Source organism: Panthera uncia, chromosome C2, assembly GCF_023721935.1.
Source record: "Panthera uncia isolate 11264 chromosome C2, Puncia_PCG_1.0, whole genome shotgun sequence".
Lineage (NCBI taxonomy): Eukaryota > Metazoa > Chordata > Mammalia > Carnivora > Felidae > Panthera > Panthera uncia.
Window position 1 is genome coordinate 42721063 of NC_064810.1, and position 72089 is coordinate 42793151.

Here is a 72089-nt window from a genome sequence, read left to right on the forward strand (position 1 = left end):
TCTAGCAGTTTTTTGGTAGAGTGTTTTGGGTTTTCTATATATAACGTCATGTCATCTGCAAACAGTGAGCATTTTATTTCTTCTTACCAATTTGGATGACTTTTATTTCTTTTTGTCTGATTTCTATGGCTATGACTTCCAGTACTATGATTAACAGAAGTGGTAAGAGTGGACATCCTTGTCTTGTTCCTAACTTCAGGGGAGATGCTTTCAATTTTTTCCTCATTGAAGATGATGTTAGTTGTGAGTTTTTCATATATGGCCTTTGTTATATTGAAGTATGTCCCCTCTAAACCTACTTTGTTGAGGTTTTTTATCATGAATGGGTGTTGTACTCTGTTAAATGCCTTTTCTGCATCTACTGAAATGATCATGTTTCTTATACTTTCTCTTAGAGATGTGATATATCCCATTGATTGATTTGTTGAATATTGAACCACTCTTGCAACCCAGAAATAAATCCCACTTGATCATGGTTAATGATTTTTTTAGTGTTTTGTTGGATTTGGTTTACTAGTATGTTGTTGAGGATTTTTGCATCTATGATCATCAGGGATATTGGCCTGTAGATCTTTTTTTTAATGGTGTCTTTATCTGGTTTTGGCATCATAATAATGCTAGCCTCACAGAATGAATTTGGAAGTATTCCTTCCTTTTCTAATTTTTGAAATAGTTTGAAAAGAATAGGTACTAACTATCCCTTAAATGTTTGGTAGAATTTGCCTGTGAAGCCATCTGGCCCTGGATTTTTGTTTGCTGGGAATGTTTTGATTACTGATTCCATTTATTTTCTGGTTATCAATCTGTTCAAATTTTATATTTCTTCCTGATAAGTTTTGGTAGTTTATGCATTTCTAGGAATTTATCCATTTCCTCCAGGTTATCTAATTTGTTGACATATAGTTTTATATAATATTCTCTTATAATTACTTGTATTTCTGTGGTTATTTCTTCACTCTCATTTGTAATTTTATTTATTTGGATAAAATAAGTATCTCTTTGTGATAATGCTGGCTAGATTTTTTTTATCAGTTTTCATGATTTTTTCAAAGAACCAACTCTTGATTTCATTGATTTGTTATAATTTTTTTTCAGTTTTTATGTGATTTATTTATGCTTTAATCTTTATTATTTACTTCCTTACACTGCCTTTAGGCTTCATTTGTTGTTATTGTTGTTGTTGTTGTTTCTAGCTCCTTTACATGTAAGGTTAGGTTGTTTATTTGAGATTTTTCTTGTTTCTTGAGATAGACCTGTATTGTTATAAACTTTTACAACTCTTTTGCTGTATCCCAAAGGTTTTGGACCATTGTGTTTTCATTTTCATTTGTCTTCATGTACTTTTATTTCTTCGTTTATTTTGTAGTTGGCCCATTCATTGTTTAGTAGCATGTTATTTAACCTCCATGTATTTGTGGTCTTTCTAGAATTCTTCTTATCATCGACTTCTAATTTCATAGTGTTATAGTCAGAAAAGATGTCTGATATGACTTCACTCCTTTTAAATTTGTTGAGATTTGTCTTATGGGTTAATATGTGATCTTTTCTGGAGAATATTCCATGTGCTTGAAAAGAATATGTATTCTGTTTTAGGATGGAATGTTCTGAATATATCTATTAAATCCTTTTATTCCAGTGTGTCATTCCAAGTTATTGTTCTTTGTTGATTTTCTGTTTGGATGATCTATTGATGTAAATGGAATTTTAAAGTCCCCTACTATTATTGTATCATTACTGATTATTTCCTATATGTTTGTTATAAATTGTTTTATGTATTTGAGTGTTTCTACATTGGGTGCATAAATATTTACAATTGTCATATCTTTTTATTGGATTGTTCCTTTTAGCGTATAATCCTTCTTTGTCTCTTGTTACAGTCTTTATCTTAATGTTTATTTTGTTATAAATATTGCTATTCCAGTTTTCTTTTGACATCCATTTACATGATAAATGTTTCTCCATCTCCTCACTTCTACTTTGTAGGTACCTTTAGATCTAAAATGAGTCCCTTGTGGACAGCATATAGATGGGTCTAGCAGAGGCTACTGTCTCTTTAGGGGTGGTGACCTAGTTATCACTTGCCCACCTGGATTTTCCAGTCCTAAGTCAGCTGAATTTTCCAGCTCTATTCTCCAAGTCCTACTGATTTTAAAAACTCACAGAATTCAGCCCCTCTAGTTTTTAAAGCCAAATATTATTGAGGTTAGTCTTCCCTGTATGAACTCCCTGGTGTAAGGGCCCATTTCTCTGCCCTCTCCTCATGTGGACAGCCTCTTTCCATCCTTCTGACTTTTCTAACCTTTTAGATGCAGATTCTTCTCTATATTTAGTTGTGGAGTTTGTTCTGCCAATCTTCAAATCACTCTCCAATTCATCGATTTATATGTGGATGGTACCTATCTGTAAAAGTGGGCTGGAGAGAGATCAAAGTCCTCCTACTCCACCATCTTTCCCCAGACTCAGTATAAATTTTGGTGAGCCCTTGATGCTTATATTTAGGTCCAGTTGTATTATTCCATCTCAGGTTAAATCTGTTTTCTTTTATTGTAGTGTCCTTGCCTGGCTTTGGTATCAAAAAGATAATGCTGACTTCATAGAATAAATTTGGAAATACCCCCTCCTTTTTTAAATTTCCTTTAGTGTGCAAAAAACTTAGATTAGTTTTTCCTTAAATCTTTACTAGCAAAGCCATCTGGTCCTCACTTTTTCTCTGGGTGTTCTTGTGCCTATTAAAAACTGCTTCTTTGTTTGCTACAGTCCTGTGCAACTCATGAATACAAGCTCCATTGGTTATTAGAGACAGGTAATTTGGAGTCCTCAGGAAGAAGGCATAAGAGCTGGAGCAAAAAACATGTATACAAGCTCTTCCAGGGAGTTATTGGTGTCTTGGCGTGAGGTAGATGGAGAAGGTGGCAACATCTACCATTTTTCCCGGTCTCTTTGGAGGATTATAGCTAGTCCCTAAATGTGTTCTAAATTAGAAAACTGGCTCTCAAGCCATAGCTTTGAAAGTATGTAAATGGACTTCTTTCAGAGAAAAACTGAGAGCTAGACTTTGTCTATTTCCTATATACTGAGCCCTGGGGGTATAGCTACAAGTGCTCACATGCTTGATTGCAACAGCTCTTTGTTTGCTATTGTCATGTGGGTCTCATGGATGCAAGCCTCACTGGCTTTCAGAGTTGGGTGTTTTGAGGGGCACATCCCCTTAAATGGGAATGTTAAAGATGGGGGCACTACATGTGGGAGCTAGACTGTTTTCTGCTCAGGGAGAAGCTAGAAGGTAGGGGTTCTCTCCCAATTGTATGTCAATGTGCCAGAGATGCTGTTTATGGTAGAAGTGTCTCAGCCTTTCCTACCCATTTTGATGTGAGTGTATTCTCACTTGTCCAATGTGTAGCGGGTGCTCAGCTGCTTTCTGGATTTTGTTCAGTGGTAACTTCTTCGTGTATAGCTATACATTTAATATATCTATGCTTGAAGGTGAGTTCAGGAACCTCCTATATTGCTATATTGGTCAACCCCTCTAACTGTAATTTTTATTCTTAAGGTAAATACAAGTGTCAGAGACTTGTTTTAATCCTATTAAAATAACCAGTACTAGAGTTGGCCCTTTTTCATAAGCTACTAGAAAATTGGGCAAAATATAAAACAAGACAAGTGCTTTCAGTCATTGGACCACAGGCAGCAAAAGACTCTGATTCTGACAGAAGGAAAACCTATGATGAAAGTCCTATGATTTCCCTGACTGATTTCTGAGGTAATTTCCCAAGCAGTGTTGTATTTAGGAAATCCATGCAAAAGTAAAACAGTCTTGCTGAGTTGAAGTGTCAGAGATTAGAATTCAGGAAATCTTCTGGATGAAAATTGTAAACAGGCATATGAGTGCTATAGAAAAACGAATTTTACAGAAAATGAGCTCCAGATATCTGCATAAAAGTATTGTCTTTATTAGTTTGGGCTGCTATAATAAAAAAAACATAGATTGAGTGGCTGAAACAATTCATTTCCTTCAGCACTGGAGGCTAGAGAGTTCAAGATTAAGAGACCAGACTATTTAGTTCCTCATAAGGGTAATTTTCCTGATTTGCAGAAAGATGCCTTCTTGTTGTATGCCCATAAATTGAAGAGTGAGATTGTCTCTCTCATGTCTCTTCTTATAAGGACACTAATCTCATTCACAAGGACTTTTTTTATCATGACCTAATTACCTCCCAAAGGTCCATGTCCAAATACCATCCCATTGGGAATAAGGCTTCAACATATGAATGGCACCAATACTGTCCATAGCATATATCTTTGAATCTATTGCTTAAATACTAATGCATTCATGCATTGGGTGAAATGTTACATGAGGCCAGACAGCAAATGTCAGGAATACTATAACATGAACATTTCCCAAAACTCACACAGAGTTGAAATGTCCTCATTGAACACATGGGAATTCAATAGTGAGCTAGGGCATTTCTTAGTAGTAACGCTAATATAGTTATAGAATAAAATCCTAGAATAATTTAGACACATCCTTACAAAGCTTATAGACAAGTCTTAACATGATAAAATTGATTAATAAATAACCAAAATGCCTGACAAATCAAACATCAACCGTCATTAAACAAAATTCTGTTCCATACAAAATGTAACATTCATACTATTGGTCTACAAAAAATAATATTAATAGTAATAATAATACAAAATGAAGAAACTAGAAAATGTGGCTGTCATTTGAGAGAAAATCAGTCATTGCAGACAGAGAAATAATAAATATGGTGGATTGAAAGCATGATTTTGAAACCTTTATTATAAGCTTATCAACTTGCTCAAATATTTAAAAAAAAAAACACAAACAGAATGTGGAAAGAAATAGAAGATATAAAAAGGAAGCAAAGAATATTCTAAAGAGTAAAAGTATATTACGGGGTATCTAAAGGTTACTGAAGAAGAATAACAACTGATAAGATCATTTGAAGAAAAATTAGAGAACTTGATGACATGGTGATCAAACAATAACTATGTAGAAACCCAAAGAGAAAAAAAGCTGGCAAAAGAGATAAAACAAACAAACAATGAATAGTATTTCAGTGAATTGTGAGTCAATATAAACCAGTCAAATATATATTCTATTTGTTTTGAAGTTGTATAAGCTAAAAACATATTTAAGAAATTGTTTAAAAATTTCCCTGGTTGATAAAAGTTGTAAAAATCTTAAACTCTTAGAAAGAAAGTTGCATATAAAATTGTATGCCACCTAATAATTTAGTTCTTGGAAATCATAAAGAAATAAGTCTCAAAGGCAAATGCCTTTAACAGTAATACCAGGTAAAAAAGAATAATAATAAAATGACTAATCTTAAACAATGGAAACTAAAATAGGAAATAAAAATTTTAACGCCTTAATAAAAAAATCAATTCAAAATTTGTTTTTATTTAAATGTTTATTTATTTATTTTTGAAAGGTGGGGCAGAGAGAGAGGGAGAAAGAATCCCAAGCAATCTCCACACTTTCAGCATAGAGCCCCATTCAGGGCTTTATCTCACAAACCTTGAGATCATGACATGAGCCAAAATCAAGATCCAGATGCTTAACCCACTGTGCCATCCAGGCACCCCTCAATTAAAATTCTTTATGAAGCATAAATATTTTAAAAATACATTAAACAGTATAAAACTTGGGGAGGAATATAGAATATTCAATACCATTAAACATTGCTAACAAGAGTATAAAATTGTCACTTAGCAATAATTGTGAATTGTCTGAGATTTATCATAACTTGGCAGGTAACATTTTAATCCTTTGCTGTTTTCTGTATGCTATCAGAAAACACAAGATTTCTGCATGATACATAAATGACTTTTGGGGCACCTGGGTGGCTCTGTCAGTTAAGCATCTGACTTTTGATTTTGGCTCAGGTCATGATCTCATGGTTAATGAGATTGAGCCCCACATCAGGCTCTGTACTGACAGCATGGAGACTGCTTGGGATATTTTCTCTCTCCCTCTCTCTCTGCACCCTTCCTGCTTGCATGCATGTATGCACACATGCTCTCTCCCTCTCTTTCAAAATAAGATAAACTTAAATAAATAACTTTATTTCTCATGGCACAATAAGCAGCATAGGCTTCATGTTTGTATGTTTCCCCTGACCACCAGGTCCCACAAAAATAATAGAGAGTTTCCACATAGATGGGTCCAGTGGTCACATCCTAACTGAGGAATCACAAACTTCAGAAATTTAATTGTTTTATAATGTGCACTAAACCTGTCTGACCTCTGCCTTTAAGGAAGACATATTTTCACATTGGATCCTTAATGAATCTGGAGAGAGAGCAAGCTCTACCCTTTTAGTCTGTTTTCTCTCCCTTTATATATGTGTGTGCATGTGTATGTATATATATGTGTGTGTGTGTGTGTGTGTGTATGGACACAAAAAATAGTCTGGAACAAAGGCTGTCAGTGTCTTTGCTGGAAAGAAATACAGAAATATGTGAAACTCATAAGGAATTATCTTGACTACCTCTTTAGAAACTAGTCATCAGTTTCTTATAAATCTAAATCTACATTTACCCTGTGACCCAGAAATTCCAATTCTAGGTATCTCTTCAGAAGAAATGAATATGTATATTCATCAATACTTGAACAAGAATATTATATCAAAAATGTATAAATAACACTGATAACTCAGTAATAATTCAAATGACTCAAAAAATGAGTAAAAGAATTAAAAGCCTGTGAAAGGCCAATAAGCAAATAAAAAGATATTCTAACTTACTAGTCACTAGGGAATTAAAAATTAAAACCACTATGAGTTACTACCAAATATCCAGCAGAATAACTAAAACAAAACATTTTGAAAATACTGAAAATGCCAAGTGTTTGCAAGAAGGTAAGCAATTATAATTCTTATGCATTGCTAGTGGGGATATGAAATGATACTATTTCTTTTAGAAATAGTTTGGCAGTTTCTAATAGCATTAACTATACACTTTCCATACCTATGCCCTTGTGTATGTTGCTGTACCACACTCAGGTTGAAGGCAGGAAAAAGAAAAAAAAAAGATTAAGACAATCCACACTTGTCTCTTCTTTTTTTTTTTAACTAGGAAAAAAATCCTCAGAAAGATTATTACATTTTATTATTCAGAACTGTATCACACGGCCCACCCCTATCAATCAGAAGTTTGAAGAACCACTGTTTAACTACTATAGTGATGAGAAAATGAAGTTTGGGAATTGGTGGTGAAGCGTCAAAATAGTGAGATTGTGGGGAAAATATTTTTTTTTGCATCAAAAAGCATAGAGAGCATCATTCAAAACTTGTTTCCAGAACATTAAATAGAATTATCACAATTCCTAAGGGAAATCCCTCTGGTTAGATGAAATTTCTATTTATGTACATGCTAGAAAATGTTTGCTACGCATTATTACTTTTTCATCTTTTTCCAGTATAAAAGACAATCCAAGTTTCTACTCATGATTCTTTTGACAATTTTTAATACTGATTTTATTAAAAGTGGCCATAAACATAACAGTTCTGTATTATAGAAATATATTTCAACTTTAATCATGTTAAATGAACCATGTTAGGGTTTTGAACTACATAAGAGACAAATGAATTATATATAACAAACCCAAATAATGTTCTGAACACCTACCATTATGAACTTTTTATAGAGCATGCAATGTTAAAATCATTTGAAAATGTTTATAATAAGTTTATACAATAATTTATAAAAAACATTTACATAGTTTGGATATAAAGCAAAAAAGCCTATTCCTATGAAATTAAAAAAAATAATTTGACTATGTAGTTTCTAGTCATTCTTCTAAATATAGCATTTGTTTTCATATCCTTAGCCCTATCTTAAGGGCTCACAATCTTAAGGAAATAGTATATTCTATTGCTTGTCTTATCCAGTTGGACTGTTTTTCCTACTCAACAGAGAAATAATTTTCTCTTTCAATTTATGGCATGAATATGGAATTACCTGCTTTTTCCACCATATACCACATTTTTTCCCTTTTAAACATTCTTATCATATTGTCTCAATTTTATTTTCTTCCTTCTTTACCTATATCAATTCTAGTTAGCTGAATAAATTGATTTCAAAAATTTCTTCCTGTAGAGAACCTTTACCAAGCCAATAATCTGGAATTTGTGCCCCTTTCATGGACCCTGTAGCATTGATCCCCTTCTGTTGGTTTATTATGTTACTTATTCTGAACTCTTTCAGCCATTAGACTGTGATGCTTTGTAGGCATACACTCTTTCCTTATTTGTTTCCCCAGCATTTAATGTGGTGCCTAAACTATCATACGAACACAATATTTATTGAAGAAATTGCCATTTTGTTCTATGTCTACAGCTATGAATTTAGTAAGTTCAATCACAATTTCTGGTATTTCAGCTACCATTGTATGCATGTTATTGGTTGGTTAAACACCAGACCCAAGATTCTGATTAAAGCTTGGTAAAATCATGATGAAATCTGAGAAGGAATTTTACTATAAGACTAAATATTATTGAAACTATTGGTACTCTCATTACTCCAGAGATTAAAAAGTAAGCTGTTCATTTAAATAAATTTGTTAGCCACTCACAACTATGTGGATGGAACTAGAGGGTATTATGCTAAGTGAAATTAGAGAAAGACAAATATCATATGACTTGACTTATATGAGGACTTTAAGATACAAAACAGATAAACATAAGGAAAGGGAAGCAAAAATAATATAACAACGGGGGAGGGAGCGACAAAAACATAAGAGACTCTTAAATATGGAGAACAAACAGAGGGTTACCGGAGGGGTTATAGGAGGGGGGATGGGATAAATGGGTAAGGGGCATTAAGGAATCTACTCCTGGAATCATTGTTGCACTATATGCTAACTAAATTGGATATAAATTAAAATAAAAATAAAAATTTTAAAAAAGGATTCTACAGTGAAGTAATATCAAAAAACACAAAAAATAAAAATTAAATTTGTTAGACTGTTAAATTGGAAATATAAGGAAACAAACATGTATTCCAGCTGATTCTTTTGCAGGGTCTGAAGCACAATAGTAAAGAAAGAACTCTTGAGACTTTGTATAATGCAACTTAGTAAGTTTGTTTGAGTAGCAAGGGGAGAGGACCCATAAGCAGAAAGAGCTGCACCTTTTGCTGTATGAAGCTGGTGGTTATATACTTAGTGCTCTGGGGGGAATGACATGTAGAGAGTATTAGATCATAAATGTTTTCTTCAAATTTCTATGTGTAAAATTTTACAAGAGTTCTCTGGTGCTTATCATTCAGTTCAATATTAACTGTCAGTGAGACATACAGGCAGTCATGAGACCCTTTAAGATTGGAGCAACCAGAACAGATATGATCCTTATCAGAACTATGCTGGCTATAGGTCGGCTTTCCAGACTAAAGGTGACCATTTTCCTGCTTCTATCTCTTATCAATTTCATAGGGTTGATAAAGCTGAGCATGTTACTTTACTCAGAAAAAAACAAAAACAAAAACATTTAGTGGTCTGATGGTTAATTTTATGTGTTCAACTTGACTGAGCTAAGGAATGCCCGGATACCTTGTAAAAACATCACGTTCTGAGTGTGTCTGTGAGGGTGTTTCCAGAAGAGATTCGCATTTGAATCATTAGACTATGTAAAGATCATCCTTAGCTTGTGATTAGCCGTTATCTATCTGTTGAGGGCCCAAATATTACAAAAGGGCAGAGAAAGGGTAAATTTGGCCTCTTTGCTTGAGCTGGGACATCCATCTTCCCCTGCTCTCAATTATTGGCACCCCTGCTTCTCAGGTTTTTGGTCTCAGCCTGTGATTATTGGCTTTCCTAGTTCTCAGACCTTTGGGATTTGACCAGACCAATACCATTGACTTTCCTGGGCCTTCAGCTTGCAGATGGCAGTTCATGGGACTTAACCTTCATAATTGTGTGAGCCAACCCCTCATTATATATCTCTATCTATCTGTCATCTCTCTGTCTTCTATAGGTCCTGTTTTTCTGGAGAATTCAAATACAAGTAGATTCCCTTAGTTTTTAGCATAACAATGCCCAAATGTTTCTTACCATCCTTGTTCTCTAGCTTTTCCTAGGTTTCAATTATTTTCCTGCATTAGGTCTTCACATATGCTTTTCCAACCTGCCTAATTGTTTCTAGTCCCAAAGTCAATTTGTAATGTTTTGTTTTAAAATTGTAAATATGTTATACTGTCCTGATTGTTGCTGAATTACATGTATATAATATATAACATTGATTAATACTGATATATAATCTCAGAGGATATACATATTCTGATCCTTGTTGCATCATGTCATAAATATCACAATTACATCTATTTTCATGGTGAGGAAAATATAGAGGATTCTTTTCCCACCCCAAAAGAGAAGTGCTAAACACATGGTAGAAGACCAAGAAGCCTGGGGTGCCTGGGTGGCTCAGTCGGCTGAGTGTCGGACTTCGGCTCAGGTCATGATCTCATGGTTCGTGAGTCCTGCGTTGGGCTCTCTGCTGACAGCTCAGAGCCTGGAGCCTGCTTCAGATTCTGTGTCGCCCTCTCTCTCTGCCCCTCCCCCTGTTCATGTGTGCACGTGCTCTCTCCCTCTCTCTCTTTCTCTCTCTCTGTCAAAAATAAATAAACATTAAAAAAAATTTAGAACCAAGAAGCCCATAACTAGCTTGAATGAACTGTCTTATATTCCTCATCCTACCTCAGTCTTATTCTTCATGAAATCAAGATAGAAGAGCATATTAGTGTAGGAGATGAATATAACATCTACATTTCTTTCAAAAAAAATGACCTTAATTTGTACTTTTTTCTTTTCATTTTCCCTCTTACATTTGCTTACTTTATTTTGTGCTCTTATACTATGTTAAAATATGTTAAATTATGCTCAGTAGAGGAGAAAATATACAAGCCTAATTTTTTTTCAAACCCACTCTTAGAATCAAGCAAAAAAAGATTACTGATAACTGGCTTCAAGTTGAGGTTAAAGAGAGGAAAAAATATCACATTTATATATTCTCTCTCTTTACACACACACACACACACACACACACAATAGATATGTATACATATACAGGCATACCTCAGAGTTATTGTGGGTTTGCTTCCAGATCACTGTAATTAGGTAAATATTAGGATAAAGTGAGTCAAATAATTTATTTTTGGTTTCTCAGTGCTTATAAAAATTATTTTTATGCTATGCTATAGTCTAGTCAGTATACAATAGAATTATATTTAAAAAGCAATGTACATACCTTAAGTAAAAATACTTTATGTTGAGGTACCTGGATGGGTCATTTGCTTATGCATCCGAGTCTTGATCTCAGGGTCTGGGGTGAAAAAAAAACTTTATTGCTAAAGAATGCTAACCATCATCTGAGATTTCCACAAATCACATTTTTGCTGGTGGAAGATGTTGTCTCGATGTTGAAGCTTGCTGATTAATCGGAGTGGTAGTTGCTGAAGGTTGTGGTGGCTGTGGCAATTTATTAAATGAGACAATAAAGGGGCACCTGGGTGGCTCAGTTGGTTATATGTCCAACTCTTGATTTCAGCTCAGGTCGTGATTTCACAGTCTGTGAGATCAAACCCTGATTCAGGCTCTGTGCTGAGAACGTGGAGCCTACTTGGGATTCTCTCTGTCCCTCTCTGTTTCTCTCTGTTCCTCTCCCACTCTTTCTCTCAAAATGAATAAACGTTAAAAAAAAAATAAAATGAGACAGTAAAGTTTGCCACATCAATTGACCCTTCCTTTCATGAATGATTACTCTGCAGCGTGTAATGCTGTTTGATAACATTTTGCCCACAGCAGAACTTCTTTGAAAATTGATGTCAATGCTCTCAAACCCCACCACTGCTTTAACAACTTAAGTTTATATAATATTGTAAATACTTTGTTGTCATTTCAACAATCTTTATATTATCTTCACCAAGGATAGATTCTCAAGAAACCATTTTCTTTGCTCATCCATAAAAAGCAATCTCTCATCTGTTAAAGTTCTAGCATTAGATTGCAGCAATTCAGCCACATCTTTAAAATCTAATTCTAGCTCTCTTGGCTATTTCCTCCATATCTGCAGTCAGAACACACATTTGTTAAGTTTGCTGTCTTATATGGGTACTATTTGTGGTACCCCCCCCAAATAACTGCAATAATAATATCAAAGATCACTGACAACAGATCACCATAAAAATGCAATGAAAAATTGAAATATTGTGATAATTACCAAAATGTGACAGAGACACAGTGAGCAAATGTTAGAAATTGGTGCTGATAGACTGGCTTGTCAAATGGTTGCCACAGTCTTCAACATGAAAAAAAAAAAAACACCATGTATGTGAAGCAAAACGAAGTGTAATAAAACAAGGTATAACTATACATACAAATATAAGCTTATAAATATACATATGTGCATATATATTCACATATATATATATATATATTAGATTATGAATCCCCCAGCTATACATCGTTCATGTAGTATCTATTTATCATTCATTTATCTTACATACCGCTATCACTTTACACTTTGCAAATGGAAACTGGGAGAGAATAAAAAAGATATCACATGAGATTAAAATAGTTGGTTATTTCAGAAAATAAGGACTAATCGATGGGAAGGAGAACTAAGAAGTTTAAACAATGTTTGGTATAGACATGTCTTTAAGGTCTAAACTAAGCAGAGTAGACATAAAAGAATGCGCCACATGATATGTTTTAAAGCCCATTAGGATGAAGGGTCAAAAAGAATAGTAATGAGGAAATTTGCCTATAACATATATTCTGGCTGTACAAGAGATGAAATTTTTATAGTGATACTTACATGTGCACAATACTGCAATAACAGAATTACTTTACATTTTGGATACAATCGTTACAAGAGTAGACCAACTACGAGAGTATCAACTTTAAAAAAAAATGAAGACATAACTTAATTCTGAATAGGGAAAATATTTATTTGAGATCTTTGTCTTCAAAATGAAATTGAATTGGAGATAGGAATTTAAAATGGAAATAAATGAACTTTTATTTTAGGTTAACAAGTGCAGGTTATAATTTCAATGATACACTGATTTTATATGCTATTTTGAAAATATGAAATTTTAAAAACCTATTTATAACCTTATTTAATAAAGTTAAAGTCAATATTGTATCATAATATGTGCACCTCAGAAGTGAATTGTACCTCTTGTTTTACTCTGTTCTATTTTCCAAATTTTCTTGGCAAATATTTGGGAGCACTAGAAGCCATTCTTCACTTTATATTTGATTTTTGTAGCATGATCATGGAACAGATTATTTTTGCTATAGGCATACTATGACATTATGTATGCATATAATATCAATTTCCTAATTCCATCCTCCCAAACATCTGCCTTGAACACAGATGTCTCTGTGCTGAGGGACAGAGAATCTTCCTCTTCCCACTGGATATCAGATCCAGTGAGGATAGAATACTTGTTTTGTTCCAGTTTTACTCTCAGAAACTTGAATATCTGGGAAGTAATGGAAACTGGGTTAGTATTTTTTAACTAAACCAATTAGTTAATCAACGGATACTTAGCTAATGAATTCTACATGCCTGTTTATTTTTGTACAAACTGATCTCTTTGACAGATTCCCATTTACAAAGGACTTTGCAGATGTTCTCAAACTGGTCACTGCTTAGCATTTTCATGAAATTTCAAATATTTGCAGTCTCATTTTGAAATTGTTTCTATTATATTACATGAACAAATTCAAAACAAAGGAAGCGTTTAAGAGCTAGATGGAAAACCAACCTATTGTCATGATGGAGATTGTGGGGATGTAAAGTTAAGTGACAGAAATGTGCCATTGTGTAAAATCGTGATGCATATTTGAGAGAGGACTGTTGAGTGGCTGTTTCTTTGGTGAATGTGTTGTGTGCTGTGAGAACTTTTACTTCCATATATAGACACATACTTGGATATTTTGATTCACAAATTCTCTGCTAATGTACAGTCTGGTTTTTCTTGTGGCCCATGATTTATATATGTACTATATACAGTAAAACCTTGGTTTGAGAGCATAATTCATTCCACAAATATGCTTGTAATCCAAAGCACTTGCATATCAAAGAAAATTTCCCCATAAGAAATAATGGAAATTCAGATGATTGATTCCACAACCCAAAAATATTCATATAAAAATGATTACAGGACTGTAATATAATACAAAATAAAAAAGAAAATGCAAAATATAAGGAAAAACAAATGAACGTGCACTTACTTTGAAAACCTTTGTGGCGGGGCGCCTGGGTGGCTCAGTCGGTTAAGCGTCCAACTTCAGCTCAGGTCACAATCAATCAGTCCGTGATTTCGAGCCCCGCATCGGGCTCTGGGCTGATGGCTCAGAGCCTGGAGCCTGCTTCGGATTCTGTGTCTCCCTCTCTCTCTGCCCCTCCCCCGTTCATGCTCTGTCTCTGTCTCAAAAATAAATAAACGTTAAAAAAATTTTTTTTAAGCTTAAAAAAAAAAAAGAAAACCTTTGTGGCAAGTGTGAGGGAGACAAGAGAGAGGAGGGTTATTGTGTTGGATGACTTTCACTATCACTAACAGAATCACTGATATCTATTGGTTCAATAGAATCTTTTTCTTTTCCTGAAACTTTAATAAGGAACCTATCCAATGACACTTGCTTCTGCCTCTGTTTGAGGATTTCATGGAAATGGGACAATGTCTTTAAACAGATTCATCACTCACACTGCTAAAGCCTTATTTGGGTGGTACTTTTCTACAAAATGTTACACTATTTCCCACATTTTACACATCTCCCTAATATCATTTGAAGGGCAGGATTCCTCCACCTTTTTCAACTCCTCCTCTGTAGGCTTCTTATAAAATCTTGCAATTTTGGCTACTCGCATACCTCATTTGTACTTCTCCACGATTTCCATCTTAACTTCCACTATAGTCATCACCTTCGTCTTACAGCCTTTCTTTTCAATCTTTTTCTGCGTGGTATCCATTGTGTAACATGGATGTTGACTACAGTACAGTATTTATAAACTCCTGTATTTAATGTACCTGGGTCTCTATCTCCAGGCAGCTTGAAATAGAATGAAGCAAGGCATTCCTAAGCTTACTCTTGTATGGGAAAGCAAAGGACTGTGCATAAGTGCTTTGAAGTGACAAAAAACACTAATGCCAGTTATGGGCACCTTCCAACATTCTGAAAAATCACTGATTTCTGCCAAACACCATGACCTGAGACTGAGCATCCAAGCATAGGTGACAATTACCCACAATCTCACAGAGAGAGCGAGGAGTGAGGAGAGAGAGAGACAGAGACAGAGACAGAGAGAGAGAAGAACCATCGTGACATGTAACCATGTGACATTCGGTGTCACAGTACTACTTTCATTGCAAGACATTGCTTGTTTGTCAAGTTAAAATTCATCAGAAATGTTTGCTCATCTTGTGGAACACTCACAGAACAAGTTACTTGCAATCCAAGGTTTTATGGTATACGTGATATTTACATATATAGTTACACACACACACATATTGTATGTCTAATATCTCTGTGTACAATAAATGTGTGTATGTACATGTATATATCTACATAATATACCACTTTGTTTCACAAAGAATTTGCCTCCATCCAGTGTATCCAGACGTATATCTTCTAAAACACAAAATATTAGAGTTCTGTTGGCCACATGTGTAATTGGATCATTGCACCAATTCAGCAGCATTCCTTACAATGGGCCCAGAGCTACACAGTGGGAGGATTAAACACATAAGATCAGTGCTATTCTACCTAGTATTTGGAATTTAATGGAAGTATCATGGGAGCATTGAGTGATTTTTTGATTTTGTGTACTTATTTAATTTTAAAGAATACATTTTTTTTAATAGTAATGATAACATCACTTACTATTGGAATAGTCTCCACTTTTTTTTTTTTTTCAACGTTTTTTATTTATTTTTGGGACAGAGAGAGACAGAGCATGAACGGGGGAGGGGCAGAGAGAGAGAGGGAGACACAGAATCGGAAACAGGCTCCAGGCTCCGAGCCATCAGCCCAGAGCCTGACGCGGGGCTCGAACTCACGGACCGCGAGATCGTGACCTGGCTGAAGTCGGACGCTTAACCGACTGCGCCACCCAGGCGCCCCTAAAGAATACATTTTTGAGAACAGACTACTTACCACAAAATTGAGATGTTTTTTACAAATGTTTGATTATTTTGTTTTTTTCTTTTCAAGATTCTCCAATGGTAGCATTTATTTTTAAATGATTACTACAATTTTAGGTATGTAGCACACATATATGTGTGTGTGTATATATATATTTTTTTTAATTTTTTTAAGTTTATTTGTTTTGAGAGAGAGACACAGAGAGAGAGAGCATGAACAGGGGAGAAGCAGAGAGAGGGAGGAATAGAGAGAGTCCCAAGCAGGCTCCACACTGTCAGCACAGAGCCTGATGCAGGGCTTGAATTCAGGAACCACAAGATCATGACCTGGGCCAAAACCAAGAGTCAGATGCTTAGCCAATGAAGCCACCCAGGTGCTCCAGTAGTCAGCATATTTTTAACACTGTCACCAACCATAATTCTGCTGAGCACCTTTCCTTGAGATGCTAACATCTTTAGTCACTCAAATATTGCACAACTCCATTTAAGAAAAATTATCTCCATAGGGTAGCATTCCCTTGGCATTTGATCTCTAAACAAGTGCCTTCCAATAGATTTTCTATAATGGAGGGATGTTCCATAATCTGAGCACCCAGTGTGGTAGTTACTAGCCACATGTGGCTTTTGTACACTTAAATTTTGGCTAGTGAGGCTAAAAAAACTAATGTTTTAAATTTCACTTCATTTTAATTAGTATAAATTTAAATATATGTAGCAACATGTAGGTACCATATTGGATAGCACAGTCTGTTCCAAATCTTAAATTATTATTATTTTGGGGGCGGGGGGGGGGGACAAGACAGGTAACAGAAAGTATGGGTTGATTTAAATCAGGATTTGTTCATTCAATCTATCATTTAACATCAGTATTTATTGTGTGCTCACTATTTTCCAATTGGACTAATTTTCTAATTGGACTAATTACTAATGAGAAGGTTCATGATTGAATAATCATGAAAACATGTCTTATAAGAGAAAGGGTCTAGGGTAGGGAATACTGTTCATTTCCAAACATACCCTCAGCATAAATAAAAATACTCATAGGAGAAAAGCAAACAACAAAACTTAGGGCTGTGTGTGTATGTGTGTAAGAAGTGGGTATATCTGTATACATGCGCATGTTTGTATGTTTTCAAGTCATTGATTCAACTTCCTGGAACAGAGACTCCAAGAAGGAGGTATGTATGTAAGAAACTTATCAGGGAATGTCTTGAAATTGGAGAGAGAGAAAAAACTAATTTGAATTGAAATGCAGTTGTGAAATATACCCCAGCTAACCGTCCAGAAACCTCTGGAGCCCAGTTATTATTAGACCTTGGCTGGGATGGGGCAGCATCCACTATTGGATTGGAGCAGTTCCCTAAAGGGGATTCATCAGACAAGCCTCTTGCCAACAGCTGGGAAAAGGAGTATGTAGGCCTTTGGAACATGGAGAAGGGCAGAGGGAGGGGGAGGAGAGGAAGGAGGGGAAGGGGAAAGGATTGGTAGAACAGCAGTGGGAGAAAGAGTCGCAAACTGAGTTTTGTTTTGCTTTTTTTTGTTTCCAACACCGTTTTACTACCTTAACCTTGGGTTACGAAAGAATTTGAGGTAGAAGATAATCATTTCATATTATTTAGTTTTATGGCATTGTAAGTTCTTTAGTTGAATGATCACTTTAATTGTTTTGAGGATCTTAGTCCTTTATTTATTTATTTGTTTATTTTCTCAAAAAGCTTCATTTTTTTTTCTTTAGCTTTCTGACTCTGTGCCTTCAACACTTTTACAGTGATTTTCTCCTCAATAAGGCAAGCAAGCTTGATCCCATCAGTTCACTTAGCATACTACAGGCCCTACTGATGGGTTTTTTTGTTTGTTTGTTTTAGACAAAACGAAACAACATAAGAACTTTAGATCCCACAGCATGAACTCCTCAAAGTCGGTCTGGGCACACACCGCACGTGCGTTTTGGCGCTTTCCCAACCTTCTTAGTATAAAGGTAAATGACTCTATTAACCAGGGGTTGGGCCGGCCTAATTTTGTTAGAGACTGTATTATAGGACAGGCTACGAGTGTATGTCAAATGCTGGAACATTCTGAAGGCCTATGGACACTGTGCCTGGAAGAGAAAAAAAGGCTTATAGTATTCTTTTAATGCACATTATCTTTTTCACAGAAAATTAATACTTATAAGTGCTCCATAATTTTAAAAGACCCATGAAAACCATGAAGTCCACATCATCTGATATGGTGGCTTATTTCAGGCGTGGCCAATTTTCAGGCTTAACTCACTGGAGCAGGAATCTGGTTTGCCTCTAAATTCTCAGTAGATCTAAAAAGATAGGTTCTAAACAAAAATAATCAAGTGAATCAATTAGTATACAAAACTCTTATATGTGTCTATGCAGAAATTGTCACATATATATAAATATATATATATATATATATATATATATATATATATATATAGTAGAAGTAGATTTCTTTTGATTTCTTTTTCTTTCTTTATATCCCAGTTTCTGCCCCTCTGTCCGCCCTTGGTAAAGAACAAAACTAATCATGCCACTCTCTCTAAGGGCCTCACTCACTGTGGAGACAAAGTTAATGCTCCTTTGCAATTTGTTAAATCCTTCTTAACCTTCCTGAGGATTTTCCAACATTAGTTACTACGGTTGCTCTTTTCCTTGCTCCTGACATGAAGCTTACCCTCCAAAGACACTAAACTAACTATATGTTATCTTGCTTTATTATACCTCTGTAGATCTGAACATTCATCCTCTTCTGCTTGTAGCGATCTTTCCAAATGCCTCACCTGGTAAATTCTTACCCCTTAAGAAAAAGCACAAATTAATCCCACTGTTAGTTGTTTTTCTACACTCATACAGTTAAGAAGTAATCACTTCTTTTATTATTATTTCCTCATGTTTTTCTACTTTTCATTGACTACTGGTCTCTTCTGTGCTCTGCTGGTAAATACATTTGCCAGACTCTCTTGTCACCAAGTTTCTGGATGTGCTTCAGTTCATTCCAGTGAGATGCACTCAGAAGAGCCTTGGGAAATGGAAGAGAGGCAGAAGCTTTCTTCTTCTTGAAACTGGGGTGGCTCCTGTGTAACATTTAGCTGATCTGAGTTTGCAGTCTCCAGATTATATCTTCCACCCTTTGGTTGCTTTGAGGCTCTGGGATACCTAGAGGTCAGCAGTAGGACCTAGACATTTAACCTCTGAGGGACAAGTGCAGTGGCTTGGCTTCAAAATCTATAAACCATTCCCTGGGTTCCACCTTCTCAGCCCTTCTAACAACACCATAATCAACTTGTTCCTGTATTAGGCTCTTTTCTGCTTGAAATAACTACAGTGGGTCTGTTCTTTCAACTCTATCCTGAATAGGGATCAAGAATTTATAGACATCCTTATTGGAAGGATGAATATTGTATATATTTAAATATATCATTATGTATTTTATATGTAATATTATAATTATATGTAAATATATAAGAATAAATACAAATGTGAACATATACATTGAGAGAAACATATGAAAGTATTCACCCTTAGTGTCATTCTAAATTGTCACCCTAAAATGCTATTATACATTAATTCTTACCTTAGAAAAGATATAGATGTATTTTGATAAGGATTAAAAAAAGTATATAAACCTTTTACGTATAAAAATTATTTACATGTGGGGCGCCTGGGTGGCGCAGTCGGTTAAGCGTCCGACTTCAGCCAGGTCACGATCTCACGGTCCGTGAGTTCGAGCCCCGCGTCAGGCTCTGGGCTGATGGCTCAGAGCCTGGAGCCTGTTTCCGATTCTGTGTCTCCCTCTCTCTCTGTCCCTCCCCCGTTCATACTCTGTCTCTCTCTGTCCCAAAAAATAAAATAAACGTTGAAAAAAAAAAATTAAAAAAAAAAATTAAAAAAAAATTATTTACATGTAAGCATTTTATATGTAAAAACTATATAGATAAACCTTGATTTTGTTGTGTGTTTTGAATATGGCAAAACTTAGAATTTACTAAATGGAAGGAATAGGTAAACTGTTGAATGATTGTAAAATTAGACTACAATAGTACATATAATAAAACATTAGTAGTTAATTGCTTGACTATTTTGATGGAAGTTGTGTGTGAAAAAAGATAGTTTTATAATACCCTTATAAATATATATAACTAGAATGTATAATATTATTCCATCAAGCAGTGTTTATTTTCATTAAAAAACGAAATTTATTTTGACAATCATAGCGGTCAGGGTTTATATTCTATATTTTGCTGGTATATTTAAAATAAAACTTGACTGACTGAAATAAAATTTTCACACAAGTCCTGGAACACAGCTAAAAGGTAGGGTAAGTGGTGCTGGAAATGTTCTCATCCTAAAAATAAACAAGTAAGATATGATTAATAGTGGTAACAAAATACCATTGGTAACAACCAGGTGTGAGGATTTTGTGCCCTAAACCTCATCTTTTCATTTTTTAAAAAGCAGCGTTTCTATCGGTTGTTTGATAAATGCATATGAAACCTCAGGTACCCTACAGTTTACTTCAGTGAGACTTTTACCAAGATATCAGTAATCATTATAAGATGTGTGCATCTATTCAACCTACCATACCGTAGACTGAGTGATTCAGAAACAAACAGCAAGTCATTTCTCTTTGCCTAAATAGAGTATTTCTCATTTTTCAGAATCATTTTCCAGCACACGGTAATGCAGTCATCATGCTGAGACTGTCAGTAATAACCCTCACTACTCAAGTGGCTTCTCTGAACAGCTGCTCTGACACAATTTAAAATCCCATATTCCTCTGAAGGATAACAAATGATGACTATAGCTATAGAAACATTGGAAATCTTAATGAGATACTGTATGAAGACATTGACATAGTATCAGCAGTGTGTCAACATAGAGCCCATTTCCTTCCATTAGGTCTTTATTGTCTTTGAACCTTTTAGGAAAAAGGACATCGTGTGTTCTCTACATGCAACATTCAAAAACATCTGAAACTTGAGCATGTAGATCTAGAAGTATCCAGCACATTTTCCTATTCAATATATCAATTCAATTCTTCATGCTTCAGTGTTTGTTTTCTTTTTCTTTTTTTAAATTTTATTTTAGAGTGGGAGTAGGGGAGAAAGAGGTTGGTGGCGGGGGTGGGGGGGGGGAAAGGAGAGAGAGAGAGAGAGAGAGAGAGAGAGAGAGAGAATCTTAAGTAGGCTCCATGTTAAGTGTGCCTCAATCTTACCACGGTGAGATCACAACCTGAGCCAAAATCAAGAGTCAGACCCTCAACCGATTGAACCACCCAGGCGCCCCATGCCTCAGTATTTTTGATATAAAACATTGTTATAAAATGATGCAAATCATGAAAATCTGAATTTCATGAAATTTCATGAAAATCTGAATTTCAAAATTTCATGAAAATCTGAATCATGAAAAAGAATTAGGAAATTCTTTTGTAACTAGGTACTATTTCATATGATTATTCAAGTCCCAAACTGTTAGAACTTTTGCAAAAAAAAAAAAACAAAAACAAAAACAAAAAAAACAACAATATATAACTCATAGATTGAATAGCCTGATCAAAACAAACAAAAACAACAAAAAAAAGTTAAAATGACAAAGAATATGAGTTGATGTACAGGAATCTGTAGTAGAAGATAAATATGATAGAAAACTCTGTTTTCAGCACTCAATTTAAATCAGTTCTCTGTATTGGTTTGATTTAATCTGACCATGTCATACTTTTACGAAATAATTATAAATCACAAACACACACAATTGAGGAGGAGAGAATTGTTTCAGTGTTAACCAAAGAACCTGGCATCCTCTTCTAACTTAATGTATTGTTGGCAAGATTCATTTTCCGTCAGCTAGATAAAGTTTGCCTCAGGAAAGAGAGTCTCTGGCTTCCGTCTCTTACCTCTAAAGCCTTCTTTTAGATGCTCATCTGATTTGATCAGGCTCAGACAAGGTAGACTTCCTTGGTTAACCTCGAGTCAACTGATTATAGAGCTTAATTTCATCTGCAAGGTTCCTTCACTTTTGCCATGTAACTGAATAGGAGCCCGAGTAATATTCCTAAAATGTGCCATATTTTACTGAGTAGAAGCAAGTTTCAGGTTTGTCTACACTCAAGGAGGAGAGTATTAAACATGGGTTTAGAGCATGGGGGGTTTATTGGTATTCTGCCTATCTTAACACCTAACAGTATTTATTTGATACCACTGCAAATGTCTTTGTAGTCATTTCACTCTTTATTGTTTATCTTTCTTTTTAAGTTTATTTTTATTTATTTTGAGAGAGAGACAGAGAGTGAGTGAGGGAGGGGGCAGTGAGAGAGAGAGACAGAATCCCAAGCAGAATTCACCCTGTCCGGGCAGAGCCTGATGCAGGGCTTAAACTCATGAACTGTAAGGTCATGACCTGAGCTGAAATCAACAGTTGGATGCTTAACAGACTGAGCCACCCAGGTGCGCCTGTAGTTCATCTTTTAATATTTCTTCAAGGATCATGTGAAAGGCTAATGAATTCTTGGCAATATTTATTCGTTTCTTTAGTATTTAATAATTTGTATGCCCATAGAATTAATGGTTCATATTTTCTTTTCTTTTTTTCTTTTTTTGAGGAATTTGCAGACATTGCTACAGTCCCTTTCAGAATTTACTGTTGATATTGAAAAATCTTAGGTCAGACTATTGTTTTGTATTTATAGGTAAAATGATATTGTACTTTACTGCCAACTGGATCTTTGATTTGAAATCAATTAGCTTTATTAAAATATTTCTAAACTGATCGTTTTTTTTAAGACCCATTATATCCTTTATATTGGCAATTTTAATACTTTTTCATTAAAGTCTTCTTAAACTTCATTGTTTCACCTCTCTTAATTTTTTTTTTTATTTTGTGGATTATTTTGACTTCTCTCTTTCATGTCCTGTATTCCATCCTTTGTTCTAGCTCAAAGTAATTTTTCTTTTTACTCTAAGATAGTTTATTTTGCTCTTAGGATCCTTTTCAGAGGCCCACTAGTACATAGTTTATTTCTATAGTTTGATATGTTGTTCCTGAAATTTTGTATACTCTAATGTCACAAAAGTAAAATGACATACTGATTTATTTTATATTTTTTAAAAACTACGCAACATTTTTGGTCAGTGTTTACATTTCTCTGTGCAGTAATCCTTAATGCAGTCACCATAGTCTGGAAGCAGATAATAACTCCTGATGTGTTGTCAGAAGGTGAGTAGTAGGCTAACGCCACATCACTACGCCTACATCACCCACACACTTTATCTCATCATGTAGGCATTTTATCATTTCACATCACCACAAGATGAAGGGTGAGTACAGTACAATAAGATATTTTGAAAAAAAATCAGACATAAATTTTATTACAGTATATTGTTATAATTGTTCTATTATTTATTATTAATTTCTTACCTTGGCTTATTTATAAATTAAACTTTATCTTAGGTCTGTATGTAAAGTAAAAATGTATATATAGGGTTTGGTACTATCTGTCGTTTCAGGCATCCACTTGGGGTGCTGGAGTATATATCCTGTAAATAAAGCAGAGGGGTGGAGCTCCTCTGGTTAAACAAACAAAAAAAATCTGATGGGTGTAACCATCTATCTGGTCTCTCACTCTCTCTCTCTCTTCTCCTTACATTTTGTAGGTCCATACTTGATAATTTACATTTTACTTAGATTTGAATGGTGTAATTACTTTCTGAACTGGATTTTTATCCAGAGGACCAGTATCATGTTAGAGTATAGAAAAGCATTTCTTGTGTAATAAGAATACCTACTTGAGTACAGTCTCTAAGTCTGTATATCTGCCAAACAACAGTGATCAGCTACCTAGAGTCAACTCAGTGCAGCACGGTTCTCCTTTACCAGCTTATCTCACTGAAAAACCTACTTTCTGCAAATAACTTCTCTGTAAAATTGCTCATAACATACCTACTTTCCAGCTTCTTTATGCCAAATGAGGTCGGAAGGAGGAAACTTCTGCCTTGAGTCATAATATACATCCCCATTCCAATTTTGTCTTTGAATCTTAAGCTGCATCACTTAATTTGGAAGAATTTCCCTCAGTTATAGTAGTACAACATTGTCAACGATGGGAATCTTCCCTTGACATCTTTCCAAACCATTCCGTTTGCCTCCATTAAACAGACTTACCTCACATAATGTAGTGCAGGGACACATAAATTTTCCATTATTATTGAAAATACAGATTGCATTTCATATTCTTTATACTTTTTGAGAGATTTCTGAGAAGACAATGAGAAAGACACATGCCCCTTGAAAATTTTAAGTTATAGTGCTACTATTGAGTTCCATATAAGATTTTTTAAAATTTTCAGGATTTCTATCTTCGTTTACCCCTGCTAACGAAGACCCTATATTTAGTTTTGTTTTGTATTATATTTAGTGATTGTTGTTAGGTAGCTAACTTGGTTGTTGCATGTATTGCAAACTAAAGTCTTAATGTTATCCTGTTTTGAATTACAGATTAGCTAATATTCTTGGTTGTTACTTATTTTTCCTCAGCATTTCTTCAGATATTCCTTACAGCTGGTTAAAAGCAATCTATTTTAATTACATTACAGGTTAAGTTTCTTTCTTTCACAAATAATGTGATTTTCCTTTTAGGTCTTAGAAACTAAACTTGATTCTTTTTTTGTGCCAAAAGTTTTTCCTATGATTGACATAGTCACAGGTATATTTTACTTACCCTTTTAAGGCCTACATGTTAATACAGAAATAAAACTCATTTTTTCTTCAGTTATCAAAAAATCATGTTAATACTATCTTCAAATATTGCCACTCTGATGTTTCTTCCATTTTTTTCCTTCTGAAACTTATATGTCTATTTCAGAGTCTCTACATGTCACATTCTTAACATTACATTAACATTCTTAACATTCTGATCATTCTTAACATTACACCCGTGTGAACATCTTAACATTTTGGTGCATTAGTGGCAAATTCTTCAGTAGTGTCTGACAAGTTGCTAAGATTTTCTTCCTTGATGTCTCATCTAGTTTGTACTATCTGTTTCCATTTTAAGGGCAATATAAATGTTGTTTAGTATTTCCAAAATTAAATATTTTTTCATAGTCCTAAATTCTTAGTTTTCACTTACTAATACTATTTCCTTTTAATTTTTTTCATATAACTATTGAGCATCAAAAACATGCTGAATGTAATATCTTCATTAGACCACCTTATCAAGTTATATTTATAATCTGCATTTAACTTATGTACTAGTTGTTAATCTGTCTTGTTACCACGATTTTTTTTTCTTTTCTTGGAATTTGATAGGTTCTATCCTTTGGAAAAGGAGTTTTCTTTTTGAATATATTCATATTTTTCTTTGTTTTGATTTTCTTTCAGTGTCTCCTAACCAACAGTTTGCTAGGGTCTATTCCCTGGCCCATGTGTCCTTGGGGCTTGAGGCTTATGATGAAATTTTGTAGTCGTATGAAATTAATAAAATATTGGGCTTTTGACTGTGTTGGGTACTGGGGAGACCAACTTAAACGCAGAGTTTCCATGATCTTTTCTCAGTTCTGAAGCTGTTCATGTTTCTTGTAGCTACAGGTTCAGGAGTACTGTTGCCAGGTAAAATACAGGCTGCCCGATTCAATTTAAATTTAAAGTAAACTGGATACTATTTTTTGTAGAAGTGTGCTCATTTTATTTAGTATTTGTATTTGCTAAATGTGACAGTCCTACTGAAAACGTGGTCCTTCTGTGGTATGGCCAGCCTCATTCGCTGAGATACAGAGCTTGACAAATAATGCATATGGTCAAGTAGGGAGCCTGACTCTTGTTTTCATATCACATGGTACACATGTCCCTTTAATGTGCCAGAGACAAGTCCTTGGCCATCACTGTATATTTATGGGTCAAGGACCCATGGTTTCAATACTGTATGCATTTTGTCCGTTTCCATTTTTTTCCACCTGGCTATGCCTTTTCCATTATCTATACTTATAATGTTTTGTTTTTATTTAAAGCTAAGAAAGGACATTGCAACCTGAATATACTGTGTCATCTTGACCAGAATCTCATCCTTCTTTTAATAATAAAAGTATATTGAAAAGAAGTAAAGCATCACAATATTTTAAAGGGTATCCAGTTATCTAAATAAATATATCCCACAAAATACATTCTGCACATATATTTAAAGGAAGATAACCATACTTCTACAATTAAATCTAAAGCCAATATAATATATTATTGAAATTCAAGTGTTAGCATTTTCAATGAAATCACAAGCCCAGTAAATATTTGGGAGAACTTGATGTTCGTATTCTGCATTGTGTATAACACTGAACTTTTATGAAGTATTTTATTATTAGGGATTAACTATAGCATTACCTTTTAATGGAATCATAAATCTTTAATTATAGTTCAATATGTTGCTGACTTAAATTGCTTTTGGACTGAAAATTCTATTACAGTATACAGTATGAAGAAGCAATTACTTTTCCCTAAAATAAATATCCTAATTTCTAAACAGAAGAGATGCATTTTGTAGTACAAATCTTTTATTTTTTGGGGGTGGTGGGGGTGGACAGTAAGACATCTTTCCTAGCAAAGAGATGTGGCATTATTTACATGTCTTTGCTAAACAAGAGAAAATAAGAATGGGAGGAGATACTTTAAAGATCATTAGTTTAAACCACAAATGGAATCAGGATTTACTTTTATTGCATTCTTAATAATAGTAACACAACAACAACAACAAAACCAATAGTAGCAGCAGGAGCGAATACTTGCTTGAACATGGTCTATTGAAATAGTATCTAAAAATTGTGTTTAAAATTATCTTTATTTTTTATGTGTGTGTGCTCAATTCAGTTTATATGAAACCTCATATACATGAACATATATTTATTTATGTGATTTAACATATTTAAATAAAAAATACATGCCAGTTAAGCACAAATATGATATCAGACTAATTTAATCCATGTTGTTAATTTAACACAGACTAGAAAATATTGTGTAATAAGATGAAACTTTGTTTTAAATATCATCACATTATATTTCATAGTTTAACATTTTCAAATAATAAACTTCTTTAAGTTTTATTATTATCCTATTCAAAATTGGGAATACTGATACCAGGCTAATAAGAATTTATTAAAATATGGGTGTACCATATTTAATAGCATAGTGCCCGTGTCATAGTAAATGCACAAATAATAGCTTTTTTCTTCCATTTATATTCTAAATAATCAATACGAAAATTTATAGTAAATATATATTTAAAAGTATACTAAGCTGGGATTTATTCTATGTATACAAGACTGATTCAACATTCAAAAGTCAACAGGGTAAAAAAAAAAAATCACATGATCATATCAATAGATACAGAAAAAGCAATTGACAAAATCCAACACTTATCCATGATAAAATATTTCAACAAAGAAGGAATAAAAGAGAACTTCTTTAATTTGATAAGGACTATTTATAAAAACAAACTATAACATCACACTTAATGGTGAGAAACTCAAAGCATTCCCAGTAAGGAACCAGGCAAAGATATCCTCTCTCACTAATCCTATTGAACATTGTACTGGAAATTCTAGCTAATGTAAAAAGATAACTAAAGGAAAGAAAGACTGTACAGATTGGAAAAATAAAACTTTGTTCACAGATAACTTCATCGTTTTGTAGAAAATATGAAATACTCCTCAAAAAATATTCCTGGAACCGGTAAGTGATTATAACAAGATTGTTGGACATAATGTTAATATACGTAATTGCTTTTTTATATGTCAGCAATGGGCAAGTGGAATATGCAATACCATTTACATAACCCCCCAAATGAAATACCTTAAGTATAATTCTAACAAAATATGTACAACGATCTATATGAGGAAAGCCACAAAATTCTGACGAACAAATTTTAAAAATAACTAAATTAATGGAGAGCTACTCAATGTTCATTGATCAGAAGGCTCAATTTTGTCAAATGTGTTTGTTTTATGGCTGTTAGAATCTGTCCCAGAGAATGCTTTATGCATGCTTGAAAAGAATATCCTGTTGTTTTTGAATGAAATATTCTGTATATAATAACTGTTAAATCCATTTGTGTCATTCAAAGCTACTGCTTCCATATGGATTTTCTCTAGGTTCAACTACCCATTGATATAGGTGGGATGTTAAAGTCCCCTACTATTATTGTGTCACCATTTCTCCCTTTATATCTCTTAATATTTGCTTTATATATATAGGTGCTCTATGTTAGGAGCATAATTTATAATTGTTATATCTTCTTATTAGATTGATCCCTTTATCATTATCTAATGCCCCTTTTGTCTCTCATTGCAGTATTTGTTTTAAAGTCTGAATATATATGTGTATGCATATATATATATATATGTATATATATATATATGCATACACATATACATATACATACATACATATATACATACATGGGATATTACTACCGCAGCTTATTTTCAATTTCATGTGGATGGAATAACTTTTCCCATCTCTTCACTTTCAGCCAGCATATGTCTTTAGGTCTAAAGTGAATCTCTGGGGCACCTGGGTAGCTCAGTCAGTGAAGCATCAAACTTTGGCCCAGGTCATGATCTCATGATCTGTGAGTTCGAGCCCTGCATTGGGCTCTATGCTGACAGCTGAGAGCCTGGAGCCTGCTTCTGATTCTGTGTCTCCCTTTATCTCTGCCTCTACCCCACTCATGCTGTGTCTCTCTCTTTCTAAAAAACAAAACAAAACAAAACAAAAACTTAAAGTCAGTCTCTTGTAGGCAGTATACAGATGGATCTTGTTTTTTTATCCATTTAGTTGTCCTATGTCTTTTCCTTCCTTCCTTTCTTTCTTTCTTTCTTTCTTTCTTTCTTTTTCTTTCTTTCTTTCTGTTTATTTATTATTGAGAGACAGAGACAGAGCATGAACAGGGGAGGGGCAGAGAGAGAGGGAAACACAGAATCTGAAGCAGGCTCCAGGCTCTGAACTGTCAGCACAGAGTCCAACACGGGGTCCAACTCACAAACCGCGAGATCGTGACCTGAGCCGAAGTCGGATGCTTAACCAACTGAGCCACCCAGGTGCCCCGTCCTGTCTTTTCATTAGATTCAGTTGATTTTATTTATAGTAATTATTGAAAGGTGTGTAATTATTGCCACTTTGCAAAATTGTTTCTAGTTTTTGTAGTTCTTTCCCTTTTCTTTTTTTCCTCTTTTTTTTCTCTTGTGTTTTGATGACTTTCTTGAGTGTTATGCTTGGATTTTCTGTTCTTTATTTTTTGTGCACCTATTAGAGGTTTTTGGTTTGTGCTTACCATAAGTTTTATACACAGCATCTTGTATATAGCAGTCTATATTCAGTTGATGCTTACTTAAGTTTAAACACATTCTAAAAGCACTGCATTTTTAATCCCCCTCCCACATTTTTGTGTATATGAGTCCTATTTTACATCTTTTTATTTTTATATTCTTTAATTATTGTCGATATCATTGACTTTACTACTTATTTTCTTTTAAGGCTTATTCTAGTTTTGTAAGTGTTTGATCTACTTCCTTGACTATATGCTTGCTTTTATCAGTGAAATATTTTCCTTTCGTAATTTTCTTCCAGTTATGGCTGTTTGTTGTTGTTGTTGTTGTTGTTTTTACACTTAAAGAAGTCCCTTTAACATTTTATAGGGCTGGTTTAGGGGTGATGGATGTCTTTAACCTTTGGGAAACTTTTTCTCTCTCTTTCAACTCTGAATGGTAACTTTGCCAGGTAGTGTATTTTTGGTTTAGTGGGTTTGTTTTGTTTTGTTTTGTTTTGTTTTCCTTTCAGCACTTAGACTGTATTTTGCCCCGCACCCCCACTACTGGCCTGCAAAGTTTCTGCTGAAAATCAGCTGATAGCCTCATGAAGTTTCCATTATATATAACACATTGCTTTTTTTCTTGCTGCTTTTAAAACTCATTTTTTATCTTAAACTTTGATATTTTAATTATTGTGTTTCTGGCATGGACCTCCTTGGGTATATCTCATTTTGAGCTCACTGTGCTGCTCTTAAATGTTTGTTCCCTTCCCCAGGTTGGGGAAGTTTTCAGCTATTCAAACAAGTTTTCTGCTGCCTTGTCTTTTTTTTCCTTCTAGGATGTCTTAAATGTGAATGTTAGTATGCTGATGTTGTCCTAAAGGTCCCTTAATGTATCTTCATTTTTAAATTCTTTTTTATTTTTCTGTTCAGTTGGGTGGCTTTCTATTACCATGTCTTCCAGATTGCTGATCCACTTTTCTACATCCTCTAATCTAGTGTTGAGTCCCTCTAGTCTATTTTCATGTTAGCTATTATATTTTTTCAACTCTGATTAGTTCTTTTTAATATTTTTGTTCTCTTTGTTGAAGATCACACTGAGTTTATCCACTCTTCTTTCAAGTTCGGTGAACATTTTTATGACACTTACTTTGAACCCTTTATCAGGTAGTTTGGCTATTTCTATTTTGTTTACTTCTTTTCCTGAGATTTTTTATTGTTCTTTTGTTTGAAACATATTTCTCTGTCTCCTTGTTTCATCTCTCCGTGTTTGTTTCTGTGTATTAGGTAGCTCAGCTATGCCTCCTGGTCTTCAAGATAGTGCACTTAGATATAAGGCATCCTGTGGGGCCCAGTAGTACAGAATCAGGTGCTCCAGGAGTGCCTTCTGTGTAGGCTTGCATACCCTCCTGCTGTGACTGAGCTGTGACTGCTGCACACGTGTGCAGTATGCTGACGTGTGGGGCTGGCCCCAGCCTAGTGGGCTGCAGTGAATGGTTATGACTACTGTGTATACTGGTTGGCAGGGAAGGCCTCCAAGCACAGCTGGCGAGGAGGCCCAGCTGTACCTGCAGTAGGCTTGCTGGTGGGCGGGGCTGGCCCCCAGCCTGACTGGGTGTATTGATGGATTGTGACTTGGTGTGCTGGCTAGAGGCCTGCCTGTGGCCGGTGGGTGGATTATCTCCTAGTACAGCTAATTGAGAGCCTTGGCTGCAACTGTTGACAGGGGTGCATGTTGGCAGCATTGTAACCCCCTCCCTGAGGCAGAATGTGTTTTGTAGTGGCACCGGTTCTGGCCAGGGCTATCCGCCGAGTGTAGTGGGGTGGTAGTCACTATGGAGAGGATACTGGTCCTGACTGTTGCTGCCCACTGGGTGTGGCAGGAGGTATTCGCTTTGCAAAGGTGTGTTTGCTCATTGGGGTGGATTTTCACAGAAACCCTGGGGTGGGCAAGCAGCACTCCCAAGGTAAATGGAAAGTGCCAGTTACGCCGAAGGAGGGCAAGAAAATGGTGCCCAACAAGACTTCCGTTCCTGGAGAAAACTGCTACAGTTCCCTGTCCCTCAAGTACATATTAAAATTAGTCAATAAATCTCCTTCACTTATAACCCAGGTCCTTTGAAATTTCGGCCTCTGTGCTGGGTCTCAGATCAAGTGATACAGTGTGTTGGCCCATTAAGAGCAGAATCTGAGTTTCCTGTAAATCTTTGCTTTCCTCGAGTTAAGTCCCATTGATTTTCAAAGACATTATGGAGCTTGTCTTCCAAGTGCATGATCCCCAAGGTAGGGTGTGCCTGATGTAGGGTTTGATTCCCTTGCTCCCCAGGGAGAACCTCCATACCTGTGATATTTCTCCTGCATGTGGGTCACAGCACAGAAAGGTTGGGTTCCAACCATGTCTCTTCCCCACTTCCCCTTCTCAATGTGGCTTTCTCTTTCTCTTTAGCTGTGGAAGTGCTGTTCAGCTGGTCTTCAGATCATTTTCAGAGTGAGTTACATTATATATACCTGTAGCCTCAGTATGTCTGTGGGACAAAGTGACCTCAGGATCCTCTGACTCTGCCATCTTCCTTGACCCCTAATGTTATCTCAGTTTTAGTATAATAGTGTCCTTGATTCTTACCAAACATAGTAAATATCCACTGTTTAAAAACAATAGTTAAAAATAGCAACTATTCACTGTTTAAAAACAGACGGAATAAGATTAGCAAAATAGTATGAACAGAAACAATTTTGTTAACTTCACAATAAATACAAACAGGTACTCATGGATTACACTTGAAATAATAAAAACCAAAAACAGTACTCATGGATGACACTTGAAATAAGGAAACAAAATAGGATGTATTTGATTCTCATCTATATACAAAAATTCAACAACTAGATCAGGGTGTTTTTTTTTTAATTTAATAAAACCATCAGTTAATATAGACTTCACAAAGGAATGAAAAGATGAATGAGACATAACTCATTTCTCATGTGGAAGAATATATACTTTATTGGAGGAGAATGGCACATACTTAAAATATGCAGGTAATCAGTAAAGGGAGGAAAGCGTTTTCTAAATTGAAACGTGTATTGTGTGAAAAGTCCATTTTACTTTGACATTATAAATTCGGCCTCCATATCCTTGTAAAGAATATGAAAAGTACTCAAAAAATATTTCTAAATGTTCAATAGCCACCCACAGATAGTAACTTGTATATTTCCCTTTAAAGGTGGATAAAACATTTCCAAAGAATTCTTACTGAAAAATAATCTCAAAATTTTAAGTAAAAAAGTACATTCTGCTGAAACTAAAATTATACTGTATGTTAACTAACTGGAAGTTAAATAAAAACTTGAAAAACACATTCTGAAACAATATATATTTTATGAGCTTAAATTGGCTCAAAATTGATATGCATGTATTTTTGTGTGTGCACACATGCATATATGTGCAAATAATACCTTATTTGTGTGTATATTTCCAGAAACTTAATTGTGGTTATTTCTCATTTGGTGGTGATTTTACATACATGTAAATTACACACACACACACACACACACATATATGGCATATGTACAATATATTATTATACATGTAATGTATATTATGTGAAATATTATATATAACAAATGTTATATGAATACATATATACATATTCTATTCATAAAATGCATGTTGCATGTATTATATAAATGATTATATAAAATATATAATGAATATATATTATTTTCTAATTAGACATTAAGTGGTAGAAATAAAAGGTGTTTTCCAGAAATAGAAGGATAAATATTTTATGATATTTTAAGTATAAATTCTCTATTTAGGGGATAGTAGTCAGTCCTTGAAACTGTATAAGTATTTTAACATTAAGGTGGCCACCGACGCATGTGGAATAAGTCGAGAAAGCAAGAAGTGAAGAGAAATTAAACACACATAGAATACAATTACAACAAACTGCATTTTCTAAGAAATCATATGTGCAAAATAACAAGAGAAAAGTCTCCATGAAACCTGGTAAATATTTATTAAATATTTTGTAAAGCTATCATAGAGTCATATACTCTACCTTGTGTATCACTGTATTTAAAATATGACAGCAAAGCCATTTTTTCAAAAGTGCTAAGAATCTTTGACACATTTACATGCTATGGAGACCTGTGAAAAGTTTGAAATCATAGTCAGCCAGATGGTTATCTGCATGATACCAAATTGCCACCTGCTTAACAACAGTTGCATGATTAACTGCACTTTAAAACTTTTTATCTAAGTATTTGGCAAAACACAGGAACAATCATTATTCTATGTGATATTTTAAAGCATTTCATGATACTATACATCTGACGATACAGAAAATCTTTGTATTTCATAAAAATAACACTGTTAAGTACATAGCACAAAAGCACAAAATGTATTGGATGGCATAAGTGTTCGTGTCATTGTGAGACTTGCACTTTTTATTACTTCTAGAAAATATATGTTAGACCCAATCTTTCACCTATCTGCTGCCCTGTTTGTTCGATCATAAAAGGAGATCATGAAGGAGATAAATGTTCTCATGAAGGAGAACATTTACATTTAATTTTTCAAGTAACAGAGCTGCTTTGCAATGCTACCTCAGAAATTTGATTGGTAAAACAACTTAAATGGTAATTTGTGCCTTTGTGTAACTCATATAATAGACTTAATTTACACAAACGTTAGAAAATTTAATGGATATTTTCTTTATGTATCAACACATTTTAATAGCAGTATGGCTATTGTACAACCAGCTATTTAACATTAGCTGCATTAGTATAGATTATAAGCACAACTCGCATGCTTTATGCAAATAATGAATAAATTACATTCTGATAATAAATTAATAACCTATTTTGTGAGTAAGTTGTGTGTAGGCCATGTATATAGACAATACATAAAAATGGAACTCAGAAAGAGCTGAATTAGTTTAAAAAATTAGTATTTTCATTATGAATGTGTATTTTAAAAATGTATAGGTTTTCTACATTTCTTTTACCTTTTATTAAACATCATAGTATTTAAAATGCTTTGCACAGTAATTACTGAAGTTGTTTTACTGTTTGGCATGTATTCATTCACGTATTTGTGACTGCTGCATGAATGTTTCTACCCATCAACTTTCTCTTTCAAATTAAACATTTCAATTATCCAAAATGTTTGATCATTAAAACAAGGCACCGCCCGGGCTTTCCTTTTCCTCTATATTTAGTCTCATGAGTAAATTTGGCTTTAGTAAATTTACAGAAATGAGACTTCCAAAAGCCTTGAATACGAAATATAAAATATTGCGAAGTATCTCAAATATCAAGATAATGGACTTAGATAAAATAAATGACTTAAAACTGCTTTAAAAATTATGTTATTTCAATACAGACTTGTGATATACTTGCTCACAATTCTTGAAAATTACGAATCTAAAATATTGGCTTTATTGACTCACTACTTTGGTGTAGCAGGATTCTTGCACAGAGAATTGACATCAAGGTTTTTTTGTTTGGTTGTTTTTTTTTTTTTTTTTTTTTTTTTTAGAAAGCAACTTTATTTGTGCCAGCACTGCTCGGTTGGGTTTGTACCCGAACTGAGCTCGGAACGCCACGTGGCATAGTTTTTATATATATATTTTTTTTACTTTTTTGTCTCCCATATATGGTAACTACACACACACATACACACACATGTAGTCTGATTAAGCGGTCTCATGTTCCAAGGTTGTGAGGGATGTTGTCACATACGGTATAGTCAGGTTGCCTTTTTTTTCCCCCCCTTAGGGAGGGGACGCTATCACACGGGAGCTTTATGAAGCTATGATATCCAAACCTTTCTCTGATTCTTAATCTTGTTGACCCAACCACTAATTCATTTTCTCTTCAAAACAATTTTCTTCCCACATTATTTGTAATTCTCTCTCACAGCCTAGATAATAGCTCAATAATGACTTTTACTGCATCATGACAACTATGGATAGTAAGTAACTCTACTCAAAGTCTAATAATACTCTCTCGCTCTGTCCCAAGCCTCCCTAGCACATGAAATTTGGTATGTCTTCGCAAACATTTTTTTCTTCAAAAGGATTTTTTTTTCAAATATACCTCAAATGTTCAGCCTGTTCAGGTGCTTAGAATTATTTGTACCTAAAGGAAAAATGAAGACACTGATACTACTCTAGAGAGAACACAGAAAGAGAAAAAAGAATATTGTGTGACCATTTTCGTGTGTGTGTGTGTGTGTGTGTGTGTGTGTGTATGCATGCAAACCTGTGCATATACAGGTTTATTACATAAACCTGGAAAATCATCTCTATGCCTTTTTTTATTTTTTTAATTTTATTTTTTAAATTTTTTTTTATGTTTATTTACTTTTTAGACAGAGAGAGAGACAGAGCATGAATGGGGGAGGGGCAGAGAGAGAGGGAGACACAGAATCCAAAGCAGGCTCCAGGCTCTGAGCTGTCAGCACAGAGCTCAATGCAGGGCTCGAACTCACAGATCGTGAGATCATGACCTGAGCTGAAGTTGGACACTTAACCGACGGAGCCACCCAGGCGCCCCTCTATGCCTTTTTTTTAAAATTAGATTTTATAAGAGATTTTGTGTCTAATCACTATCGGAGTTTATAATTGCAGAATCCTTTGTCAACTTTTAGAATCTCTATAGTTTTATATATTTTTTTCACATAAACACATTCTTTCTACACATTAGTCCTTTATTTTGTATAATTTTTGGTTCAATTCCATTTTTGAGACTAGATATTAAAACCTTTCCTGAGTAATTTTCTGCCCCTAGAGTTGGATTTAGAATGCCACATTTTTCTTTTCTAAACTATAAGTAGAATAATATTTTTATCTTCTAGAAGAAAAAAAAAACAAAACAGGGAGCCTGGGTGGCTCAGTTGGTTGAGCGTCTGACTTCAGCTCAGGTCATGATCTCACAGCTCGTGGATTCCAGCCCCACTTCGGGCTCTGTGCTGACCACTCAGAGCCTAGACCCTGCTTCCGGCTCTGTGCCTCCCTCTCTCTCTGCCCATAACCCTCTCACATTCTGTCTCTGTCTCTCTCAAAAATAAAGAAACATTTAAAAAAAAAGAGAAGAAAGAGAAAACAATTGATAGGTTTTAATTTATTATGGTATTTAAAATTAGATACTGAGTATATTTTTAGCTTACTATTTAAGGAAAAACAGGTGAGTTACATATAAGTATTACTATCATCCTTAGCAAAAAACAAGTCTATATAAATATGCAAGATATATAGAATAAAAATGGTTTGTCTTAAGTGGTACAATTAAGTTTGTACTTTGTGATATAATCCGATTAAATGTGTGTTTTAGGTTTTAATAGTTTTATATTTGTTCAATGACAGAAAAATCTCATCCTTCAGGTAAAAGACTTGGGAATAAGCAGGTCACTGAGAATATAACCTGAATCTTAGAGAAAGGACTTGCAAGAAGTAAACAGGAACATGCATTTTGCTTATTCAGATATTAGGAGACTCAACACAAACCTGTTAGTATTCCTAATAAGGACTGAACAATCTTCAGTGTAAACCCAAGTGCAGTTAGGTCTCTGTTCTACTAGATACGTTCATCAATACCTCAATGGTTTCAGTTACCTTCTTTCTTTTTTTCCTTGAATACTGCAAATCTTTTGCTAAGGAAGAATGCCCAGGTGCTGAGAATCTTCAAACTTTGTACATAGCTTGGAAGTTTAGAGTGTTGAACACAGACTGCATTTTTCCTTTTATTAGTGTCCACATACCCAGCATTCTTTGTCTGTTGTAGTCAGTAGAGCTTATGTCATTGAACCATGCAGGGAAAATAGAATGCTCTCTCTGAAGATCAAATTAACTCTTAGACACCAACCTAAAAGCTAACAGAATATTTTATATATTTCATGTGAAATTTGGTTTTCTTCTAACACATGTTTGTATTTCATGCTTCTCCTTGCCATTCTCCCTCTATGTAGAGGTAACTCTATGCAGTAGGAGAAAATTTAGGTTGCTATAAAGAAAAAAGACTTATAAGAGATCTTGAGAGACTGGACAGTCCAGAGGTGCTTCCTCAAACACGGTCCCTTTTTATTTTAAACCTTTTCTGAGTCTAATTGAATGTTCTTCTCTTAACTGGAAGACTCATGAGTGGCACCAGAATATATCTTCTTTCTCTTAGGTTGGATTATTTCAGTGGAGATCCAAGGATAAACATTTTCATATAAGTAATTTATTAAGAGGGTTCTAGTAAAAATCAGAGTAAAGAAATTGTTCGATAGGGGCAAAGTTCAATAAAGACAAAGTACTTTGTAGGAAAATTTTAGTTCATCCTGCAGAGATCTCTTGAAATAGTATAAGTAGTAATTCATAGTGGCTCTAACAAGATAGAGAGGAGCTGAAGCATTTATATTTATATCCCACATATATTTGTCAGTCACTGGGTTACAAAAGGCTGAGGGGAATGCTGGCTTACTCATCTGGTAAAACAGGTAAAATGTGATCAGGCAGCTTTAAGGGCAAGTCCTTTTGTATGTTTGTTTTTGTTCTCTCTTTTTTTTTAATGTTTATTTTGAGAAGAGGGAATATAAATGGGAGAGGGGGAAAGGGAAAGGAAGAGAGAGAATCTTAGAAATCTTGCCAAGTTTCACACTTGGCATAGAGCCCAATATGGGGCTTGATCCTACAAACTGTGAGATCATGACCTAAGCCAAAACCAAGAGTTGGACACTTAACCCACTGAGCCCTCCAGGCACCCCAAGGGCAGGACCTCTAATAAGAAGATTCAATTGCTATTCAGAGTAGAAGCACATCAGTAGCCCCTGTACATGCAAGTGATAAGGAATAAGAAAAAAAATATGCATGTACAAGCGTGGGCTTCAATACTACAAAAAAAGAGGTATAATCTCACTACTGAATTGCATGAACTTTGTTTTAGCTGAAAAAAAAATGTCAGTATAAAAATTAAACTACAATAAATTTCACCCTTTAGGTGTACTTTTTGATGAATTTTGGCAGTTGTATATATTCATTATCTCATCAATCATGATACAGAGCAATTCCAACCAACTAAAATATATTCTTGGGCTCCTTTGCATTTCATGCCTCCTCTGGCTTTCCTTCCTCACTGCTAGGAAACACTGATCTCTTCTTTGTCCCTATAGTTTTGCCTTTTCTGTAATTTCTTATAAATGATATAATGCTTACGTGTTTGTGTTTGACTTTTTTGACATAGCATGATTTTTGAAATTCATCCATTTTCCAATGTTCAAATCTGTTTGTTTTTACTGCTGAGTAGTATTCTCTGAAATTGGGTTGTCACAATTTGTTTACTGACAAGTTTGTGATGGGTGTATCATTGAGCATTTTGATCAGAAATCTCTGAGAGTTCTATTTGCTCCACATCCTTGCCAACACAAGGCATCATCAAGCATTTTGATTTTAACAGTCTAGTAATTTGGTGGTTTGAATTTGAATTTTCTGAGTGACTAATGTTGAGCACATTTCCATATGCCTATGGGCCATTCATCAATCTTCTTTTGTAAATGATCTATTCAATTGCCATTTTTTTTTGTAGGAAGCGGTTTTGTTTGTTTTTTTGTTTTGTCCATAGAAGTCTTCAATGTTAAGCACCATTTATTAGAAAGACTATCTTTTTTTCCATTTTTTCCATTTTTCCATCCCCCATGATTTTTCCGTTTAACTAACTTGGCACTGTGTAAAAAAATAAACCCACCCTGTAAATCTGTGATTATTTTTTCACTCTCTATTCTTTTTTATTGATCTATATATTGATCATTACCACTATGCACACTATATGTGGTGAATCTTTCAATGGCAGATGCATTCTGTTTTGAGGTGTTTAAAAATAATTAATTTGGTTAGATTTTGTTCAAATTCAAATTTGTCAATTATGTCAATTTTTTTTCTTTTTCTAACAATTATTGATAGATAGGATGTTGTAATCTCCAGGAATAGATTTCAAGAGAATTTATGTTTCAAGCCCAGTAATTTACATTCAGTTCTCTTTCTTACACATTTGATTGATTGTTCGATTGTTTTCAGGTCCTCTATTTTCTCCTTCAATTCCCCTTGCCTTTGAATCCTTAAGCATAGTTGTAAAAAGTACTTTTAAATCTATGTCTGCAAAATCCAACATGTTCATCATTTCTGAGTTTGTGTCTTTTGATTGGTTTTTCTCCTCTTTTTAAATTCACTAATTTGCTATTTTGTACTGAATATTGCTGTGTTATGCTATTAATGTGTAGATTTTGTTGTCTTAAAACAAGGTGACATTTTATTCTGGTAGAATTTGCAAATGAGCTTGATTTATTTGAGCTTCTTCCTAGATTGTACCAAGATAAGTCTGGGATTATTTCTTTTAGGACTATGTAAATCTTATTCTTAATGTATTGTCTTTCTGGGAGCTTACCAAATGCCTGGGCTGTAAAATGAGATCTGTCCACTCTAGCTTATAAGAATTTGAACATCTAGCAGCTATATTCAAACCCAAACAATTGTTCAGCTCATATCTCGGCAATAGCTCCTCTTCGGTAGTTTTCTTTTCTCTTTTCTTTTCTTTTCTTTTCTTTTCTTTTCTTTTCTTTTCTTCCTTTTCATTTGTTTTGTTTTGTTTATTTTTTTATTTTTTTACTTTGGTTGTGGAGTGGTTAGCCTTGCAAAATCTCCTCTCGTAACTTCTCAGCTTAATATTTATCTAGAAAGTCAAGACAACTCCTGTGCATATTCCTGAAGTCCCTTCATTGTACAATATCTTCTTCAGTTTTTGGCCCATAAAGCCAGCATCCTCAATAACATAACATTGATCTCTGTGGTTCCAGCTCAGTGTAATTTTCTGCTCTATTTGGACTTGCTGTACTCCAGAAAGTATCTCCAGGCATAAAACTGAGGTTATAGAGTCATCTGACAGTTTTTCCTTCTTTTCATGATAACAGCATCACTTTGCCTATCATGCAGTATTTGAAAAGTTATTATAGTTATCTATTAGGAAACGTTAATTGCTAACAGTTTCGCCATTTTAATCACATATGGAAATCCCCATTCTTCTTTTTCTGAGTTATTTTTTAGTTGCAGTATAGCTAACACACAATGTTATGTTTGTGTCAAATGTACAACATAGTGATTAGACAAGTCTGTATATGTTAGGCTCACAAGTGTAGCTACTATCTGTCACCATATGATGCTATCACAATACCATTGGCAATAGTCTCTATGCTATACCATTTATCCCCATGATTTATTCATTCCCTAACTGAAAGCTTGTATCTTCCACTCCCCATCATCCATTCTGCCCATCCCTCCCACTTTCCCCTCTGGAAACCATCAGTTTTTCTTTGTATTTATGGGTCTGTTCCTGCTTTTGTTTATTTTATTTTTTAAGATTCCACATATAAATGAAATTGTATTTATCTTGGTGTGACTTATTTCACTTAGCATAATACCCTCTATGTCCATCCATGTTGTTGCAAATAACAAGATCTCATTACTTTTATGGCTAAGTAATATTCCATTATAGATATTTACATTCATATTCAGATTTATAAATATATATGTATATACACACATGCCCCACATCTTCTTTATCCATTAATTTATTTATTGAATGTCCCTAAATTTTTAAAGTGAGTTTTTCAACAAATTGTTTTGATTAACTGGACAGGTTTTCATAGTTTTTGAGCAATATTTTTTAATACATATAAACATCCTTGGAAAACTTCCTTCATAATTAGTGACAATTTTCCACATGAAAAAAGAATAGTGTATTTTTATCAACAGGGGAAAAAAGAATAGTATATTTTTATTGGGTCATCCTAATAATGTAATTAGAATTTATGGTATAAAGTCATTACTTAAAAAGTAAAACTTTTAGAATAATGTCTATGTTATTTGTCATTAATGTAATGTTCTAAAGGTCACAACATTAAGTGCATGTGTGAAAATTAGTGCTGTATACTTGGTTAGTTATGTCTTGAGGTGAAATAATCATAAATAGCTCAACTTTACAAAATAGGATACTGAGTATATCCATTGATGGTAAGAAATAGTGAGTAGTGACCCAATCTGAAAACAGTATACCATATTTCTTTTACTTGCAACATCTTTCACAAAAAAGTTAAAAAATCAACCCAGCAGGGCGCCTCAGTGGCCCAGTCGTGTAAGCGTCTGACTCTTGGTTTCAGCTCAGGTCATGATCTCAAGGTTCCCGGGCTCAAGCCCCCCACTGGGCTCTGCGCTGTTAGCCAATTCCTTAACATTTCTTCCTCTCCTTCACCCTCTCTTCTCTCTTTCTCTATATACACACATCCTATTGGTTCTGTTTGGCTGGATAATCCTGACTAATACAAAGGCTGTATTCATTTTCCTTAACTAAATACATATGTTCATGTCTCACCTCCTTTGCTAGTAGTTCTTATATATTGTTATAATTCCAGTTATTTTATTTGCATATGATTTCTATCACAAATTAGGGTATAAAATTCTCTACAACTGAGACAGTGTATAAAACCACTTTTATATCTGTGTCTACTACGTTTTTCTTTTTTAATTATTGAGATAGTTTACTCATTTTTTTTAATGTTTATTTATTTTTGAGAGAGAGACAGAGCAGAGAGGGGGAGGGCCAGAGAGAAAGAGAGACACAGAATCCGAAACAGGCTCCAGGCTCTGAGCTGCCAGTACAGAGCCCGGCGCAGGGCTTGAACTCACAAACTGTGAGATCAACCTGAGCTGGAGTTGAACGCTTAAGCAACTGAGCCACCCAGGTGCCCCTCTGGTCCATTTTTCAACTACACAGGTAGAATGCCAATATATATTTTAAAAATTAATCCTATTGCTTTATATTATGCTACTGACTCTTGTGAGTAAATATGAAGTATTTGATATATTATTAAACCTCAAAAAGTATGTATCTTTGTGTGTGTGTGTGTGTGTGTTGGAAAAGAAAAATGGAATGATATCATTATTAGTTGCTTCTGATGACTCTCAAAGGAACCAAAAACTAAATGAAATATTTGTCCTATATCTGTTCATGAGTGTTCTTAAAAGAAATATTAGTTTTGTTTATCATGATTAGTATCATGTCATAATATTTTAGATTGTTTTCAATTTAATTTAAAGAGAATAAGGCCATATCTATTTTAAGTATACTGTTGCTTTTGTCCCCAAAGTGAATATAGTTAGATTTACTTTCACTGCCACTTTATTTTTAATGAGAATATTTCAGTGACAACAACAGTAAAATACTCTGATTGTTTTCAAATTAGAGATATAAACTCTGCTCCATAATTTACTTTTGCCTCTCTACTTCATGGAATATTCGTTATTTCTAAGAACTGCAGTTTCCTATAAATGATATAAATAAGGTAAATGATGATCTTCACCTTTCCTTAAATTTCTAAGAGGCAAAGACTAACTGAAAGTTTGTATTCACCTATTTTTTTTCCCATGGGAATTATTTGAGACAGAAGTTTTTCTTTTATTATTGGCTGATAAGCAAACAAATTGAAGCAAATCAAATCAATTTATAAACCTGTAGGAGGATAAAATATAGACATAAATCTACCGAACACACATGTAACTAATACACCCTCTGCACGTATTCTGAATGATTTCAGCTAACGCTACTCGTCTGTCCATAGGCACATGTAATGAATGCCAATGCAGTCATCTGGAGGCTTAGCCATCCTTCTCTTCTTCTTCTTTTTTGTCTCTAGGCTCTCCAACTTTTATGTTTTTCATTCACTCCACTAAGCTTCTCTTGAGCTTTCTAGGTTTGACAAAGTTGTCCTCTGGCATGTTTTTGCCAGCTGTCATGGCCCATGTGCAATTTAAGCCTCTGTTGCACACTATTGTAAATCCAGGTAATGAAAGCCACAAACTTCTCACAAGCATTATAAAGCTGACATCTGTCAAGATAAATATTGTGCAGTCAGCAAAGAGAGGGGATGGCTTAGATGGCTTAAACAGGTAACCTTGATATTTCATTTGAGAAGGCTTTAGATGCACCTTCAAAGTATCGTGGTTTGCATTAAGTTGTTATGTAACATCTGCAGATCACTTTCATGCTCTTAATAAGTAATAGTTTATGTTTTTAAAAACATCTGTGTTTTGGAGAAAATGGATGAATTATTTCCTAAGCCCATTATTTAAAAACATGGTATGATTTTCTGTGTTTTATTTACTTATTTACTATTTTATTGTAATATTAATACCTGTTGTTTAAATAAAATAAATACATGTGTTAAAGTACACATATGAAGAATATCACAATTACTTTTATTATCACAAACCTTTCAATGTTTGTTTAGCAATACTTTATATTCCTTTAATCTTTTATTTTTGCAACGAACACCGTATGAAAATTTGCATCTTAATATATCTCAGTAAATCTTATGTCATAAACATTGTGATGTTAATCATGTTTATCTAAATTATAGCATGAAGTTACCCTGTAGCTTTCTGGCTTTTAATGACAGAAGATTTTACAGAGTGCTTTAATTATAACTATTATAACAACTATACAAGTAAGTTCTAACATTGACCATTTCTTATAGGTCAGACTATTTCCTATGTGATATATATTCTCTCATTTAATTCTTTCTAAAAAATTTTTTTTTAAAGTTCATTAATTCATTTTGAGAGAGAGAACACACGCAAGGGGAGAGGAGCAGGGAGTGAGGGAGAGAGTGAGAATCCCAAGCAGGCTCTGTGCTGAAGTCCAATGTGGAGGCTCAAACTCAAGAATTACAAGATCACGACATGAGCCAGTTGGCTACTGATCTGACTGAGCCACCTAGGCCCCCAATCTCATTTAATTCTAACAATAATCTACTACTCATACTATTATATATTATATAAATATAAGTTAAAGTAATACACAAATAATTATGTAAATATAATACAATAACCATTATATTATTATGTTCTCTCTCTCTTATAGGCAATAAAGCCAAAGATTAGAGAAGTAAAACAAAATGGTTGAGACAATACAGCCAGTAAGAACAAGAGCTGGCACTCGAGCACATTCTTGTAAGCATCTTTAGAATTAGTTCTTGTAATATCTTATCATGTACAACACTATGTGACAGGAAAATGAAGATTTAGTTTTAGTTACAACTCGCAAGTTAGAAGATTATTCTTTTACCCCATCTTATTTCTTTAGTATATTCAGAGAACACCGTAGAAACAGAACAACACTGATCACTATGGAAAAAAAAAATAGAGCTGACTATATAAGGGAAAAGAATCTTCATCCATTCCCTTTGAGCACAGGAAAAAAAAACAAAAACAAAAACTAAAAACAAATGCTTTGTGTCAAGGTATAAAAAAAAAAAACCCAGAAATGAGAATGCTGTAAGAATTACATTCTCTCTTATCAGACAGTGAAACACCAAACAAGAGTAGACCAGAAAAAATGTTATTGACATAGACATGCTTTTTATCATTATTTTTTAAGGAACGAAATACTGAAAATGGATTTGGAACCCATAAAATCCTTTAGAATTTTTCCATATAAGTATGTATATAATGATTGAGACCCATAGTATACATGTGTGAATCTTTTTATATACATACGTGTGTGTGTGTGTGTGTGTGTGTGTGTGTGTGTGTGTGTGTGTGTGTGTGTGTGTGTGTGTGTATTTCAACAGTAGGTAAACTAATGCAAGGTCTAATTATTCTGTTAATTTTGTATTTTTGAGATTGGAAATAAGAGAAAGATCCTGTCATTAGAATCTAAATTGTAGTATACTCATCTGTGAAGAGATCTATCATTTTGTGAGAAAGAATAAGGAAGAATGTGATGAAATCAGAGTGAGCAACTGGGGGTGGAGGGGAGGAGAAAAAGCCAATATAGTATGCTCTTGCTCTTCTCTATAAGAAATAAGGTAAATAAGATTAACATATATATATTTTTTTAATTTCTAAAGAGAGCAAGAATGAAATATGAACTACTCAATTTTACATAAAACTTAGAAAAAGGGAATTGACAGGGAGAAGCAAATACATTTATATGATTTTGACTTTGAACTGTATTTCTTTTACACTTCCAAAAATGAAATTCATCCACCTGTAGGGAAATACCTTAAAAAGTAGGAAAAATAAATGCAAAATGAGGCACAAACATTAGAAAATAAGTCCAACTCTATATTAAATAGGTAGCACATCCATGTCTTATACAACGTTATTTATAATTATAACTCAATAAAATTGGAAAAAAACACCAAAAAAACCCCACAGACATAAGACATAAATAATATTTCAAGTAATTTTAACACAGTTCTTTATATAGATTTATACACACACACACACATACATGTATAAACAGAAAGAACTATAAATACACTTTTGGTACATTTTCAATCAAAAATGAACAATAGGTTTATTGTTAGTAATGTTGACAATGTAATTGTAAGCTACATTAAAGTACATTCTTGGGGCCCCTGGTTGGCTCAGTCAGTTGAGTGTCTGAATTTGTGGCTCAGGTCATGATCTCACAGTTCACTAGTTCGAGCCCTGCTTCAGGCCCTGCGCTGACAGCTCAGAGCCTGGAGCCTCCTTCAGATTCTGTGTCTCCCTCTTTCTCTGTCCCTCCCCTGATCAATTACTTTCTCTCTCTTTCTCTCTCTCTCAAAAATAAACACTTTTTTAAAAAGTACATTCTTTCAAACTACACCAAATGTATTATAAATGAATTTACAATTATTCCCTATGTTTTAAAAAATGTAAATATATTGAATTTACTTGGAAACAGTTTTTACAGCATAAAAGCATTAAATAAAATAGTTTTATAGCATAAAAGTACTAAATAAAATAGGTAAAAACCTTTTTGTTAAATTTGAGTTAGAAATACGAATGTAACTTGTAATTTAAAGTATGTATATTCTCTAGGTTTTTGCTACTGAAATAATCTAGAAGCAGTGACCTCCTAAGAGTAATGTGTATACGTAACAACCAGACTTTGATTCTAAAAACTATTCTCCAATATAATGAAGAGGTGAGACTTGAAGAAATAGCTATTTCCAAGTCTGAGAACAGGGAAAATAGAGAAAATGAAAAATGCACACAAGAAAGTGATCAAATATTAATGTGTTCATATCAAAAGGATACAGAAATGGGTTGGCAATTTGTGTGGAAAATTATATATATATATATGTGTGTGTGTGTGTGTGTGTGTGTGTGTGTGTATAAATGTTTTTTTTTCAATGCTATACATCTCAAAATCTTGATTAGTTTTTCCAGTATGAAAAATATGATATCCACTAAGTTTGGTATATACACTTAGTGGATCTTTCCATTCTGTTTATTTTTAAACTTTTTGTATCATTTTGTTTTAAAATCCTATTGTGCAAAAATATATGGCATTAGAGAGGAGACAGTAAGAGTTAAGAAGAAAGATAGTATCTTTTAAGCAGTAGGCTTAAACCATTCATATGCATACCGATTTTTGATGAGTTTGAATATATTCCATATTTGGTTTTATGTGGTCTTACTTGTCATTATTCACTTATTTTATACACTCCATTTTCTACTTTTTGGTGATTTTAGTTTGCTTCGTTTTGTTTACGTATTTAAAACTACGTATTTTACTCTCAAATTTTCTGATTACTTTTATGTACATATTTGACAGGTAACATTAAATTTAAATCTTCTAATAAAAGTTGGAGTTTAATAAGATCAGTTTTACTCTCTGCAAGGACATTAATACCTATTTAATTTTATCTTCTTTTTTCTTCTCCTCTTTCCCCATAAATAAACACACACACACACACACACACACACACACACACATCATAGGACAAACCTTATTATTTTCATCTAGGTTGTAGTTTAATTTGTTAACTAAAACACATTTTAAAACACTGATTATTTAGATATATTGCAGACATATTTTTGGTAGCAAATTCTTGAATAGTATTGTTCAAATGCCAGTAAGCTAATTAAATAATTTATAGAAATATAGCATATCAAGAATGGAATATTTTGTTGTCATTAATATTGATGTGATTTGTCCATATCAGCATATATTTAAAATGCTCAAAATTTATTGTAAAGTGAAAAAATTAATTTATATGAAGACAGTTATTTTAGATACCATTTTATTCAACTTCTATCAATAGTTATGTCTAGAGAGATGCCCAAATAAATAGGTAGATATATACATACATAAACAACTTGTCATTTCTGAAAATAGGCACCATTATTTTATAAACACATTTGCCTTTATTGAGAGGAACTGGTACAATGTGTTACATATACATTTGTAATGCTAAAATTTTGCCATGTTTATGTATTATGTAAAAAAAAAAAAAAAACCCTATTCAAAATGTCTACTACAACATGACAGTTTTTAAAAAGTTCTTACAAGCCAATGATTACATGTTACATGGGCATCTGGGAAAAGTTAGTAAAAAAATTAATTCATTGATGAAGAAAAACACATGTCCCTACAATAAGGAGAGTTGAATCTTCACAATCAGTGAAATAAGATTTGCCTACAATCTTGTCATCTACAATATTAGCAAAGCGCTTTAAAATAAACAATTGATGGAGAATGTGAGAAAAATGTTACTGAGGTGAAAATTGGTATTTAATGGCAATACATATATCAACCTTCAGCTGGTATGAGACAGTGTAATTAATTATTGGGATAGCATTCCAAGTAAGAGTATGTTTAACAATACTCTGCCCTCTAAGGAACATTTCTTCTGTTTTTATTTTCCTTCAATTCAATAAAAAGAGAATTAAGAATGATGTTGATTTGAGTTTCTAAGGTTCACGCCTGCGAGTCAGGATTCTCAATCCAGAGACAATGGCCCCAATGTGACAGAACCCCAAAGGCCTCATTGAGAGTAACTGGAATGAGAGAGTTGATAGCTTTGATGACGTGAACCTCTCTGATTCCCTTTCCCGTGTCATCTATGCCTATGGCTTTGAGAAGCCTTCTGCCATCCAGCAGTGAGCCCTTCTTTCTTGTATCAATGGTTAATGTGATCACTGAAGCCCAATCTGAGACTGGGAAAATAGTCACTTTTGCCATATCAATTCTGTGACAGATTGAATTGGAACTAAAGGCTACACAGGCCTTGGTCCTGGCACCCAGCAGAGAGTTGGATCAGCAGATACAGAGATAGTCATGGAATTAGGAAATCACATGGTGCCTCCTGCCATGCCTGCATTGAGGGAACCAATGTGTGTGCTGAGGTGCAAAAGTTGCAGATGGAAGTTCCCCATATCATCATACCCCAGGTCATGTGTTTGATATGCTTAACTGGATATACCTGTATCCCAAATACATCAAGATGTTTGTACTGGAGGAAGCTGATAAAATGTTAAGCCATGGATTTGAGGACCAGATCTATGACATATTCCAAAAGCTCAACAGCAACACCTAGGTGGTTTTGCTGTCGGCTACAATGCCTTCCAATGTGCTTGAGGTGACCAAGAAGTTCATGAGGGAACCCATTTGGATTCTGGTCAAGAAAGAGGAGTTGATCCTGGAAGATATCCACCAGTTTTACGTCAAGATGGAACAAGAGGAATGGAATCAGATGCACTGTGTGACTTGTATGAAACCCTGACCATCATACAGGCAGTCATATCCATCAACACCTGAAGGAAGGTTGATTGGCTCACTGAGAAGACTCACACTTGAGACTTTACCATGTCCTCCATGCATGGAGATATGGACCAAAAGGAATGAGATGTTATCATGAGAGAGTTCAGCTCTGGCTCTAGCAGAGTATTTATTACCACTGACCTGCTGGCCAGAGGCATTGATGTGCAGCAGGTTTCTTTAGTCCTCAATTACGACCTTCCTACCAAAAGGGAAAACTGTACCTACAGAATCAATTGTGATGGACCATTTGGATGTAAGGGTGTGGCTATTAACATGGGACAGAAGAAGACAAGAGAATTTCTCAAGACAATGAGAACTCTACAACACCTCCGTTGATGTATACCCCTCAATGTCGCTGAAACCATCATCTGAGGTGCTTCCTGCTACCTAGCTTTACCTGGAGTTCAGTCCTTAGGCAGGATAAGGGGGGAGGGGGCACTGAAGAGGAGCAGGAGAGGGGAGGGAAGGGAGCCAAGGGATGGACATCTTGTCATTTTTTTTTTTTAATAAATGTCACTTTTTGAGGCCAAAAATAAATAGACTTCTGTTGATTTTATTTTATTATATAGGCTATAGTTTTCAATATAAAAAGCAAATTTATACTTTTTTTTTTATAAATTGAAAGAGAACAGCATGTTTGGCATCATAAAACAGAGCTATGGTTGAAGTGTATCTATTGTAGACATTACAAGTAATCTCAGAATAACCTCGTGGTTTTTCTTTTCCATTTTCATGGGTGTGTGTTTGCAAAATCTAGTTTAAAAAGAAACCCATAGCAGTTTTCATTTGCCCAGAATGAGGGATGAAGATTACAATTTACAGTCACTTTCTATTTTTTTATTGACGTATAGCTGACATACAGTATCCTATTCGTTTATATCAATAGTACATCATAGTATTTCAATATTTTTATACATGATGAAATGATCTCCATAAGTCTAGTTATCATCTGTCGCCACACAAAGTTACTACACTATCATCAACTATATGATATATCCCCATGATTTATTTATTTTAAAACTGGAAGTCTGTACCTCTTAATCCTCTTTACCTATTTTGCCCATCCTCTAAACTTTGGTAACCAACAGTTTCCTGTATCTAGGAGTCTGTTTCTGTTTGGTTTTATTTTTAGATTCCATATATAAATGAAATCAGATGGTATTTGCTCTTTCTCTGACTTATTTCACTTCACATAATGCTCTCTAGGTCTATCCATGTTGTCTCAAGAGGCACAATCTCATCTATTTTTATGGCTGACTAATATTCTGCAACACACACGCCACATCTTCCTTATCCATTGGTCTATTGATGGACATTTAGGTTGCTTCCATATCATAACTGTTGTAAATAAGGTTTCCATTGAACATAGGGATACAAATACCTTTATGAACTGGTGTTTTCATTTCCTTTGTATAAATGTCCATAAGCAGAATTGTGGGTGGTTTTAATTTTCTGAGGAACTTTCATACTTTTTTTCACAGTAGCTGAACAAATTTGCATTGCTACAAAGATATTATGAGAGTTTTCTCCACATACTTGCCAGCACTTGTTCCTTTTTGTCTTTTTGATAATCCGGGAGGAGAGAGGTGGTATCTCATTGCATTTTTGATTTGCATTCCCCTAATTATTAGTGTTTTTGGGCATCTTTTCATGTGTTTGTTGGCCATCTTGCATGTCTTCTTTGATAAAGTATTCAATTCCTCTCTCCATTTTTTAATCACGTTGTTTGTTTTTATATTAAGTTGTGTTCTATATGTATTTTGGATGGTAACCCTTTATTGGATGTATGATTTGCAAATATCTTCTCCCATTCAGTAGGTGCCTTTTCATTATGTTGATAGTTTCCTTCTCTGTGCCAAAGCTTTTTAGTTTGATGTAATCCCATTTTTTTTTTAATTTTAACTTTTGTTGCCCTTGCCTGAGTAGGTCCAAAAAGCATTGTTCACACAAATGTCAAAAAATTTACAACCTGTGTTTTTTTTCTACGAGTTTTATGGTTTCAGGTCTTACATTCAAGTCTTTAATCCATTTTGAATTTATTTTTTAATATGTTAAAAGATAGTGGTCCAGTTTCATTCTTTTGCACATAGCTATCTAGTTTTCCCAGTAGCATTTATACGAGACTGTCTTTACCCCATTAAATATTCTTGCCTTCTTTCTTACAGATTAATTGGCTACTTATGTGTGGAGTTATTTCTGGGCTTTATATTCTATTCCATTGGTCTATGTGACTGTTTTGTGCCAGTCCCACACTGCTCTGATTACTATAGCTTTGTAGTATAGTTTGAAATCAGATAGCATGATACATATACCTTTGTTCCCTCCCCCCGCCCCCCCCCCCCCAAAAAATTATTGCTATTTGGGATCTTTTCTGGTTCCAAACACATTTTAAGATTCTTCTTCTTAGTTCTGTGACAAATACCATTAGTACTTTGATGGGCATTTCATTGAATCCGTAGAATGCTTTCAGTAGTATAGACATTTTAATAATATTATTTCTTCCACTACATGAGCATGGTGCACCTTTCCATTTATTTGTGTAATTAGTAACTCTCATCAAAATCATCTAGTTTTCAGCATACATGCATACGTCATCTTACTGCATTTTTCTTTATTGTGTATTATGAATATTGCATTTAGTACAACTAAAGATTTGTGGCAACCCTGAGTTAAACACATCTCTTGGTGCCATTTTTCCAACAGCATTTGTGTAATTTGTGTCTCTGTGTCACATTTTGGTAAGTCTCACAATATTTCATTTAAAAAAATTTTTTTTTAATGTTTTACTTCTACTTTTGAGAGAGAGAGAGAGAGAGAGAGAGAGAGACAGAGTGAGAGCAGAAGGAGGGAGGGAGACACAGAATCTGAAGCAGGCCCCAGGCTCTTAGCTGTCAGCACAGAGCCAGATGTGGGGCTTGAACCCACTAACCATGATATCATGACCCGAGCTGAAGTAGGAGGCCCAAACGACTGAGCCACCCAGGCACCCCTCACAATATTTCATTTTTTAATTATTATTATACTTGTTATAGTGGCCTATAATCAGTAATTACTACTCCCTGAAAGGTAAAGTGATGGTCAGCATTTTTTAGCAATACTTTTACTTAAGATATGTATATATATATATATTTTTAGTCATAATGCTATTGCACACATAATAGGCTAAAGAGTCGTGTAAACAAACTTTTTCATGCAGTGGGAAACCAAACAGTGTATTTGATTCACTTTATTGCAACATTTACTTTATCACAGTGGTCTGGAACCGAATGCTCAATGTCTCTGAGGTACATCTGTACAGGTCTTTCATCTCCTTACTTAAATTTATTCCTAGGTATTTAATTCTTTTGATGCAAATGAAAATGAAATTGTTTTCATAATTTTTCTTTCTGATACCCTGTTATTGGTATATAGAAATGCAACCAATTTCTGCATCTTAATTTTGTATTCTTCAGCTTTAATGAATTCAGTTATTAGTTCTAATAGTTTTTTGATAGAATTTATGTATATGTATGTATGTGTATATATATGTACAATGTTATCTCCAAATAGTGACAGTTTAATTTCTTCCTTTATAATTTGGATGCCTTTATTTATTTATTTATCTATCTATCTATCTATCTATCTTGTCTGTTTCCTGTGGCTAGGACTTCCTGTCTTACGTTGAATAAAAAGTGGCAAGACTGGACATCCTTGTCTTCTTCATGATCTTAAAGGAAAAGCTTTCAACTGTTCCCCATTCAATTGATGCTATCTGTGGGTTTTTATTTTATGGCCTTTATTATTTTGAGGTATGTTCCTTCTATGCCAACTTTATTGATGGTTTTTATCATAAATGCATGTTGAATCTTGTCAAATGCTTTTTCTGCACCTTCTGAGACGATCATTGGATTTCATCATCCAGTCTGTTGTTGATTCCTTCTAGTACATTTTTTATTTCAGTTGTTACATTCTTCAGTTCTGATAGGTTTTTTTTAGATATTTTCTAACTTTATTTTCTAACTCTGCTAAAGTTCTCACTGTGCTCTTCCATCTTCTAGCCATCTTTATGATCATCACTTTGATCTCTTTATCAGGTAAATTATCTATTTCCTTTTGTTAGGGTTTTATTTTTCTGTCTTGTTCTTTCATTTGAAACATATTCCTTAATCTCCTCATTTTACTTGACCTTCTTTGTTAGTCTGTATGAAATAATCACAATAACTATCTCTCCTGGTCTTGGAGGAGTGACCTTGTGTAGCACCCATCTCTGTGTAGACTGCATTTGCCAGGCAGCTTTGGGAGACCAGCTGGAAGTAGAACAGGCATGAGTGGGGTGTTCTGGATGACCGTGTCCCAAAGCATGGCTTGCTGAAGAAGCCTTGGCATGTTTAGCGGAGTTGGGAGTAAGTACAGCTAGAGGAGGTGTAGTCGTGGGTACTTCATATCACAGCCTCCTTGGTGAGATAGCTAGAGTGGTTGTAGTCAAAGGATCCTAGGGTGCACCATGCTGAGGCCACCCTGGTGGGATAGTCGGAACTGGAGTGGGTATGGCCAGGTGGATCCAATGTTGTGCTGCACAGGGGCTCACTTGGTGGCAGGAATGGAGCAGGTGTGGCTTGGGGACATCCTAAGGCATGCTGCAACACAGTCGTCTTGGCAGAGTGGCTGGATTGTGTATAACCAGAGGTGGTCCTTGAGCACACTGCACCAGAACCACCTTTGTGGGACAGGTGAATTGAGCACAAGCTGGAGAGGTCTTGAGGGTGTCACACTAGAACTATCTCGGTGGGACAGCTGGAGCAGGCACAGGCCAGCAAGGACCCTGTGCCAGGGTCACACTGGCAAGATGGCTCCATCTGGTGTGGACTGGGAGCCCAGGGCTTGCTGGCACAGTCCTAAGAGGCTGCCGAGAGCACCTGAACCCTGTTCCTGTCTCCACTGTCAAGGTGAAAAGGAAACAAAAAAATGTGCTTGCTGGAGCCTCTGACCCTGGAGAGCTTCTGCTGTTCCCTGCCTGTTTGGCAGACACTCTAGGCTTAGTAAAATGATTTCCTTTACTAATGGTCTAGTTGCCCTTTAAACCACTTTTTCCCCCTCTGCTTGAATGTGAGCAAGTCTGAGCACAGGCCCCTCAGGGCTATCCCCTCCCTACTGCAGCCCATAGCATGGGGGGGTGGGTTGCCAACACTACCTGTCTTCATGTCTCCTATGTTATGTGTATCCTGTTGTTGGTTGTTCAAAAGTTGTTCAGTCAGCCTCAGTTCTTCAGGAGAAATTCCTTTATATGTGGGTTTAGACTTGGTGTATCTATGGAGGGGTTAAGTTCAGGGTTTTCTTATGCTACCACCTTGGACAACCTTTTTCCCACAGTCACTTTCTATTGACGCTGTCATTGGGCATTAAGCAAAAAAAAAAAAACTTATTCTAAACTTAATCACAAAGTAGAGAACTTCATTTATGCTTTGACAATAGTTAGGCTAAATATGTCTCTGTCCTCCCTGTACATTTAGATTAAGAAATAATACACATCTTTGTAAATATATATGTTCTCCATTTATTACAAGACATTTACACAAGCTGTGAATCATTATGCTTCCAGTCATTATATATTATGGAAAATAAAGTACCTAATTATCACCAATAGATATTTAAGATATATAATATTTTAAATGCATGTTTTTCAACAATTTAAAAAGTACATTTATTTAGTTATTTAACATATTGTTCCATTAAGGGGTCTGGAAAGTTTCAGTTACAAACATTAAGAAAATATTAAAGAGTGATAATTATAATAATTACTTTAAAATAAACTTAACTGGCACACTGTCATCATAGTATTTCTTTGCTAAAGTCATTTAGCTAAGTGTAGAAATGGCAAAAATAAGCCTTAGATTTCTTTGTTTATTCAAAATTCTCTAGATGTTTGCAAGAAGGACCATTATTGTTATAGTCCTGGGTTTCAGTTAAAGTCATACCATTTTGATGTATGTGTATATTATTATATTATACAACTTTTAATCTCCAATTGCTTTCAAAGAAAAGAAAATATTAATATCTACCTTATATTTTTAACTTTAAGACTAGCTGAGATTAAGAAGATATTATATATGTTATGAAATAACCATATGAATTTCAATTATTATTTGCTACACAATAGTGTATTTTCCTTATTTTTTTTCCTTTCATTCTGCCTCTGATATTCTCCTGTTACCCTAAATTTCACCCACCTGAACAATTTATCTTTGTATGAATGCTGGGATTTCTGTATATTTCTTTTGTTTAGACATTAGTAAAGAACGCCTGATGTTAATTATTAGAAGGAAAGAAAATAATAATTTTTTCCACTATGTGCATGTAAACCAAAAGAAAACAAAAAGTCTGTGGCAAGGATTTGTTGAATTCATTTATTTCTAGTTGTTGTTGTTGTTATTGTTGTGTGCTTTACTCCTACTGAAACACCCCTCCCATTTAGTAAATGGTAACTACTTCATAAATACAGTATTGATTGCAAACAAATAGACCTTTATGAGCTTTGTTTATAGTCCAAATTTCTGTGCATAGCTACATAAATCACCATTAAAAAGCACAAACTACTGTTAACACTATTGAGCACTTGTGTGTCATAAGTTTTTCTAAGCATTTTATACTGGTAGTGAGTAGTGACGTCAAGATTTAAATACAAGCATTTTGGTTCAGAACCAATTCTTAACCACCACACAATGCTGCCCTCTAACATTAATTAACTCAGTGAATATAAATTTGGTGAGATGATGCTATTCTGTTAAGATATATTTTCTAATGGATGAGTTTTGATCTACCTTTTTAAAGAAAACAAGAACAAGAAAGGTGAATCTAGGTTTGTGAGTCATCTTTGGGGTTTGTGAGGATAATTTTTACAAAGGTACAGGGAAGACATATACATTTATTTGAAGACAAGATGAGTATTCATGATACACTCTGTTTCTCTCTCTCAAAAAAAACATTAAAAAACAATTTATTTTTATTTATTTTGAGATAAAGAGCGAGAAAGAGAGAGAGAGAGAAAGTGAGTGCAAGGGAGGGGCAGAGAGAGAGGGAGACAGAATCCAAAGCAGGCTCCAGTCTCTGAGCTATCAGCACAAAGACCGAGTTGGGGCTCAAACTCATGAACTGTGAGCTTATGACTCAAGCCAAAGTGAAGAATTGAATCGTTAACTAACTGAGCCACTCAGGTGCCCCAAGCTTCTAACTCTTGATTTCAGCTCAGGTCATGATCTCAGTTTGTGAGATCAAGCCCCACTTTGGACTCTGCACTGACAGCACAGAGCCTGCTGGGGATTCTCTCTCTCTCTTCCTCCTCTCTCTCTCAAAATAAATAAATAAACTTACAGAAAAATCTTATGTTGGTGTCACAGGATGGTAGAAGAATAAGACATAAATAAGTAAATAAGTAAATGAATGAATCAATTTATTCATTCATCTGTTCATTCATTTATTACAAAATAATACACTTTCAAGAAAACTAAGTTTATTGCTTGTTATATAACAATTATATATAATTGTTAGGTGAGCTAGCTGCCCATGTCAATGAGAAAGCTGTGTGTACTAAACCCCTTATTCAGGGGTCTAAGTTCCTTCTATGGTATGGGCTCCACCATTCTATAGATTCTTCTTACTATCCATGGGCCAGCTTCCAGGAGGGAGAAAGAAAGTACATGAAAAATAACCACCTGCTCTGTTAAGAGCCCTGCACTGAAAGTAGTTTCGAGCATTTCTACTCACCTTGAACTGAACAGAATTAATACATGTCTTTCACTATGTGCCTAAGTGTACAGCCGTGATTCTATTATGATAAAAGAAAACAGGTGGTACAGTGATTTTTTGTTGAAATCTGACAGTCTCGTAAAAAAAAAAGCTGAGTAATACATTAACATCACTTTAATGTAAACAAATTCTGACCCTGCATAGACCAAATTTGATTCATTTTCTGCCTTTCCTCCCTCACCAAATCTTTATACGTGAAGATAGTGTTTTAGTGACAGTATTTAAGTTTGTAACTCACCAAATTCAAGAGACAAATTAAACTACTTTTTATCACAAACTGGCTGATTGAGGGAAGTAACATTTAAAAGTAATAACACGTAATAAAAGAAGTAACATTCTATTTTAAGTATCATCACTGATCTCATTTAAACCATGCAGGCAACAAAGCTATTTCACAAAGGACCAATGAAACCTGTGTTTTCTACTTGCTTTCCTTTCCTTCAGAGATATAGCATAATATCCTAAACCCAAAAGCAGAACTCAGAAAGAAGTGTTCAAAATAATCACAATTCTGTAAAATGTCTTTAATCAGGCATACCAAAGCCTTTGGTTTATCTCTTATTTTAGCAACAGTGACAGCGTGCAATTTCAGACTTACTCAGATGGACCTTGCCCTGCATATACGCCGACTCAGTCTTGTACCGTATCTTGTTCTGATATTTGCCCCACAGCAAAATTGGAAGCACAGCAATGTAAATGGGAGAAAAGTGAAAGGGAGCAAGGACAAGCTGGTGGATGAATGCTCCAGCTTCAGCCCTTGAGAGACACAATACTGGGAAGACTCCTGTATGTGTTTAAGGGACCCCACAACAGCAACTCTGGTACATCCTTATGTTGGCTCCTCTTGTCTCACTCTCCCTCAGCCATTTGTGCTTCTTAGAATCACTTCCTGGATAAACTATTTGAACACAATTCTTTCTCTAAGGCTCTGCTTTTGGAAAAACCCAAGTCGCAGTGTTCATCATTTATTTACTGAGAGTCAACTGTATTTTTAAAAGCTTCTCCTTCCCTTGGAAAAGGTATTTATATTTAATAAAATGAAAGATACATTATCTACATCTATCTCTCCATATCATTTATTTATATATATCCACACACACATTTGTCATCATCTTTATTGTGGCAGTGATGAATTATTAGGCATTTGATTTATAAGAACTTACGAGAATTTTCATTTTTATCCCATAACAATAGATGACTATGGGAGTTTTTCTAATGAATTATTTTGCTTTTCATTTCTTTTTTTTTTTTTTTTTTTGAGGGAGAGAAAGCGGAAAAAAAAAAAAAAGACTAAAAAGATATCTGCCCATTTTAATCATCTTCTATTTCTAGAGTCATTTCTACCTGTGTGCCAGAATCCACAGCAGTAACAAATGTGATAATAAGAGAAAAACATCATGCTAAAAATGGGAGTTAAGGTGAGAGATTAAAGAACAAAATCAATATATCAAATATTGAAAGTTGATATTCCTGGTAGACACTAAACCCCTATAAAGATGAACAGTGTGTGGTGACAAATCTAATTAACACATATGGAAACACATCCTATTCATTTCAGTGCTGTTGTGATATCCAAGGTGAGAATGTTGTCAAAAGGGAGTTGTTTTCAAGTTTGTATTTCTCTATTAGATTTTTTGCAGAACACAACATGAATTTTCGCAAAAAATAGATCAGCTTCCCTTTCAATTCATATTCCTGGAGTGTCTTAGCAGGAATGGTGTCTGTTTTCATAGCAAGACCAATTTCTACTTTATGAATCACTTGTCTACGTTGTGAACCCTGCTAAACTGTGAAAGAAGAATTACTTGTGGACAGAAAATGTTGAACTGTAAATTATTTTGCTTTCCGTTTACCTAAATGCAGAGTTCCAAATCCTTAGTTTTACATCTTATTGCACTACTCCTGTCTCTATTTTGACAAATCATACAAACTATAACTGTGTTACAGTAACACTAAATTAGCAGCTGTGGACAAATACAAATGTGTGCACGCACACACACATACACTCAAATATTTGTAAATCAGTAGTCACTGGCTTTGCTTTATCTTAGAAGCATTAGGTAGTATAACACAAAATAATGAAAACATCTATGCTCTTGAAAAAACTAAAAAATGTTTAGAAGCAGGCAAATTAACTAGGACATCTACCAAATTTTTAAATGCTCATCCTTTTGCACCAATATTGCACTTAGCTGTCTTTATAGTCTAAATCTAAAATTATCCTACAATGATATACTTTCTACAAAATCCTGTAATCCATCAAACAGTCCTAAAACTGCATATTGCATTAACAATTACTATTCAATACTTTAAATGTTCGTTTCAGTACTATACTTTCAAGCAAGCATATGAGTGAGAGGAGTAACAGCTTTACATTCATGCTGAATGTGAACGAGTTTGCTAAATGGACTTTCTGAGGCAGGTGTTCCTGAACAAGGAATATCTTTCAGAGACTTTCAGCTGCTCTCAGCACTGGGGATATATTACAATGTAAGCAATAGCTCTTTTCTTTCTCGTCTTTCTCGTTCGCGCTAAATATGGAAACAACTTCGGTCTTCTTACCTTCCATTGCTTGAATAGATGAAACAGAAAAAGACAATTGCCTTCAAGCCATTTCACTTCTGTCTCTGCTCTGTGAATCTTAACTAGCACTTGTTACTATCAGTTTTATTTTTACTTAATTTTTTTTTTTCATTTTAGCCAGTCTAGTAGGGGTGGCATTGCGGTTTTAATCTGCATGTTTCTAGTGACTCATTTTGGCATCATGTCACGTGTTTACTTGCCAACTGCAAAATTTTTGATAGTGTTCATACAAAATGTTGGCTCATTTTTCTATTGGTTTTTTTTATGGCTTACTTCTGAAATTTCTTTATATATTTTGAGTATAAGTAATTTTTTAAATAAATAATTTCAAATATATTCTGATGTTCAGCTTGATTTTATTCTCAATGTTATCCAAGAGCAAAAAGTTTAGGCTTACACAAAGCTCAATTTCTACATTTTTTTCTTTTGTATATAAGAACCTGTTACCTAACATAAGTTTATAATTTTATTCCCCTAAGCTTTCAATAAAAGTTTTGTAGTTTTACATTCCATGTTATGTATGCAATCTTGTTTTGCATATGATTATGCAAAAATATGTCATTGTTTCAGCGCCATTTCATTATAAGACTACTCTTTTCTCTTTCCAAGTTGAAGTACATTTGAAGTTTTTTTTTTTCCTTCTCCTCCCCCTTCATGGGTGATGGGCACTGGGGAGTGCACTTGTTAGGATGAGCACTGGGTGTTGTATGTAAGTGATGAATCACCGGGTTCTATTCCTGGAGCCAATACTGCAGTGCATGTTGGCTAACTTGTGTTTAAATAAATAAAATTTAAAAAAAAAAGTCTAAAATGGGAAGCCTAGACATTCATCCTCATGAGGCTGCAATGCAGGTCTTCATTACCCCAGCTTAAGTAATGTCAAAAAAGGCCAAGTAAGAAACCAAGACTTCTCACCATCCGAAGATAACAAGATCTTTCCTCCCACCATGCTGCAGTGTCATGGGAGACATGTAGGTAGCCTAGATATCTACCCCAAATGTGCAGAAAACTTTCCCTGCTGGGGTGATATCGGAGGAGGTCTAGTGGATAGTTATAACTTCCAGAATTACCTGATAACAAATAACAAGTAAGTCTAACCACAGTGACATTAGGCACCACGTAAAGAATTGAGACTTCTACCCCAGCCAAGCAATTATGAGGGGCCCCCACCTCGGTGTCATGTAATGACACCTGACAAGAATGAACTAGTCTTCCCTCCCCTGCCAGAGTAAAGTCAAAGAAAGCTAGTTAAAATGAAGATTTAAAGAATGTCATAATATAAAAATGTCCAACTTTCCATAGAAAACCACTTATCGTACCAATAGTCAGGAAAATCTCAAACTAAACTTAAAAATTTTAAAAGACAATCCATTAACGCCAACACCAAGAGGGCAGAGATGCCAGAATTATCCAATAGGTATTTAAAATCAGTCATACTGAAAATGTCTCAGTGTGCAATTAAGAACATGGTTGAAACAAATTTTAAAAAAGGGGGAGAATCGGGGCGCCTGGGTGGCTCAGTCGGTTAAGCGTCCGACTTTGGCTCAGGTCACAATCTCGCGGTCTGCGGGTTCGAGCCCCGCGTCGGGCTCTGGGCTGATGGCTCAGAGCCTGGAGCCTGCTTCAGATTCTGTGTTTCCCTCTCTCTCTGCCCCTCCCCCATTCATGCTGTGCCTCTCTCTGTCTGAAAAATAAATAAACGTTAAAAAAAAATTTAAAAATAAAAAAAAAGGGGGAGAATGGTCTGGGCAAAAAAAAAAAAAAAAAAAAAAAAAGTTCCAAATAGAAATATAAATAAAAGGCAATCAAATGAAAACTTTATAACTGAAATATACCATATCCAAAATAAAAAGCTTTGTGGAGGGGCACAATATCAGATAGAAAGAAAAAAAATCAGTAAAAATGAAACAAAATCACACACTATGAACGAGGGAGATAAAATGGACTTTAATAAAAGAACAGAGCAGAGACTCATGGAGACATAAGAAAAGAGTCCAGAAGCAGAGGGGAAAGAGGTTGCGACTGCAAAAGTACTTGGATATAATGACTAAGAACTTCAAAATTTTGTCAAAAAACATTAAACTACAAATTCAAGAAGCTAAAAGGACTACAGTTTAAACACAAAGTAATCTACAACAAAATGCATCATAATTAACTACTTAACTAATGACAAAAAAAAATTATGACAGCAGCCAGAGAAAAATGCCACCACACCTACAGCAGAAATACTATTTGATTGACAGATTTCTTTTTCACCAGAAACCATGGAGGCCAGAGGCAGCAGCGCAATACTTTTGAGATGCTAAAAGAAAGGAATTGTCAATCCAGAATCTTATATCTAGTGAAAATACACTCTGGGAATGAAGGGAAGTCAATAAATTCTCAGATGAAGGAAAATATGATCAGCATATTTGCCCTAAAAACATTCTTTTATGTAAGAAATGCCTTAAGAAAGTTCTTAGGGAGGGGCACCTGAGTGGCTCAGTTGGTTAAGCATCTAACTCTTGATTTTAGCTCAGATCTTAATCTCAGTATTGTGAGTTCAAGCCCTGCACTGAACTTGATACTGGGTGTGAAGTCTACTTAAAAAAAAAAAGAGAGAGAGAATCAGAGAAGAAGAAAAAAATTCTTAGGTAGTAAAGAAACAATAAGACAAGTGATGTTGGGACATAAGAATAAAAGAACATAAATATGGTAAGCAAAAATTAGAGACTGTTAAATTTTCCTTTTCCTTTTGAAGTTTGTACATTATAGTTGGCATTTAAAGCAAAAATATATTACTGACTAATGTGGTTCTAAATATTTGTGGAGAAACTATTTGATTATTATAAACTGGAAAGGGTAAAGAAATATAAAGGGAGGGAAAGTTTTTTTGTGTGTGAAGTACAATTGAAAAACAATGTTATATTAGTTTCACGTGTACAAAATAGTGATTCAACAAATCTGTTATTTTATGCTCATCACAAGTGTAGCTACCATCTGTTAACATTCAATGCTTTAACACCATTGACTATGTTCTCTATGCTCTGCCTTTTATCCTCATGACTTATTTATTCCAAACTGGAAGCTGGTATCTCCAACTCTCCTTCACCGAGTTTGCCTATCTTCCTACCCCCTCCCCTCTGGCAACTATCAGTTCTCTGTATTTATGGGTCTGATTCTGCTTTTTTGTTGGTCAGTTTTGTTTTTTTATATTCCACAGACAAGTTAAATAATATGATATTTGTCTTTCTCTGTCTTATTTCACTTAACATAATACCCTCTAGTTTCATCCATGTTGTTGGAAATGGCAAGATCTCATCCTTTTCTACAGATGAATGATATTCCATAGTATAATTATTTGTATACACACACACACACACACACACACACATATATATACTACATGTTTATCCATCCATCTGTTAATGAACACTTGGTCTGTGTCCATATCTTGGCTGTTGTAAATAATGCAATAAAACATAGGGGTGCACATATATTTTTGAATTAATGTTTTTATTTTCTTTGGGTAAATACCTAGTAGTGGAATTACTGGATATATGCTATTTCTATTTCTATTTTTTAGAGAAACCTCCATACTATTCTCCATGGTGGCTGCATCAATTTATGTACTTAGCAGCACTGTACAAGGGTATTTTTTTCCATATCCTCCCCAATACTTTCTCTCTCTCTTTCTTTCTTTCTTTCTTTCTTTTCTTTTCTTTTCTTTTCTTTTCTTTTCTTTCTTTTCCTTTCTTTCTCTCTCTCTCTCTTTCTCTCTCCTTCCTTCCTTCCTTCCTTCCTTCCTTCCTTCCTTCAGCCATCTGACAAACATGAGGTGATATATCACCGTGGTTTTGATTTGCATTTCCCTGATTATTAGGGACATTGGGTATCTGTCAGCCATCTATATGTCTTCTTTGGAATATGTCTATTCAGGTCCTCTGCCCACTTTTTAACTGGATTTTTTTTTACGTTAAGTTGTATAAGTTCTTTATGTATTTTGGATATGTATCCCTTATCAGATATAGCCTTTGCAATTATTTTCTCCCAGTCAGTAGGTTTGTTTGTTTGTTTGTTGTTTTTGTGGAAAAGGTTTTCATTTTGGTATAGTTCCAATAGTTTATATTTGCTTTTGTTTTCCTTAACAAAGGAGACATATCTAGAAACATGTTACTGAAGGCAGTGTCATAGAAATTACTACCTATGTTTTATTCCACAAGTTTTATGGTTTCAGGTTTCACATTAAGATTCTTTAATCCATTTTTATTTTATTTTTGTGGATAGCATTAAAGGATGTTCAAGTTTCATTCTTTTGCTTATAGCTGTCAAGTTTTACCAGCTACATTTATCAAAGAGACTGTTGTTTTTCCTATTGTACATTCTTACCTCCTTTGTCATAGATTAATTGACCATATATGTGTGTGTGAGTTTATTTCTGGGGTCTCAATTCTGTTCTACTGATCTTTGTGTCATGTTTTTTGATGGTACCATACTGTTTTAATTACTATAGTTTTGCAATATAACTTGAAATCTGGAATGGTGATAGCTCCAGCTTTGTTGCATTTATTGGCTACTTGGGGGGTGTTTTGGTTCCACAAAAATTTTGGAATTTTTCTGTTTTAGTTCTTAGAAAAATGATGTTGGTATTTTGATAGAGATTGAATTGAATTTGTGGATTGCTTTGGGTAGCATAGGCATTGTAAAAATATTAATTCTTCTAATAAGCATAGGATATATTTCCATTTGTGTCATCTTTAATTGCTTCATCAGTGTATTATGCTTTTCAGAGTACAGGTCTTTTACCTGCTTAGTTAAGTTCATCCACAGGTATTTTATTCTTTCTGGTGTCATTGTAAATGCAATTGTTTTCTTAATTTGTCTTTCTGCTACTTTGTTATCAGTATATAGAAATGCACCCAATTTTTGTGTATTAATTTTATATCCTTTGGGAAGGTAAGGATTATATTCCACTTGAACCCCATTTTCTAAATATCATGAACTTCAGAAGATACATATAAGCTGTGAGATATGTAATTTTAGACTATTGAATGGGGATTTAGACTACTTTGCAATTTATACTAATTTGCAAATACCAAATCAAACAACAACAACAACAACAATGACACATAAAATAAGTTATCCTGAACACTTTGTGATGGTTAATTTTATGTGTCAACTTGCCTGGGCCAAGATACCTAGATATTTAAGCAAATGTTATTCTGGATGTTTCTGTGAAAGTTTTTGTTTTGTTTTTAATTGGTTAATATTTAAATCAGTGGACTTTGAGTAAAACAGATTACCTTGCATTATGTGGGTCAGCTTTATCCAATCAATTTCAAGCCTTAATAGAACAAGGACTGACCTCCTCCTAGCCAGAAGTAATTCTGCTAGTAGACTGCTTTTGTGCTGGAACTGTAATTCTTCACTGAGTCTCCAGCCCATCTGCCTATCCTATCAGCCTTTATAACTTACCAAGCCTCCATAATTGCTGAGCTTACTTATTAAAATAAATATCTATATATATAATATACACACATGTGTATACACGTATGTATCTATATCTACATCTATCTATACATACACAGAAACACACTCACACATCCTTTTATTTCTGTTTCTCTGGAAAACCTAACACACTATTCAAATTTGATTCCTAAAAGTCCTAAAGTGTTCAATTATAAATTTGGATTTGTATACTATTCCTTTCAGTTATATCAGGTTTGCATTGTGTATGTTGTAGCTTTGTTGTTTGGTGAATACACATTTAGAAATGCTATCTTCTTGGTTGATTGACCCTTTTATCATTATAAAGTGATATGTATTAATGCTTTTTACCCACTTAATGCTTGATCTCCTTCCTACCTAATACTTAATCTCAGAGAAGTCAGAATATCCAAAGGATCCATTTTTGTGGCACCTACTCCTATACACTGTACCCAAGGCTATAAAACAAACCCCCAAGTTTAAAATACAGGCATACTTCAGAGATACTGGGAGCAGATACCAGACCACCACAATATAGCAAATATCACAATAAGGAGAGTCAGGGGTGCCTGGGTGGCTCAGTTGGTTGAGCATCCAACTCTTGATTTCCACTCAGGTCATGATCCCAATGTTGTGAGTTTGAGCCCTGCATCAGACTCTGTTGGACATGGAACCCGCTTGGATCCTTTTTCTCTCCCTCTGTCTTGCTTCCATACTCTCTCTCTTTCTCTCTCTAAAATTAAAAATAAATGTTAAATAATGAGAGCCAAATCATTTTTTTTTGGTTTTCCAAGGCATATGAAAGTTATATTTACATCATATTGTAGTCTATTAAGTGTATAATAGCCTTATGTTGGAAAAACCAATGTGCATACCTTAATTGAAAAAGGCTTTATTGCTAAAAAATGCTAACCATGCATGTCTTGACTCATTGTTGATGGCTGCTGACTGATCAGAGTGGTGAATGCTGAAGGTTGGGGTGGCTGTAGCAATTTCCTTAAGACAACAATTAACTTTTCTGCATCAATTTATTCTTCTTTTTGTTGATAATTTCTCTGTGGCATATGATGATAGCATTTTAACCACTGTGGTATTGATAGTATTTTACCACTGTAGAACCTCTTTCAAAATTGGAATTAGTGCTCTCCAACCTGTCTGCTATTTTAAGTTTATGTAATATTTGATGCCCTTTGCTGTTATTTCAAAAATCTACACAGCATGTTTACCAGGAGTAGATTCCATCTCAAGAAACCACTTTCTTTGCTCATCCATAAGGAGCAATTCCTCATCCATTCAATGGCAATTCAGCCATATCTTCAGGCTCCACTTATTTTTTTTTCTTTTAAGTTTATTTATTTTTTGATAGAGATAGAGAGCAAGTGAGGGAGGGGAAGAGACAGAGGGGGAGACTGAGAATCCCACACTGCCTCTGTGCTGTCAGTGAAGAGCTTGATGCAGGGTTTGAACCTACAAACTGTGAGATCATGACTGAGCTGAAACCAAGAGTTGGATGCTTAACCTACTGAAGCATCAGGGCACCCCTTCAGGTTCCACTTCTAATTCTAGTTTTCTTGCTGTCTCACCACATCTGCAGTTTCTTCCTCCACTGAAGTCTTGAACCCCTCAAAATCATCCAGAAGAGTTGGAATCAACTCCTTCAAAACTCCTGTTGATAATATCTTGACTTTTTCCCATGAATCACAAATGTCTTTCATGACACTTAGAATGGTAAATCCTTTCCAGAAGTTTTTCAATTTATTTTGCCCAGGTTCATCAGAGAAATCACAATATGTGGCAGCTATAATCTTACAAAATCTATTTCTTTTTTTTATTTATTTTTTTTTAATTTTTTTTTTTAACGTTTATTTATTTTTGAGACAGAGACAGAGCATGAACGGGGGAGGGTCAGAGAGAGAGGGAGACACAGAATCTGAAACAGGCTCCAGGCTCCGAGCAGTCAGCACAGAGCCCTACGCGGGGCTCGAACCCACGGACCGTGAGATTGTGACCTGAGCCAAAGTCGGCCGCTCAACCGACTGAGCCACCCAGGCGCCCCCAAAATCTATTTCTTAAATAATGAAACTTTCAAGTCAAAATTACTCCTTGATCCATGTGACTACAGAATAGATGTTGTGTTGGCAAGCATAAAAACAACATTCATTTCATCATACATCTCCATCGGAGTTCTTGGGTAACCGGTACATTGTCGATGAGTGGTGATATTTGAAAGGCGTCTTTCTTTCTGAGCGGCAGGTCTGAACAGTGAGGTTGAAATATTCAGGAAACCATGTTGTAAACAGATGCTCTCTCATCCAGACTTTGTCATTCCATTTACAGAGCATAAGCAGGGTAGGTTTAGCATAATTCTTAAGAGTCCTGGGATTTTTCAGAATGGCAAATGGGCACTGGCTTCAACTTAAAGTCCCCAGCTGCATTAGTTCCTAACAAGAGAATCAGTCTGTCCTTTGAAACTTTGATGCCAAGTATTGACTTCTCCTCTCTAGCTATGAAAAGTCCTAACAGGCATCTTCTTCCAATCTAAGACTGTTTTGTGTACATTGAAAATCCACTGTTGAGTCTGGCTGCCTTCATGAATTATCTTAGCTAGATCTTCTGGACACTTCGCTGCAGCTTCTACATCAGCACTTGTTGCTCCAGCTTGTACTTTTTTATTATGGACACAGCCTTTCTTAAACTTTGTGAACTATCCTCTACTAGCTTCAAACTTTTCTTCTGACACTGCCTCACTTCTTTTCAGCCTTCTTAGAATTGAAGAGAATTAGGATCTGTTCTGGAGTAGGCTTTGGTTTAAGGAAATGCTGTAGCTGGTTTGATCCATTCCAACTGGTAAAACTTTCTCAGCAATAAAGCTGTTTCATTTTCTTATCATTCACGTGTTCAATGCAAAGCCCTTTTAATTTTCTCTGAGAATTTTTCCTTTGCATTCACTGCTTGGCTAAGTGTTTAGCATAAGAAGTCTACCTCAGCTTTCAACATACCTTTGTCACTAAGCTTAATTATTTCTAGTTTTTGACTTAAAGTGAAAGACATGTGACTCTTCATCTTGCTTAAAAACTTATAGACCATTGTAGGGTTATTAATTGGCCTAATTTGAATATGTTGTGTCTTAGGGAGTGGGAAGGCCTGAGGAGAAAAGGAGAGAGGTATGTGATTTCCTCTTATCTTCTTCATAGCATACAGACCATTCATTTCTAGTCTCCATAGTAAGAGATAAAGGGTTTGTTTTTGTTTTCTTTTCCTGGTAATTCTTCTTTTTGTACTGACTGTGCAATTATGCAGTTCTGAGATTCAGGCTGTCAGGCATCAGATATGGGATGAAAAAAAAAAAACAAGACAAATGAAACAAAACAAAAAACCTAAAATAGGGAAATCACCACTGTATTGGTTGTGTTTTGAATTTTGGTTTTTCTTCAAAGTTTCCTGAAATTATTTACTTTTCAGGGTCTGTAGATAGTTGCTTATATATTCTTCTCAGTGTTTTGCTGTTGTAATCATTGGGAAAGTTTGGGTGGAATGTGCTTACCTATCTTAGGTGGATCTGGATGTCTGTACTCTAACTTTTACATTAACAAATTGCCTTATTTCAATACAAACACATAGTAGTAGCTATAGCTATATATCCTCATGTCACATTTGCATGGGGCTACCCATAGTTAAAATGAAACCTATATTTAAAGTGAAAAAGAAAAAAAAAATAACAGTAGGGACTATTTCCTTTCTCTAATTATATTTCTGAAAAACCCTTACTTTAGTACTATTAATATTTTAGACAATAATAATATTAGCATTCTGGATTCATATTTATTAACTAGTGTGGTAGTTAACATGAAAAATTGAACATTATTAATCTCTTTTCTTTTTTCGTGTCTATTGATGCTTGGCAGGTGGCTTTTAGTTTTATTTCCTGTTCTTTACTAAGCACTGTATTGAGAATAATTAATTTTTGATTCAGGCAATAATTTTTTCTCTGAGACATTCAAACCTTGTTTACTTTGTTAAAATAGTAAAGTAAAAATGCAGTGTTTTAGCCTATGAATAAGCAATCAGTCACAAAATGCCTTTCTAATTAAATTCAGTATTTCTCCTGACTCTCAAGTTATTGCACATCAAGTTAAATCAGTAGAAGAGAACACCTAATGAATCCATAGATAGATACATGTCCATTTAGCTGCTTGTTTGGTCACTAATGTAACCTACTTCTCAACACATTTTAGTATTGTCAGAATTATTAAATCTCACTTGAAGTTATTGGTTTTGAAAGTAATGGATTTTGAGTATAAATTCTTGCTGTGAATGTTTTATGTACTTTTTGAGATTAAGGGACAAATTATTTAATATATGTAATTTGCATATGGGCCTTATTAATCAAAAAGGAAAGAAATATTTTATTACTTACCTTATTACTGATAACCTGCAAAATATTTATTTACTTGTTCAACTTTAGAATCCACATAAAACAATTTCAAGATTGTTAACCCACTATCCTGTTAAAAGCATATATATATATATATTTATATAGTTAATATATATCTATATATTAACTAGATAACAAGGTTGATGATGAACTCTCTTTTTGTCTTCAGCCTTGCAGTATGAAATGAAAATAGTCTGTTTCAAAATTACTTAGGTTAGTTATCTGCTGCACCTCCATTATGCTATGCAATATGCATTTGCAATATGCTATTGCAGTAATGTTAAATTAATTTGTGATATCATGCATTTTGACTGTTTTTTCCCTACACATATCCTGGTTAATTTTTTTTATTAGCATACATTAAAATTCACCCTTTATAGTGTAGACTTCTATGGGTTTTAAAAAAGACATGGAGCCATACATGTACTACCACAATCATTTCAAGATCTATCCCGTTATACTGAAATGTTCATGTTGTCTGTAGGTAGCACATACCTTTGACTAATACCACCCTTAGCAAATGCTGAGATATATTTCATCCCTGTAGTTTTACCTTTGCCATATTTCATATAAGTTAAGTCATACAATATATAAGCTTTTGGATCTGGCTACTTTGACTTAGTAAAAGGCATTTTAGATGCAACATATGTTGTTTTGTGAAACAGTAGCATGTTTCATTGCATTGCTGAGAAGTATTCCATTCTGTGTAGGTACCATGGTGTGTAAGTTTACTAGTTGATGGATACCTGGATCATTTCCAATTTGGAGTGACCATCAATAAGTTCTGCTCTAAACATTTATATTAAGATTTTCATGTGAATATGTTTTTATTAATCTTGGGTAACATTGTGTTAGGGGAATCACTAGGTTACATGGTATCTGTATGATTAACTTTTTTTTTAAAATGCCTTTTAGGAGTTGAATTGTATCCCTAAAATGATATATTGAAACCCTAACTCTCAGTACCTCAGAATGTAATTGTACATGAAAATAAGTTTGTTTTAATCAAGCTAAAATGGGGTTATTAGGGGGCGCCTGGGTGGCTCAGTCGGTTAAGCTTCCGACTTGGGCTCAGGTCACGATCTCGCGGTATGTGAGTTCGAGCCCCGCGTCGGGCTCTGTGCTGACTGCTCAGGGCCTGGAGCCTGTTTCAGATTCTGTGTCTCCCTCTCTCTCTGACCCTCCCCCATTCATGCTCTGTCTCTCTCTGTCTCAAAAATAAATAAACGTTAAAAAAAATTTTTTTAATAAAAAAATTAAAAAAAAATGGGGTTATTAGGGTAGACACCAACCCAATGAATGTATTATTATAAAGAGTAGAAATTTGGACAGAGATACACAAGAAAAATGCCATGTAAAGAAGAAAGCAGAGATTGGAGTGATAGATCTATAATCCAAATAATGCCATGGATTGTGTGCAATCACCAGAACCTTGGAGGGAGGCATGGAATAGATTCTCCTCAGAGCCCTCAAAAGGAACCAACCCTTACAATAATTGGAATACTGACTTTTAACCTCCAGAACTGTAAGAATAAATTTATGTTGTCTTGAACCATGAAGTTGGTAGTACTTTGTTATAGCAGGTTAGAAAATTAATATACTACCAAACTATTTTCCAAAAGAGTATACCAATTTGTAGTCATACGAGAAATATATTACAATTTCAGTTACTCTCCATCACCAACAGCACTTAGTATTGCCTTTTATTATTCTAGTAGGTATACAGATGTATCTCACAGTGTATTTAATTTGAATTTACCAAATAATTGATCATCTCTTCATATGATCATTTACCACCTGCATACTTTTTGAAGTATCTGTCTGAATTTCCTGCACATTTTTATAAAGATTTTTCAAACAGTTTTAGGGACACCTGAGTGGCTCAGTCAGTTAAGCGCCTGGCTCTTGATTGTGGCTCAGGCCACCATTGCACAGTTCATGAGTTCAAGCCCCACAGTGGGCTCTGTACTCACAGTACTGAGCCTGATTGGGATTCTCTCTCTCCCTATCTCTCTGTTCCTCCCAATCTTGTGCCCTATCTCTCTCTCATAAAATAAATAAATGAACTTAAAAAAATTTTTAAAGAAAAAAAGAATTAAAAAAGTAGATTTACTGAAAAATCAAAGATGGTAATACAGTTTTTATACATTCTCTGCCTAATTTCCCCTATTATTAATACCTTAAATTAGTATGTTATTTCTATTATAATTAATGATGCAATATTGATTCATGATTATTACCTAGATTCCACCCCCCTATTCAGATTACCTTAATTTTCACCTATTTTTTTTTTTTTTTTTTTTTTTTTTTTTTATGTTCTAGGATCCCATCTAGGATACTGCATTATATTTAGTAGTTATATCTGCTTAAGCTCCTCTTGTTTGCAAAAGTTTCTCAGACTTTCCTTATTTCTGATGACCTTGATAGTTATAAAAAGTGTATCTCTGGTATCTTATAGAATGTCCCAAAATTGGGAATTGTACGATGTTTTTCTGATATTGAAATCGAGGTTGTAGATTTTTGTGAGGAAGAACACATAGGTGAAAGTGTCATTTTCTCACAACATATCAAGGGTACATACTATTAATATGGCTTATCATGGTTGAGGTTCACCTTGGTCACCTAACTGAGGCTGTGTTGGTTAAATATTTCCACTGCAAACTAGTCTTCCCTTCTCTTCTATACTATACAAATAGTCCCAGCTTTGACCACTGAGAGCTGCTTCAGTTGA

General features: G+C 34.5%; 2 pseudogenes; one reads left to right on the plus strand and one right to left on the minus strand.

Moving 5' to 3' along the window:
- Positions 1 to 17900: 17900 nt before the first annotated feature.
- LOC125921541 (60S ribosomal protein L34-like) lies at positions 17901 to 18247 on the minus strand (annotated as a pseudogene).
- A 13057-nt stretch (positions 18248 to 31304) lies between these two features.
- On the plus strand, positions 31305 to 49428 carry LOC125921542 (eukaryotic initiation factor 4A-I-like; annotated as a pseudogene).
- Positions 49429 to 72089: the final 22661 nt, after the last annotated feature.